At 42.0% G+C, this 71,529-nt stretch overlaps 5 protein-coding genes across 13 annotated transcripts in view; all 5 read right to left on the bottom strand.

Moving 5' to 3' along the window:
* The window catches only part of LOC134089157 (tripartite motif-containing protein 16-like), a 16,620-nt gene extending 6,443 nt beyond the window's left edge, over positions 1-10,177 (bottom strand). For 2 of the 4 annotated variants that reach the window (XR_009940026.1, XM_062543498.1), the window contains exons 1-5: positions 9,557-10,177; positions 8,782-8,877; positions 4,509-4,742; positions 3,914-4,076; positions 3,770-3,802 (exon numbers count right to left, since the gene is read on the bottom strand). Coding sequence is in view for 3 of the 4 variants with exons in the window: in XM_062543498.1 (XP_062399482.1) it covers positions 3,770-3,802; positions 3,914-4,076; positions 4,509-4,742; positions 8,782-8,877; positions 9,557-10,144 (1,114 nt within the window). In the remaining variant the exon portion in view is untranslated. Of the gene's footprint in view, positions 1-2,211; positions 2,415-2,944; positions 3,008-3,565; positions 3,626-3,769; positions 3,803-3,913; positions 4,077-4,508; positions 4,743-8,781; positions 8,878-9,556 lie in introns of those variants that run through there. The other 2 variants (XM_062543502.1, XM_062543499.1) reach the window with 2 other exon arrangements.
* Positions 10,178-13,316: 3,139 nt separating this feature from the next.
* Positions 13,317-18,940, bottom strand: LOC134089161 (tripartite motif-containing protein 16-like protein). The gene is made up of 8 exons (XM_062543505.1): positions 18,330-18,940; positions 17,186-17,281; positions 16,423-16,656; positions 15,183-15,354; positions 15,064-15,096; positions 14,828-14,887; positions 14,505-14,561; positions 13,317-14,288 (listed from the first exon to the last, which is right to left on the bottom strand). The coding sequence occupies exons 1-8, from the start codon at positions 18,906-18,908 to the stop codon at positions 13,801-13,803; spliced, it is 1,719 nt and encodes a 572-aa protein (XP_062399489.1). The 5' UTR covers positions 18,909-18,940; the 3' UTR covers positions 13,317-13,800.
* A 2,006-nt stretch (positions 18,941-20,946) lies between these two features.
* On the bottom strand, positions 20,947-60,995 carry LOC134089156 (tripartite motif-containing protein 16-like). Of its 6 annotated transcripts, none has more exons than XM_062543492.1 (9): positions 60,367-60,995; positions 54,329-54,424; positions 53,657-53,890; positions 53,061-53,117; positions 52,649-52,811; positions 52,507-52,539; positions 52,305-52,364; positions 51,468-51,530; positions 20,947-21,464 (listed from the first exon to the last, which is right to left on the bottom strand). In XM_062543492.1, exons 1-9 carry the CDS (start codon positions 60,952-60,954, stop codon positions 20,947-20,949), a joined length of 1,812 nt encoding a protein of 603 aa, XP_062399476.1. In that variant the 5' UTR covers positions 60,955-60,995. The 6 variants fall into 6 exon arrangements, with proteins under 6 accessions (XP_062399476.1, XP_062399477.1, XP_062399478.1 ...); XM_062543493.1 differs by having other exon boundaries at positions 52,329-52,364; XM_062543496.1 differs by lacking the exon at positions 20,947-21,464 and adding an exon at positions 46,370-49,539.
* A 2,930-nt stretch (positions 60,996-63,925) lies between these two features.
* LOC134089160 (tripartite motif-containing protein 16-like protein) lies at positions 63,926-69,528 on the bottom strand. Its single transcript, XM_062543504.1, has 8 exons — positions 68,889-69,528; positions 67,978-68,073; positions 67,176-67,409; positions 65,943-66,114; positions 65,824-65,856; positions 65,588-65,647; positions 65,268-65,324; positions 63,926-65,013 (listed from the first exon to the last, which is right to left on the bottom strand). The coding sequence occupies exons 1-8, from the start codon at positions 69,465-69,467 to the stop codon at positions 64,496-64,498; spliced, it is 1,749 nt and encodes a 582-aa protein (XP_062399488.1). The 5' UTR covers positions 69,468-69,528; the 3' UTR covers positions 63,926-64,495.
* A 1,481-nt stretch (positions 69,529-71,009) lies between these two features.
* The window catches only part of LOC134089158 (E3 ubiquitin/ISG15 ligase TRIM25-like), an 8,905-nt gene continuing 8,385 nt past the window's right edge, over positions 71,010-71,529 (bottom strand). Inside the window, exon 8 of the mRNA XM_062543503.1 lies at positions 71,010-71,529. This exon is cut by the window's right edge and continues 595 nt beyond it. The gene's annotated coding sequence lies outside the window, so the exon portion shown is untranslated.

Below are 71,529 nucleotides of genomic sequence, written 5' to 3'. Positions count from 1 at the left end.
TGTGTTTCATTTGACTGTAATCACTCAGAGACAGCAGAAAGAGATTCAGACACAGCTCCTGTGAGGGTGTGGAGATATGAGAACAGCACTGGTGTGTTCTGGTAAAAGTTGTGTTTCAGCATGCCTCAGATGGCTGGCTTTTCAGACACAGTACATCAAACCAGTTTTGCAGGTTCATCTATTAACAGATTGTTTTGTATATGAGGGGAATCAAGGCCATGGTTTAGTAACACAAACTAATCTAATGTGATGTGATATGAAGAGATTTACAGTAGAAAGTAGGCTATGCAGTGTTCCAGAATAACTTTACTGATGATAGAACAGCACAACTAACAGCAGACACATCTGGTTTCATAGTACTGATGACCAGCTAGTGGTGATGTGATTCCCTGATATGCTGCACAGTGCACAGCTCTCAGTAAGTTTTTCAGCAGCAACTCTTTATTTTAACACACAAAATAACACTAAATATTCTGCTACTGAAACTGTTGTTCAGTTGGTTGGAATACAATTCAACTCAGATAGTTTAAATGATATTTAATGTGCTTGGGGTCGCATTACCACCTCAAACGTGTATTTTTTTCTGATAACAGAATTCCATGTCATCCATGATCTGAACAATCCAAACAGTCAGTTCTAGCTCAAGTTGTTGCAGCCAGACCTTGAGAAACAGATATCTATGGTATGTGAAAAATCACTGGAATTCTCCATTAACATTTATTAGCTATTTTGCATATAAAACACCAACATTGATATATTGTGAAGATAGTGATGATACTGTATCGTGACATCCCACCCCTCCCACAAACCATCTCCCACCCCTATGCAACATCAGCATCCTTTTCAGTTTTCATGGGGGATTATTGGGGCCCTTCATCCCAGCATGTCCATCATTTTTCACCATGAGGTGGCAGTATATGCACACACACTAGGGCAGCATTCAAAACTAGGGATCTTCTGGTGATTACTGTGAGATCTGTGTGTTATGAAAGCCCACTGCTCAGGCTGGGGAACGGCTACAAACACCACAAGGTGGCAGTATATGCACACACACTGGGGCAGCATTCATAACAAGGGATCTTCTGGTGATCACTGTGGGATCTGTGTGTTATAAAAGGCAGTTATCAGGCTGGGGAACGGCTACACACACAGCTGATCTCTAGCTCCTCCGTGGGCACCCCAGTGCCATCCCTGTAGATGGCCACTACAACACTGCAGCTGATCCACTACAACTGGGCTCAGTGATAACCATGCAATGGTTCCAAGGTAGCCAAATGTACTTTATTTGTGCTTTGATACATGTAGCCTACTGCAGTTCCATAAGTGACCTGAAACAGACATCAGAACACTATTTATGAAAATATTTCAAATATTGCAAATATTTCAGATATTGCAAATGAGGTTGAATGCACCATTTGGAAGAATACAATGATTTCACTCTAATCTTTTGGAAGAAAGCACCATGATGACACCCAGTTTTCACCATTTTCATGCTTTATTACATGTATATTCAGAAATAACTGCTACAGGAGCAACCACCTGATTTGAATTATTTCATTTAAGAAGTGAGTGTAGGAGGGAGAGGAAATGGATTGTGGGAGAGGATCAGAGGGGGTGAAACACTGAAATATCAACATACTTCCCACCCAATAGTGCATGTGTGGTGTGCTGATGTGTGTTCCAGCAGAGGTCCAGAGGTGCAGATGCTGTATGATATCCTTACATGTGAATGGTGGCTTATATGTGTGCTGATGAGATTGGATGTGTGTGTGTGTGTGTGTGTGTGTGTGTGTGTGTGTGTGTGTGTGTGTGTGTGTGTGTGTGTGTGTGTGTGTGTGTTAACAGCATCTATTTGTATCTGGAGTCTTTGCATCTCTGCCCTGCTGTGTGGGTCACAACAGCTTCACTGATGAGCAAATAGAAACACATCTAAACCCAGGATAGAGTGTGTGAGAGAATGTGGTCTGGACTCTGTGCAGGAGGGTCATTGTGTCAGTGATGCTGTAGAAGGCCAGAGTTCCTGCCCTGTGATCCACATACACTCCTATTCTGGAGCTGGCCACTAGAGGGAGTTTAGTCTCTTCATTGTTGTAATAGAAAGAGAATCTGCCTAAGATGGAGCGGCACAGACTCCAGGACTGATCATTAAGTCCAAACACACACTCATAACCCCGTCCTTTCCTGCTGATGCTTTTATATGAGACTGCTATAGAAACCCACCCACTCCACTCCACCTCCCAGTAGCAGCGTCCAGACACACCCTCTCTACACAGCACCTGTTCCCACCCATCAAATCTCTCTGGATGATCAGGACATGACTGGAGCTCAGCTCTGCACTCCAACCCTCCTGTTCCCCTCAGACAGATGGAGGTTTCTGTGTGCTCTGTTTGGATCCAGTGTGAAGTGAACGGAGTCTGATGAAGGAGACGAGAAAACAGGATGAACTTAGACTTGTATTTGAGTATTACACCGTGGGTGTGTGTGTACATGTAAATGTGCACAAGTGTATGTACATGTGTATGATTGTGTGTGTGTACGTGTACATGTGAATGTGTGTGTGTGTGTGTACATGTGTACATGTGTATAATTCAGTATGATTGGTGTGTGTGTGTGTGTGTGTGTGTGTGTGTGTGTGTGTGTGTGTGTGTGTGTGTGTGTGTGTGTGTGTGTGTGTGTGTGTGTGTGTGTGTGTGTGTGTGTGGTCTGTGTACATTTGTAAATCAGGCTTCTTGGCCAAGTATATACAAGGAATTTGGCCGTACAAGGGATTTTAATCATGTCCCAATAATGCTGATAACCATGATCATTTTGGTTACTGTGTGTGTGTGTGTGTGTGTGTGTGTGTGTGTGTGTGTGTGTGTGTGTGTGTGTGTGTGTGTGTGTGTGTGTCTGTGTGTCTGTGTGTGTGTGTGTGTGTGTGTGTGTGTGTGTGTGTCCAACTTACACTGCAAGAACTCCTCTCTGGTCACTGGTTCAGGAAAAACACCAGACGCTGAAACACCAGACACTGAAACAGAAAATATCACTTTACTACCAATAAAACAGCTGCATTTGCGTATAAAGAGAATATACTGTATACCGATGACAGCACACTCATTTAAATCACATCAGATTGTATAAAGAAGGTTATACTGCATTATGAGTCCCCAGCTGCTTAAATCTGAAAGGCCTCCAACCTCCCACTGACGAGTCCCTCATCTTCATTAGGAGGGTAGGGGCATGTTTAGAGGATTTTCAGTTCCACCACAATCAGTTTATTATCACAAGACTACTGCAGAAGTAATGGGTGTAATCTAATAGTTCGGAGTGCATTTTAATGTAACTGTTAGTTAAAGCTGAATTCTAACTCTTATCTCTGATCTCCATGAGCTTCTACTTTTGTACACTGATCAATGTAAACATCTAAAGGGCCTTAATGTCACATTCTAGGCCTACTCGAGCCTTTTAGGTTTGACATCTGAAATAGGGTTTTAGAGATAAAAACATTCAGTGAAACTATTATTCCTTTGCTTGACCCCAGATGCAACGGCTTAGGGGCTGTTAGAATCAGTGAGTAAAAACTTACTTTGTGGTGGTAGCATCCCCTTACTGTTTGTTTTTCTGATTGGGAGTTCAGGATCAGTATCTGGGAACCAACACAGAGTACCACAGAGACATTCATTCACCCAGGATCAGCAAAGCAAAACAAAACAAAACACATCTTGCAAACATCTCAGTGAAATATTTTTTTTCAGCTTAAGATGGGAATGCAATTTAATGACAGACTCACATTCTAAAGACTGGAGGATCTCGATATGTGCCACTGTTGAGAGATACAGAACATACAGAGTCAAATGAATCCATAACTGTTTGAACATAACAGTGTCGTATAAAAGTAGTTTATCATTGCATCCATTCTAGAGATTTGTCCAACCTGCTGCAGATATCTTGGCCACTTCCTGCTTGAAGATGCCTTCCAGTTTCTCCTCCAGCTGCACCTTCACTGCAGAGACAGATTTCTTCACAGCCTCAAAAGAGACACTTTGGTTGATGGTCATGCTGGGAGAGCAAGGAGAGTATCGGAATGATGGGATATTCTACAAAGAAAAATATATAAGTTGAGAGAATTGATTATGAATGTCAAGCTGGTTGGTACTGCAAGGAGCAGCAGTGACTGACACAACATTCTGCAGAGAGAAACGCACAAAAGGTGAGACAGGCCACCTGAATATTCAGTCAGGGCTGTTTCCCCAAAGGCTGCATGTACAGTATAATGGATTCAATCTGTTGTTTTATTGTGTGTAATTAAGCATTGGTGTGTGTAAGTATTGTACATACTGTACATGCTGCATGTAAAGCAATACAATCTATGTTTTACCTCATCACACATCATACAGCCCACATACAGATTTGTATTCCACAGTTGCTGTTTGGGTATATGTCATATATTTCACAGAAAGAAAGACACTCAATATTCGTTCTTATTCTTTACATTCAATTTCAGTTTTGAGAGTGCAGATAAAATGTACCTTGAGGAAATGGATGTGATCCTCTGTGTATGAAAGCTGCTCCAGTTCAGCATCTCTCCTCTTTAGCTCAGCAATCTCCTGCTCCAGTCTCTTCAGGAGTCCTTCAGCCCGACTCACCTCAGTCTTCTCATGAGCTCTGATCAGCTCTGTCACCTCAGAGCGCCTTCTCTCGATGGAGCGGATCATCTCAGTGAAGATCCTCTCACTGTCTTCCACTGCTGTCTGTGCAGAGCTCTGTTAGGAGACACACAAAGAGGAGGGCAGGAGACACACAGAGGGAGGTGAAGCTGAAAGTGTTTCATGGTGTCAGTGGTTCTTTGTGTGCTGTAGAGATGGCAGCAGAGGCACAGTTACTCACTGTCACAATTTATGGAGGTAGATTTGTCTCTTTAATATTCAATCATAAAAAAGTGTGCTTCAATCAAAAAATATATCTTCAATCAAACAACATCAAAAAACAATCTCTTCTGTCAAAGAAAACACAATCATTCAAAGAAAAAAGTATTTGAATGCAAAAAAAATGAAACTAAAAAAAATGACTTTGAACACCTTTTTTCTTTGATTGAAAATGTTTTTTCGTGATAGAAGTGAAAGTTTTTTTGTTTAAAGCAGCTTTTTTGATTGAAGTAATATTTTTTTTGTTTGGGCCATAATATGGGTAGGACATTTGTGTCTTTATTATATTGAAAACATTTTCAATCATGGAAAAAAAGGGTTCAAATGCAATTCTTTGGGTCTCAAATAGTTTTGGCATTCAACATTTTGTTTCAATGACTGAAATAGTTTGTTTTTTTGTTCTATTGAAGTTGGGGTTTTGTTTGATTTGGTTTTTTCTTTGAAGCAACATCTTTTTCTATTGAATAATAAAGACACAAATGTCCTACCCACATGTTTTTGAGTCTCAATTTTTTTTTGCATTCAAATACTTTTTTCTTTGAATGAATGTGTTTTCTTTGACAGAAGATAATGTTTTTTCTTATTGAAGATATATTTTTTGATTGAAGCACACTTTTTATGATTGAATAATAAAGAGACAAATCTACCTCCATACAAATCTACCTCCATAGTAATGTTATTGCACAGGCAGCACACCGTGCTCTCACAAGTGGGTTAGCAAAGAACTGGCACGATTTAGGACTAAGCTAGCCGAAGCCTAATAGGCAATGGCCGCGTTTCCCAAACGCGATCTTTCTTAAGGACTTAACCCTTAGATGCATAAGTGGGGTCAAAAATGACCCCAAGCATTTTCTATGGAATTTCAAAAGTTAACCCTAGGATCTTTTGATTTTTATCAACTGTGGCAGTCAGGTATACATTTACTGTTGATTATCACATCTCATGTCAGCAGTCTCACCATCCTGAAGGCTATTTTTACACAACAACATAAATGTAAGTATCATCATATAATGTGACGGCCAAGCGTTCATAGCGACGTCGTTTTTTGATCCTTTGATGTCCGCTCTTCCTATCATTGTGAAGCAGAATTCACCAAGCGATATTTACAGAGGGATTTGTTGATATAGCGTCTTTGGCCTGATTTGTATGACTTTTGTATGCCTAAAAATAGGGCGAAAATCTATTTTTTAAGCCAATTGGCAGTATTTTCTGATTTACTGGATAACAAAAGAAGATATTCATAATCACCTCTGTAAATGTTTTTTTTATTTGATATATTAACACTACAAAAAAATAATTTTCAACCTGGCTTTTTCCAATGGTCAGATTCTTCGCATCAAAACATATATGCAAATCAGCGCATATTTAATTAGACATGACCTAATTAGCATATTTAAACATAAATACAGAAAACTTGCAATACGTTTTTTTCTCCTATTTATATGAATATTCAACTGGTAAAGTTTCATGAAGATATCTCTAAGTTAAAAATGTTACCCTATTCACCTATGTCGAGATAATTTTAGGATGTTTACCTTTTTTTGCCTTTCTAAAAGCTGATTTGTAATAAAATTTTAATAAACAGTGATACATCAATATGTCCAACATGAAATAATTATTTTTTTGACAAATATATAATAAAAATCATCATCTTTAACCAAAATGAAAGACATTATTTGAGTTTGCAGCAAAAAACGCATGCATTCTAATTGGGGTCATTTTTGACCCCACTCATGGAAGAGTGTAGGTATTGGTAGCCTATGCATCTAAGGGTTAAGAAGGCTCCAAAGAAGGAATCGCTATGAAGGAGCGCTAAGATACGGGTGTTTCCCAAACGCGTTCTTAACTGCCTTCTTAGGAGAATCTTAAGATCAAGCCAAAGAAGCTTTTGAAGAAGCTCTTAACGAGAGCTGTTCACCACGGTGGTGCTAAAACGGAATCAATCGATGCCAGGCAAATCGATCACCCACCCCTTTATAAGCGCACAAGTCACACACAGCGCCCCGTGTCCCACCTACAGGTGCAATTAGGCTACGCATGTATCGTGTGTGCGTGCGTGTTTGTGTGTGTATTGTTTCTGAAGATAATTTGCTGCGCCCTTGCGGCACTTCTGCAGCCTGGGCTGTGCGGTCGCGGCTCCTTACGTCTGCCAAAAAAAACTCAAACTAACTGATAAAACAGGGTGATTATCAATATAGCCTACAGTAGGTCTATTTTTTATTAGCTCAGGCCATTCATATATTAACTCATGCAAGACGCATCCCATCTCTCTTATAGAGTAGGGTGCATATGCATTAATGTAAACCGGACTTTTACATCGCGGACTTTGGCAACGCCTAGAGTACTGTAGCAGGTGAAGCCTCATTGGATTAGGTTCTTAGTTCAATTACATCTGTTTCCTTGATATCCGTGGAATGCCACAGGGTTGTTGATGTTTGTTGTATGTGAAGTACTATTAACTCATATGCAGATGTGTTGAAAACTTAAACGTGTAATTCAATATTATTTTTCTAAGTCTATGTTTCTTGCGCCAGTGGTCCACAGCCACGAGTGCATTGCAACATTGAAAATTGTTTTATTGTTTAAAAAAGTGGAGGATACATTTCCCTGACGCAGCTTGATCATTAAAGCCTAGAAATCTAGGTGCCCCTAGCGGCAGGCTATGATCACTGAGCATTTGATCGCTAAGAAGGCTGTTAAGAGTGGGTCAGCTCGATCGTACGTTTCCTTCTTAGTGAAAGATCTTCTTAAGCTAAGAGCGACTCTGGGAAACACGTTTTTTCTTTCACAGCGTTCTTAAGAGCGCTCCAAAGAAGATCTTGGCGTTAAGAGCTTCTTAACGTGTTTGGGAAATGCGGCCCTTGTTACATATCTTCCAACAAACATAAATATGGGGCAACAATCTAATGTTAAATATTAACAATTATATATTGCCTGTGTGTGGTATATAGCCTAGGCCCTACTTGGGATGCTTACATGCAGATGTCAATGGTTTTCTATTTTGGTAGGCCTACTGATTTAATGATCCGAAGTTCAGACGGTAAGCCTAGCTGTGACATGCAGTCACCTGACATCACCATCAAAGTAGGGAATATTTCAGAACTTTTAACGTGGACAGCTCCCTTAAGAGCATCTACGCTACGAGCATGCATTCACGCTACGAGCATGCTCGGGAAACAGTCGGCAAATTGTTCATGTTGGATAAACATGCTGAGTCCGACACATATGCACCCATGTTGGTAAGCAGGCTGTTAACGTCACGTAACGTTGCATAGGCTATCAACAACCGCGATTGCCTAGCGCTGTTGCCTGATCAGGTTGCTGAACTTGCAACAATATGCCGACACACACGTCGGTAGCATTCCGTTAAAATGTGCATTTAAAACAGCCGCTCTTGACTCTATCTGGACATCGGCTATGGGCATAACATTCATTCAAACATCACTTCCGAGTTCATGGCACTGGCATATGGCCATGGTCATGCAGTTAACTTTAGGCTATAATTTCCCAAGAACAGCAAAAACGCACGGGTATGTAATGTGTTTAATATTGCCATTAGCTGCAACTCAAACACTTTTCCCCTTCACTTTTTTTTCTTTGCAAATAAAGTAAAAAGATTCTACATCATCACCAATCTAATCTATCTGCATCAACGTCATTGGGCAACAAGTTTCTTGGAAAACATTGTTTGCATGGGCACTGCACTAGTATGGATTCAGCATTTGTATCATGAAGCAAATGTTCTGGCAAGCAACCTGATACCTAAAATCTAGATGTGGGCCTAGCAGATTTGTCAATAGAGCAAGGTGGCATATTAATTATGATAACATTTGAGAGCTGAAACCAGCTGTTGTCTTCTCCTCTGGTCAGTACTCACCTTGAGAGTCTCCACAGCCTTCCTCAGCTCCTGCAGCTCCTTCTCTCTCTCCTGGATTCTCTGCTGGAATCTCCCCTGGGTCTGCCCCAACTGTTTCTGTTGATACAAATGCAGGCAATTTAAGGCAAGTTTATTTATATTGGACAGGACTTTTCACTGCCTTTCACATTTCCATGTGCTTTACATGTAATGCCAATAATAGTAAAACATAGCAAATAGAATCATAAAAGGGAAATAGTTCAAATATATTCCATAAAACAAACGTAATAATTAAAAGACATACAAAAGACAAAAAAGTTAACCGATAACGTGCTTCTGTTGAACAGGAACTGCATTTGATCAGTTAGCAGAGAGCATCTAAGAACCGTTTGGTCTCAAACTGGCAACGGTTGGTTCCAGAGTTGCTTGTATTGCAGCTGAAAGCTGCCTCACCATGTTTAATTACCGCAGCAGGTTTTACCAACAAGTATTTGCTTTTGAGACCTCAGAGGTCTGGAAGATGGGTACTGCTGAAGGAAGCCTGATAGGTAATCATAATGATTTATAAAAATGCTGTGCAGGTATAGTTTGGCTTCCCAGGCTACTGTGCAGGGTCTTAATTATTGGAGAATGTCAGTTAGTATAGTTCCTGGTACAGGTCTTCTCTGACAAGAGAGAGAGTCTTCCAAAAAATAAATAGACTTTAAGAAGTATAATATTCTTGTAATTGTATAGACATATTATAGCAAAGACTTTTCAAAATAAATTACAAGACAAGTCTAACTTCAGTACTCACCTGTTTGTTGTTAATTTCTTCTACAGCTGTGACTGTGTCGTGGCCTTTATGATCATCCATCACACACAGATAGCAGATACAACTCTGATCAGTACGACAAAAGATTTCAAACACCTTCTTATGACGAGGGCATATCCTCTCCTGTAGCTGGCCTGTGGCATCAATCACTGAGTGTTTCCTTCCTGGGTTTATATCATTGTGAACCTTTAGGTGAGTTCCACAGTAAGACAGGAGACAATCCAGACAGGACTTCACAGCTTTGAGTTTTCTCCCAGTGCAGACGTCACACTCCACATCTCCAGCTCCAGCAGAACACTGAGCAGGAGCAGCAGCCTGGATTCTGGTCTTCCCAAATTTCTCCACCATTTCAGCAATCAGAGGGTTTTTGTAGAGGACAGGTCTGGGAGTGAAGGTGTGTTTGCACAGGGGGCAGCTGTAGACTCCTTTCTGATCCTCCTGATCCCAGCAGCCCTTAATGCACCTCATACAGAAGTTATGTCCACAGTGAATAGTCACTGGGTCCTTCAGCTGCTCCAGACACACTGGACATGTGAAAGACTCTTCCTCCTGAGAAATAGCCTCCGCCATTTTCTAGCTCACACAAACACACACCAAGCACACACTCTGAGAAGCAGCAGCAGAGTGAGAGTTGAGTTGAGTTTCTGTTTTGCTTCATCAGAACTACAAGGAAGTGGACAGGGTGGGGTGGATGAGGGAGTATGAGACTGGAAAAGGCGGTTGGATCAGATTGATATGAATGAACTGAAGTGGACTCAACACACTGTGATCATGTGTAGTTATGAGATATATTCTGTGTTAGGAATCTAAGGACAGCGTTACAGTAGCCTAAGTGAGCCTCAGTGAGCCTCAGTGGTCAGATATTTTGTATCAGGAGTATTGAATCTCAGCAGTTCAGATCAGTGTGGTGGTGTGAAAAGCCATCTGGTCTGGTGTTAAAGCATCACTTGTCTGTGGTCATCTAATCATTTCCAGGCAGCAGAAAACCAGTGTGTTTCATTTGACTGTAATCACACACAGAGATTCAGACACCGTTCACATGAGGGTGTGGAGATATGAGAAAAGCACTCGTGTTCTGGTAAAAGCCATATTTCAGAATACCTGACACTGAACATCAAACTGGTTTTGCAGGTTCAGCTATGCAGAGATTGTTTTTCTATTTAAGGGGAATCAAGGGCCTGATCTAATGTGATGTGATGTGATATGAAGAGACTTATATTGGGGGATAGTTGATGTTATGCCCCCCTGTGTGACTGACTGTGTCCCCCTGTCCTCCCTTTTCCTCTCAGTGCACAGGCAAGGGGGGCTTTCAGCACAAGTGTGTTACGATAGTTTGAACAGTGCACATTAACTGGTGCGCTGTGTTCCCAATACAAGAGAAAGTATGGCAGCGTTCCAGCATAACTTCACTGATGATTGAACAGCACAACTAACAGCAGAGACGTCTGGTTTTATAATACTGGTTGCCAGCTAGTGGTGATGTGATTCCCTGATATGCTGCACAGCACTCAGTAAGCTTTCCAGCAGCAACTCTTTTTATGGTTCGAGGCTCGTGGTACAACTTTATGGACTTGAGGCCACATTACCACCTTGACTGCACATTATTTTTCTGATAACCGAACGCTGTGTCATCCATTATCCCTAACTTGACATCAATCACAAGCGCTAACCTACAGCCCTACCACCATCAGTCTGGTAGGAACATACAATAGCACTATTGCATATAAGAAACCATCAGACGTTTCATTTTATTCCAAATCATGAATTTTGCATGCACGGTTGTCAGTCAAGGTTGTTCAACAAAGCATCAACATGTACAAAAGGCTGGGTACAATCTCATGAAGATTTACATTACAGACTAGAAAAGCACTCAGAGAGCAGACCTCCGCCAATTGTTCTTCCTGGGTTGTCATATGTTTGAACCTAAACTATTCATATCGCCACCACATGGTCATACCATGCCATTACACCGCCAAGCGAAAAACATAACCGCCTCCTGAATCCAGACGGTGATACGGATCACTCCTAAAATGTAATAGTTTCTTCCATGGGTCATTTCAGACCTTCCCTGAAAATGTCAGCGAAATCCATCCATTGCTTTTTGAGTTATCTTACTAGCAAACAGACAAACAAACAAACCCTGATGAAAACATAACCTCCTTGGCAGAGGTAAATATAGTCTCATCCAGGGGTTATGATAAAACCTCATTAGCATCATAGCACAGATCATAGTGCACATGTAGTGATCTCATCAAGGCATTTCTCCCCCAATAGCTCATGTGTGGTGTGCTGATGTGTGTGTGTGTCAGCACAGCAAAGATCCAGAGGTGCAGATGCTGTGATGGTCGCTGTGGTCCAGAGACGCGTGAAAGGCTTCAGACTGAGGTCCTCAAGATCAGAGATTCATGGGCCCGCTGCAGTCAGAGCCATATGTGTGTGGTGTTTAATACGTGAGGTGTTGAGATATGGTGTGTTTTTATAGGCGTGCGTGTGTGTGTGTGTGTGTGTGTGTGTGTGTGTGTGTGTGTGTGTGTGTGTGTGTGTGTGTGTGTGTGTGTGTGTGTGTGTGTGTGTGTGCGTGCGTGCGTGCGTGCGTGCGTGCGTGCGTGCGTGCGTGCGTGCGTGTGTGGATGTAGAGGATGTAGAGGATAGTTACTGATGATGTAACAAAGGTCAGGAGTGGCTGGGGGCAAACAAATCTGTAGTCATCAAGGTACAACTCAACTTAGACATCATTTCAAAAAGCATTAATATGTGGCAGCAGAGGTACAGTGTGTGTGTGTGTGTGTGTGTGTGTGTGTGTGTGTGTGTGTGTGTGTGTGTGTGTGTGCGTGCTCGAGTGTGTGTGTGTTTCAATTGTGTTTCCTGCATTTGATCCATTTTATTTGGGGGCCTGCAGAAATATTCACCTGGTTGTTGTATGTATGGAGGTCACAGATTTAGCTGCTGATCAGAAGTGGAACTCAGGGTATGTGAGTGAATGCAGAAAAAGGGCTTGGGGGTCAGAGATGAAGGAATGGCCTCAGTCTGATGATCTTCAGACCAAAGCACCTCACCCTGCTGTCAATAATACAATGCACAACATACATACAGTACATAATACAATACAACAATACATGTGTGATGCTTTAGCACGTTTTGTGATGAGATGTGATCTGTGAATGTGTGTGTGTGTGTGTGTGTGTGTGTGTGTGTGTGTGTGTGTGTGTGTGTGTGTGGATTTTGTCTGTGCGTGAGTCACAATAACTTCACAGCTGACCGTGGACTTATCCAAAACACGGGGTAAAGTGAACGTAGTCTGGACTCTGTGCAGGAGGGTCAGAGATACTGTAGAAGGCCAGAGTTCCTTAGCCTGACTCTCGCCAGATCCTTGTAGTTCCGCCATGCTCCACCAGAGGCGTTTCGCTGAGCTCCACACAAGGGTCTGGGATTGAGGGCAATGGAAACTCCTTCAAGGGAGCAAAAAATAATGAACCGATCAGGATCGCTAGGAGGGATTTCATAGATGTCTCTTCATTACTGTGCCTGAATGAGGAGACAGAGCCGGAGAGGGCCAGACTCCAGGACTGATCTTACCTTTTGATTGCAGCTTCACACACACACACACACGTGTGTGCAGCATGTATGTGTGAACCCCAGACCAACTGTTTTATTCATAACACTAAATGATCTGACAAATACACATGAATAATGGACTTGATTATATGACATACAAAGATAACATATCCTCCATGAACAGAAGTGATCATGTATGCTTTTTATTTAAAAACAAAATGTATATGTAACATTCACCATAAGGCCCAGGACATACAGTATCATGCATTTTGCCAGTTATGAAGATTGGGACTGAGACTTGGTCAGTCAAGTTGCATTACGAATTGTACATATCATCATACATCATATATATGTATATTGTATATGTATATATGTATAAAGATATATTTAATATCTTGAGAAGAAACTTGTACATATTTACTTCTAGTCATCTTAACCTAATAAGCTTCATATTTAACCTACGATCAGTTACATGTCCAATCACAGCTAGACTAAAGGCCTGAAATGGGGGAGGGGAAGGAGGGTTAGGGGGAGCAGGAGGGAGAGGAAATGGATTGTGAGAGAGGATCAGAGGGGGTGAAATATCATCACAATATATGTGTGTGTGGAGATGTGATACCAGCATCTATCTGTATCTGAGGTCTATGGGTCACAACAGCTTCACTGATGATCTAGGATCTAAACCCAGGGTAGAGTGTGTGAGTGAATGTTGTCTGGACTCTGTGCATGAGGGTCATTGTGTCAGTGATGCTGTAGAAGGCCAGAGTTCCTGCCCTGTGATCCACATACACTCCTATTCTGGAGCCAGCCACTAGAGGGAGTTTAGTCTCTTTATTAATGTACCTGAAAGAAAAACTGGAGCTGTAGAGTTTCAGCCTCCAGGACTGATTATTGCAACCAAACCCACACTGAACACTCCCTCCTTTCCTGTTGATGCTTTTATATGAGACTGCTATATGAACCCCCCTACTCCACTCCACCTCCCAGTAGCAGCGTCCAGACACACCCTCTCTGCACAGCACCTGATGATACCCATCAAATCTCTCTGGATGATCAGGATATGACTGGAGCTCAGCTATCCACTCCACCTTCCTGTTCCCCTCAGAAAGATGGAGTTTACCGTGTGCTGTGTTTGGATCCAGTGTGAAGTGACAGGAGTCTGATGGAGAAGAGAAAACAGGATGAACTTAAGACTTGTGTTTGAGTATACACAGTTTGTGTGTGTGCTTGTGTGTATATGCATGTTTTTTTGTGTGACTGCATACGTGTGTGTGTGTATCTGTACTTATGTAGGTGTGTGTGTGTGTGTGTGTGTGTGTGTGTGTGTATGTGTGCGTGCGTGTGATGGGGGGGGATGGTTGTGTATCAAACTTACACTGCAAGAGCTTCTCTCTGGTTACTGGTTCAGGAAAAACAGCCTGGACATCAGACACTGAAACAGACGGCACTTTACAGCACGTAACTATTCTCAATTCTCAATTCTCATCACCAAAGATCATAGAGCGTATAGCGCAGTGCTCTATCGCAAAAATAATAATAAAAAAAACATGTCCGGCTGCTTTTTGAAACAAGAACGCTGGCAGATTTAGTTTTTCAAACTGAAAAAGTAGTCTGGATAACTTCTTTTGTCAGAAAAAGATGCTACAGTACTGTATGTCTGAACGTACCCTTAGGCTGTTAGAATCAGGAAAGACTTACTGTATGGTGGCAGCACCTCCTTCCTGTCTGTGCTTCTGACTGGGATTTCAGGATCAGTATCTGGGAACCAACACAGAGACACTCATTCACCCAGGATCAACACAACAAAGCAGCCCATCTTATCTTGCATGTATATTATTTTATGTGTGCTCTACCCTTTGGAAAATGTTTTACAATTGTGACAGGCCTGTTAGCTCTGGAGGGAAGCTAATGCAACTTAATGATGACAGACTCACATTCTGAAGACTTGATGATCTCAATATGTGCCACTGTTGAGAGACACAGAACATAAAGAGTCAAATGAATCCATGACTATTAGAACATAACAGTGTGTAATAAAAATAGTTTGTCCAACCTGCTGCAGATATCTTGGCCACTTCCTGCTTGAAGATGCCACCCAGTTTCTCCTCCAACTCCACCTTCAGTGAAGAGACCAACGCAACACCAGCCTCAAAAGAGAAAGTTTGGTTGAAGGTCATGCTGGGTAAGTCTTTAGAGTGAGGAAGGTCTTGGAATGATGACATATTCTACAGAGAAACATGTAAAAGTTAAGTGTTTATTATAAATGCCATGCTAGTCGGAACTATACTGCACCAGTGGCTCACACAACATTCTGCAGAGAGAAACACAGAGAAGGTGAGACATGACACCTGACTACAGTATTTAGTCAGAGCTGGTTCCCCAAAGGCTGCAGACAAAATGAGTTAAATCGGTTTGTTTGGTGTGTGTGTAGTGTGTAACAGATATCCCAAACCAAAAAAAGTAATTTGAGGTATCCTGAAGGACTTTTCCTGTTGTCTGATGTGCAATGGGTCTTATGTTTTTATATATTTTGGGGTCACTTTCCCTCTGTCTTGATCTCCTGTTCCTAGATACACTAAACTTCTCGGTTCCAGAGAAACGAGTTAAAAACCTGCCCACACCAAAAACTGATTGGTTGATTTAGCAAAACAGACCAATCAGGATGCTCTCTGTCTTGCTCGCGATTTGGAGCATAGTCTCTGTCTCGCGTGTGCGCATTTGCTATCTCGCTCACTCTAAATTCTAGAGTTTTTTTCCATTTTGTGGGCATGAGGGAGCCTCTAGCAATAATATGCAGGAGACTCCAGGAACTTCCAGGAGACTTGGGATGCCTGTATTAAGCATTAGTGTGTTTAAGTGTGTTACATGTTATATAGCCTACATACTATATGTAAATCAATACAATCCATTTGTTATCATACATCATACAGATTTTTTTCTTGATCACATATCACATCACACAGCTCACTAAGATAATTTTTCACACAGTGTTACATACAGTACATCTATGTCATATATTTCATATAGGAAGCTATGAACTCATACTCTGACAGGCTACCTGAATGCTCAGTCCCGTGTTTCCCCCAAAGGCTGCATGTAAATGCAACTGTATGAAACTCAATACAATCTATTTGTTACCTCATTACACATCATACAGCTCACATATTTATATATTCCACACTGTTGGTGTTTGGACTAACAGTATGTCACATATTTCACAGAGAGCTATCAGCACAATACTTTGTCTTGTTCTTTATATGTAATTTCAGTTTCAGGAGGGCAGTCAATGTTACCTTGAGGAAATGGATGTGATCCTCTGTGTGTGAAAGCTGCTCCAGTTCATCATCTCTCCTCTTCAGCTCAGCAATCTCCTGCTCCAGTCTCTTCAGGAGTCCTTCAGCACGACTCACCTCAGCCTTCTCCTGAGCTCTGATCAGCTCTGTCACCTCAGAGCGCCTGCTCTCAATGGAGCGGATCATCTCAGTGAAGATCCTCTCACTGTCCTCCACTGCTGTCTGTGCAGAGCTCTGTTAGGAGACACACAAAGAGGAGGGCAGGAGACAAACAGAGGGACAGAGGGGTGCTGTAGAGATGGCAGCAGAGGCTCAGCATACTCATATATACACTAATACTACTATACTAATAATTTTTGTATTGCATGTGTGCCCGCTATTAATTTTGATTTCAGCATGTGCCTCAATTTCACAATGATTACGGTACAGGGTTTGTTCTAACAAATGATCTCAGATCTGCTAACAGCACATAACTGTAATAATTATGATAACATTTGTAGAGCTGTTATTATTCCTTATGGATTCAGCTTACTTATCATTAAGCAACGGTATAAAAAGGGAGAATGTTCTGACAAATTACCGTATACCTGTGTGTGTGTGTGTGTGTGTGTGTGTGTGTGTGTGTGTGTGTGTGTGTGTGTGTGTGTGTGTGTGTGTGTGTGTGTGTGTGTTTGTCATTGGCATATCATCACAGCTGCAATAATGGCAATAACTTTGATAGCTGTAATCTCTATCAGTCAGCTATAGTTTTCTCAGTACTCACCTTGAGAGTCTCCACAGCCTTCCTCAGCTTCTGCAGCTCCTTCTCTCTCTCCTGGATTCTCTGCTGGAATCTCCTCTGGGTCTTCCCCAACTGCTTCTGTTTATGGAAACAGACATACACTTCACCATCAGCTCCATTACAAATACCCATAAATCCATGTCAGTAAGCACCCTGGAAATCCAGAGTTCTCGCGAGAGCACACTTTGAATTCTGTCTTCAAGATACTCTGGCAAAGAGGAATGATGCATGTTACTTCTACCCCTTGCATTGTCGGGACCAACCAAATCGATGTATTCGATATAGACGGGCCAGAGGCGAGCTAAACTGATGACAAGAGCGCTGCAATGTTCAAAGTCAGTTAACAGTGGTCGTAGTGCTATCCAATTGCGTCAAAGTCTGGAATCAGTCAGAGTAAACATTGGTCGTAGTGTTACCCAATTGCGTGCAGTGAGATTTTCACATGCATGCTTGGTGCCGCCCCTTGAATTGGGCCATTATTCTTGGCCAGACCCTTAATCTGAAAGATTACCAGGGTCTGGATTTTCCAGGCCAGTCAGTAAGACCGCTTACAGTGAACTTTACACTATAACTCAGTACCTATAAATGCATTGTATAGGCCTGCACAAAACATACTGTACTGTATGACTGACAACACTGGATCTTGCACTGGCAGATATTCATTTCCTGGATCTTATCATCTCAAGAAGTCACTACAAATTATTTGACTACTGTACATACAGAATATGTAATATACAGACTACGGTACAGTATATACTGTATATAACTCACTATACTATAGTATTACTCCAGTACTCACAATGATAGATTTTACAACATTTTGCATCTGCTATGATTTCCTGGTTTGTGAGTTATCTTCTGAAAATAATCTAAAGAAAATCAGCCATGTTCTTGTTCTTCTTAATGTTCTTGTTATTATACAGCCATTCAAAGCACTGAGAATTCCAAACTGAGAATAACAACGTTTTTGTTTCACACTGTGTTTTATCACTGTAAAATGAAAATCCTCAAGAAATATTGGAATAAGTCAATGAGATTTTAATAGATTTATCAGAGGATATGGCATTTTATACCACCTTTTCAAATCAATTTAAAATTAAGACACAAGTGTAGCTCCAGTACTCACCTGTTTGTTGTTCATTTCTTCTGCAGCTGTAACTGTGTCATGGCCTTTATGATCATCCATCACACACAGATAGCAGATACAACTCTGATCAGTACGACAGAATATTTCAAACACCTTGTTATGATGGGTGCATATCATCTCCTGTAGTTGGCCTGTGGCATCAATCACTGAATGTTTTCTTGGGGTTGCTTCATTGTGAACTTTGAAGTGACTTTCACAGTAAGACACCAGACACTCCAAACAGGACTTCACAGCTCTGCGTTTTTTTCCAGTGCAGACATCACACTCCACATCTCCAGGTCCAGCATAATTGTGAGTAGTAGCTTGGATTTTGGTCTTCCTAAATTTCTCCACCATTTCAGCAATCAGAGAGTTTTTATAGAGGACAGGTCTGGTAGTGAAGGTGTGTTTGCACAGGGGGCAGCTGTAGACTCCTTTCTGATCCTCCTGATCCCAGCAGCCCTCAATGCACCTTATACAGAAGTTATGTCCACAGGGAATAGTCACAGGATCGTTCAGTAGATCAAGACACAATGGACACGTGAAAGACTCTTCCTCCTGAGAAATAGCCTCCGCCATTTTCTAGCTCTCACCAACACCAGGCACACACTCTGAGAAGCTGCAGCAGAGTGAAAGTTGAGTTTGGTTTGGTTCTGTTTTGCTTCATCAGAACTCTCACAAGAAGGACAGGTAGGGCAGGGTGGGGATGAGGAAGTAGCCAATCAGATACCTCTGTGTCTCAATGAGAGACTGGAAAAGCTGGTTGGAACAGATTGATATCTAGAGCATGACCAGAAGTGGACGCAACACACTGCGATCATGTGTAGTTATAAGATACAATCTGAGGACAGCGGTAGTTGAGTCTCAGTGGTCAGTCATTTTGTATCAGGAGTCTTGAGTGTCTGCAGTTCGGATCAGTGTGGAGTGTTAAGAGCCATCTGGTGTTAAAGCACCACAGGTCTGTGGTCATCCAGTAATGATCAGTCAGCCCAGAGAGATTCAGACACAGCTCATGTGAGGGTGTAGAGATATGAGAACAGCACTCGTGCATCGTGATAAAAGCCATATTTCAGCATGCCTGAGATGGCTGACTTTTCACACACTGTAAGGGAGTAGTCAATCAGATACCTGTGTGTGTGTGTGTGTGTGTGTGTGTGTGTGTGTGTGTGTGTGTGTGTGTCTTTGTAACCCTTGTAATATATAAATATTTTTGTTACTCAGCCATTGTTCCCAGTTCTGGTGGACCCACCACATTATTAGGCTTTTAAATCAATACAGCCATGAACAATTTCATTTGAAAAAAAATAAATAAATAACAGATGTCTACTTTAGCTCAGCCCACTGATATAGACATACTGTAATTTAGAGTTCATATTTGCCATCTACCCCTGTGAGATCACATATATGATTATATGAGCATTTTCTTTTTTGTGAGGAAATTCAATTACATCAAAAAATTGACACAAGGTTTTTCATCATTACAGTACATACAGGTAGCACCTACAGTTTTCACCCTCGGGTCCAGCACACTCGAACACCTCATGTGTAATAGTAATGTGTAGGGGTCATGTGCCATGTGCAGTCATCGAAAATAAATTATTTTTATGTTGAGATTGATATATTGTGAAAATGTTGATGATACTGTATCGTGACATCCCACCCCTCCCACATACCATCTGCGACCCCTGTGCAACATCAGCATCCTTTGCAATTTCATGGTGGAATATTGGGGCCCTTCATCACAGCATGTCCATAGTTTTACACACACACTGGGGCAGCATTCATAATGAGGGATCTTCTTCTAGTGATCACTGTGGGATCTGTGTGTTATAAAAGGCCGTCAACAGGCTGGGGGACGACTACACACACAGCTGATCTCTAGCTCCTCCGTGGGCACCCCAGTGCCATCCCTGTAGATGGCCACTACAACACTGCAGCTGATCCACTACAACTTGGCTCAGTGACCACCATGCAATGTGCCAAGGTAGCAAAATGGACTTTATTTGTGCTTTAATACATACATGTACTGTAGTTCAATAAGTGACTTGAAAACAGACTGACAACTGACATCAGAACACTTCACAAGATAAAAATAAATATTGCAAGTGAGGCGTTTCAAATCCTGGCCAATTAAATGCACAATTTGGAAGAACACAAGAATTTTAGTTTATTTGTTTTTTGGAAGAAGAGCACCATGATGGCACTCTGTCATATAATCTCAGTTTTCACCAAGTTCATGCTTTATTACATGTTTATTCAGAAATAACTGCTACAGGAACAACCACCTGCGATTTGAATTATTTCATTAAAAAAGTGAGTGTAGGAGGGAGAGGAAATGGACTGTGGGAGAGGATCAGAGGGGGTGAAACACTGAAATATCAACACACTTCCCACCCAATAGTTCATGTGTGGTGTGCTGATGTGTGTTCCAGCAGAGGTCCAGAGGTGCAGATGCTGTATGATATCCTTACATGTGAATGGCTTATATGTGTGCTGATGAGATGGGATGTGTTTATGTGTGCGTGTGTGTGTGTGTGTGCGTGCGTGTGTGTGTGTGTGTGTGATAACAGCATCTATTTGTATTTGGAGTCTTTGCATCTCTGCCCTGCTGTGTGAGTCACAACAGCTTCACTGATGATCCAATATATCTAAACCCAGGGTAGAGTGTGTGAGTGAATGTGGTCTGGACTCTGTGCAGGAGGGTCATTGTGTCAGAGATGCTGTAGAAGGCCAGAGTTCCTGCCCTGTGATCCACATACACTCCTATTCTGGAGCTGGCCACTAGAGGGAGTTTAGTCTCTTTATTATTGTGATAGAGAGAGCAGCTGCCGGAGCTGGAGCGCTGCAGCCTCCAGGACTGATCATTGCAACCAAACCCACACTGATAACCCGCTCCTTTCCTGCTGATGCTTTTATATGAGACTGCTATAGAAACCCCCTGCCCACTCCACTCCACCTCCCAGTAGCAGCGTCCAGACACACCCTCTCTACACAGCACCTGTTCCCACACATCAAATCTCTCTGGATGATCAGGACATGAGTGGAGGTCTTTTCTCCTCTCCGCCCTTCTGTTCGCCTCAGACAGATGGAGGGTTCTGTGTGCTGTGTTTGGATCCAGTGTGAAGTGACAGGAGTCTGATGAAGGAGAAGAGAAAACAGGATGAACTCAGACTTGTGTTTGAGTATGACACAGTGTGTGTGTGTGTGTGTGTGTATGTAAATGTGCACATGTTCATGATTGTGTGTCTGTTCGTGTGAATACGTGTGTTTGTGTGTGTGAGTGTGCGTGTGGACGTTTGTGTACATATGTATGATTGTGTGTATGTACGTGTGTGTCTGTTTGTGCATTTGTTTGTGTGTGCGCGCACAACACATACATGTTGTGTTGTTGCCTGGAGTTGAAAGGATGGCCTGTACGATAAGCACTCAGCTGGCTGCACATACACCTGGCCACCACAATCGAATCTTATAGCTACACTATAATACCAGGCACCTACTGTCAGGTTAGGTTACGCGCCGACCTCTGTGATGTCAATAACCTAAGACTTCTATGTATACAAATAAACCCCGGACTGTCTAGAGGAAGGTGATCAAGTCTTCCAAGAGGATAACCAGGTTTTTTAGTATAAAAGAAGGCAATGGAACATCAAGGCCCTGACAGTTAACTCACGCGTAAATTATTTGGTCTCAGTAAACAGCTGAAACTCAGGTTATTTATCAGAGGTGCTTAGTTTCAAGGCTTAAACTAAGACTTAGAAAATATATAGAAAGATAATAAAACCGTGGTTCTTACCCTTTGGATGTGTAAGCCCCCACAACAGAATGACAGGTGAAAGAACTGGACGTTGGTGAAAAATAGTCTTTTACTTAAGCAATTTGAGTCACAGCAAAAATGCAGTACAATACAGCTTGCTGGTTACAATATGCAAGAAGAAAAAACTCAATCCAATTCTTGGTGTAGAAAAAGTCAAAAGAGGAAAAAGGGAGAAAAAAGTATTATCCTCGGTGGTGTCGTTCCTTAATCTCGGATCTTCACCGTAAGGCTTAGTTGGTCACAGTGCGAGATCACTCGAGCACGAAGTGTGACTTCCGAACCTCCGGAGTTTTCAGACGAGACGAATACTAACTACCACAAATGACAAATTACTGCGTCGGGTAACGTGTAGAAAGAAGAGAAGTCCCGTAACTTGGTTTACCCCTTATTTATGGACTTACTATCCTAGGGCGGACCCCAATACGGACACATAGGCCGCCCCCCTAGTACTTAACAATAGACATTCCTAAACATTCCGTGGTATCCTACAGCTCGGAACGATACTGGAACTTAGTCTAACGTCTTTAAGGGGAGAAACATAAACCATTGGATATACCTTTTTTACTTCGGATTTTCAGAGTGATGAAACATGCAAAAAGTAGATAGGCTATACGCGTTCTCCGGGTTACAAAGTGGAGTAACACACGAAAAGTAGGTTTAAGCATTCAACATCGGATATCCCTTTTTCTCCTGGTTACAGAATGGAGAATCATACGAAAACGGAATATACTTTTCTTTTGTTCTCCTGGTTACAGAATGGAGAATCATACGAAAACGGAATATACTTTTCTTTTGTTCTCCTGGTTACAGAATGGAGAATCATACGAAAACGGAATATACTTTTCTTTTGTTCTCCTGGTTACAAAATGGAGAATCATACGAAAACGGAATATACTTTTCTTTTTACAACATGAAGAATTCAATGGAAATCCAGTGTTCATACAATGTTTTTATGACATAATAAAGAAAACATGAATATCTTCATTATTATCATAGCATTATGAGGTAGTTACGTTGTTAAAGTGATCCACATAACATACAGACCTTAGGTATACTTCAATATATAAAATATCGACTATGGTTTAAGGAAAGTAGGCTACGCAGTTAAGTTTCAATTCTAACAATTGTAATAGACATGTTATATAGACAGGATAAAATAAGCCATCTATACTTCACATACATCGAGGCCACGTCTAAGTATGCTTAGTTAGGTTACATTCCAACATCATCAGTGCATACCTTAACATTCATTAGATCACAGGCACGGTAAACATTATTTCGTCATTGGTTGCATTTTTATTAAAGAAAGAAAACAAATCTGTATTAAAGGCACTTCAAACTGTGTGGTACATTCTTTGCTGTATTAACGTGTCTATTGGTGCTGGTATATAACTTGCATAACATCATTCATTCATTTTTTCCATGACTTTCAGACACATACATTCTCATTTACTCAATTCAGTCTGTCAACGTTATATGATTCAACAATCCCATACATTCTTCAACATTCGTTCTCTCATTTTCCACACAAACTGGTTCACTTGATTCAAGAGCTGCTAACGGGACTATAGATGGGCATTGTTCTGTCTCTCTTCTAATATGGCGGATCATAACCGCTAGGGGAGTTGTTTCACCGTGTGGGAATATTCTCTCTCTAGCGGACCTCCGCAATCTGCGAGAACGACGGCTCACTCTTGTCTCTGTGGGAAAGTAATCTGCTCCATAGGGATGAGGTCTAGGAAACACGTCACCCCCTGTTTGGAGCAGAGAACTTTTCAAAACTGGGGAAACTAGATCAAAGGGAATTGTAGAAGAAACCGGACCCCAAATTATGCCAATCCTAGCACCATTGTGATATTGCAAAGAAGCCCAAGGGGCTTGAGTCTGGTAGTCATAAAAACACATCAAAACGACACGGGTCACTGGATAACTGTAGGTAATTGGAATCTGTCGATATGGGGACAGAGTCCACGCACATAGAACAGAAGTGTTGGTCAAATCAAATATATTATCTGGATACACACTATCAAGTGACATGGGATCTGAAGTCTGTAAAGTAGCTATCACCCTGGTCCACCACTCAGGGTTAGCGGAGAGACACGCTCCACATGAAAGGATAGTGTTTTCGTTATGTCTGCCCAGGTCAGCAGCGGCTGCAAGCCGAACAAAAAGGACTACCTGTCTCTGGGGGCATCTCGCATCGCTGCACACGGGCTCGGGACCAGGGCGATCTCTTCCAAAACTTCGTCCCAAATTGCCTGATAATCCATTTGCTGTGTCGGAGAAAGAGACGAGTCTGGGACTGCCCGACTGGTCTCCTTCTGACGTTTTGGGCTACATGAAGAAATAAACAAACATTTATCCAGTGCTCCGGTGTCAGATATGTGGATAGCCTTTCCAAAGGCCTGTGTAGTAATATAATATGCAGAATAGTCACAGGACAAGGTGCATGATGCTAGTGGCCTTGGATGCTTTATAACGGCTTCAATAAGAATCTCATCACGGTTGGCGATTATGATGCCTGGTATATCACCCACGATGTCAGCTAAACGGCCTTGGAGGGGTATCATTCCGTAGATGAGCTGACATAAAGGCTTCTCTTCCCGTAAATTCAACTCTTGAATGAAATATCGAATCAATTCAAGCGATTTCTCGCGCATACACTCGATGCACACTTTTCCCACCATGGTCTCGAAGGCATTGTACAGATAAGCCGTCTCACAAAAAGAACAGGCTGAGTAAAGCAACATGACTATGTCTCCGTAGTATGGTGCCCTCACGGGTTTAAGTCGTCCAAGGCCATGTTTCCAGATGTGAAAGTCCTAGGATAACATTTACAAAACTTAATTAAGAATATGACCGTAACTAAAACAGTTGCATGGCCTGGGATAAGCCAGACAGCATGCCACACTTCTAGTACCAATAACAATAACCCATATATGGTAACTCTTAAGATATCTTCTTTAAAGATTTGCCGTATCTCAGAGTTTGTTAATTTATCCCAAATGGCTTGGACAGGCGTCATACAAGCCATATAAGCTATTATTATTAAAGTAACTTGAAAACCATGACAATAAACAGCTATAAGATGGAGACACTGCCAATGAAGGACCTGTCTCAGTAATCCCAAACTTGTAGCTATCGCACTTGTAATTGCCACAATTAACTGAATTTGATTGAAATCATTGTAAGTCCCTAATGGTGCGTGGGGTTTAAATAAAGATAGATCTTTTAACAGTCTAACAAACACAAAAGTAATTACTGTGGTATGTGTTTGCAGAATTAACATAATCACTAAACGCACCAAATTAACAACAATCAGACAAAAGTGATATGGAGTTGGAGGCATACACGAGATCAGTATGTATCCACTCCATATACTTGAAAAAAGCAAGATACTTACGTATTGGGCAGTGGATTCAGTCTCAGGAGGAGCAGCTACGGAAGAAGTATTGGGGCTAATAGGAGAAGCATTCTGGAAAGTTATCATCGCTTGAGCCATGTCTGCACTGTGTGTTAACCGAGAGCTGTCGATTAGTGATTAGGATTCAGCCCAGGTGGACATTATGAACTAGGGACCTGCGGCCTCTAGCTCCGCCCCTTCAAGAGGCGGGAGTTTCAAGGCTTAGACATCCATAATGATTCAGTACCATGATCTGCTTGTTGCAAAGCTTGAAGCATTTTCGCTTTTTGTATAACATACCGATTTTGCATATCTAAGTAGCAACCCCTTAACTTTATCAATACGACTAAAACAAAGACTATACTAAGAGCTAGGGCTATAATCCACCAAGAGTCCAATAGCCATTTTATTCCCTTCCAAACACTTGATACAACTCCAGTAACATTATCAACCACATTTTTTACCCCTTCAACAACTGCATCAACCACGACTTTGATCTCTTCACCCACCTCATTCCAATACTTTTCCCACGTCAAATCTTTATCTGCTCTAGCACAAGTCATATTAGAGAACGTTGGGCTCCCCAACCAACTAAAATAGCGAGTAGCCTTTCCTTCACACCACACAAACCTTTTCCAATTCAATATTAGGTTCATCAATTTAGGATGAGGCATAATAGGAGGAAAAATATATGAGCCATGCTTACGTCGCGTATTGCCATCTATTGGCCCTACATTATCATAACCCAAAGTCATTCGCAACACTTTACGCCATTCTTTTTGCGTACAACGACGGTACAAATTATGACACATGCTGGGCAAAGCATTCCGTACTCCGGGACCACCTGGCGGAGTGTTCAATATCCAGTGATTCTGCACTTTATACCAAATTCTGTATAGATATTCCCAAGTAGGCTTCGTCTGTTGAAAAGTATAGTTACCTGCTGCTAAAGCTATCCACATTTGACTTTCATTACGCATGATAACATACATGGGGGGTATCATAAAATGCTTAATGGTCCAAGAACGGGGATTTATTCCTCCACCAACAGACACATGCAATGATGTCCGAGTACGTGCTGTATAATGAGATAATCCATCATAAGAAGGATCCTTATTATGCAATTCTAAAGTCCGCAAATTCGGTTGGTAATATGTAGCGACATAAAGATATTTCGCCCAATAAGAAAATTGTTCTTTCAAGCAGGGAATGATATAATCATGAGTTTGTTGCTTAGTAAAACCATAAATGATATCTCTATTCCAAACATTGTCTCCAAGCCGACCATTAACCGGTACATGTTGCGCAAATAACTTTGCGCTTTGCATATCCATTAAAGGCGTACAGTTATACACTCTTGCATATTTAGCTGTGTTAGAAATAGTCAATCCAGCCCCCGGTGTCTCTGCACACAGATCAGTAACCCATTCTCCCATGCCTTCCTCAGTTTGTGTTATTACAGTTTGTCCGTGTAATTTATTATATATCTGTGTAATTACACAACTTTCTATCTTACGAAAATCTTGAGCTATGCGTTGATTTTCCTCAAGTTGTTGAGGAGCAGGTAAAGGACTGGACCAGACACATACATCAGTTAACTCAGGTTGCTGTAGTTCATCAGACCAATATAAAAGGGCTACTATGTCCACCGATAACCACGGCAGTGTGTTATTCAATTTTTGATCAAACTCTATGGATTTAATTCTGCAATCGCCTAATACAGGAAAAGAATAATGTAATGGATATCTGGCTTTATTCACTTGAAATCCCCAACCGAAGTATTGTTTCGTTGAATCCCTGACTTTATCTTCTAAAGACAATCTCTTAACTCCATCGCGCACCCCCTGCTTGGATTTAGAACTTTTTACCAACTGCACTGTACGAGGGACAAACTGTCGATTAACCAAATTACTCAATGCGAGAATATTCCATCGCTCAATATATAAAGTGTCCACTAATAACGGCGTCCCTTTCTCCATTCCATTGCTTTTCGGCCACATAACTTTGCCACCAGGATAAACGTAGGTCTTATTGTTTCGTCCTTGTTCAAAACTGCAATTCCATTGTTTAATTAATCGGGCTTCCAACATATACACCACCAGTAAACATGTCACATTTTCCTTTTTATGCCACACACGGCCTTCCAACCAAGCTTGCTTCGTATCACTATCATAGTACAAATCTGTCCGATTTCGACCCATTCGCCCATATAAGTCCTCCACCATACGCTCATATGCTGCACATGGTATTTCATGAAAATTGGCCTCTGATCTGTAGTGCCACAGACCAGCGCTTAACCGTCTGGAAACATTCTGACCAAAGGATTTGTAAGACATAAACGTTTGATTACAATCTGTAAAGATACTCTGACTAGCCCAATAAGAAGGCAAATAAGCTGGCGTTGTATGTAAGTTCACAGCAATAACGCTCACTAAGGTGTATTTCTCTTTTAACAAACTTATTCCTATGAAATATAGTAAGGTAATGATAGAAATAAATAAAGTTATACTCAATGCTCCTTCAGCACCTCGTCTCAATGTCATTGTTGATACTGCGGGGATTATACGTTTGATTGAGAATTCTGTAAAAACCAGTAAAAACATATATAATTAGACTAAACCTGTGAGAGACTGTACGGCATGTCTTTTTCACGCTATTTGTTAAGCTTACTTTTGTAACCTAACCCAAGTGGTGTTCTGTGTGACCCCTGCTTATCTAACAATCTTTTCGCAACAGAGGTTCACACCACTGCCAGATCGACTTCGTGGGAAACCAGCAAAAATGGACGCAAGCGGTTTTATCTCAACCAAAAACTGACACATATAATGGCCTTTTTTGCCCGTTTTATGATACCAAGGGACATTCACCCGAGCAAGCTCGGTCAAGCAAAACTCTTTCTTTTAACCTTTGTGAAGGCAACGGAACCCTCACCCCAACTCTGAGAAATGCCAGACTGTTCTGGCTGTAAACTGAATCTTGTCTCCTACCATAAAACACCCAACAGGGCCACAGCTGTAATTAACTAACTTCCATAATTCACTACCATCTAACCTATGTATATGACACTATTATATGCATGTTTTTTGATACACATTACAGTTAACTTAACTAGATCTAGGGGCTTTCTTTCTAAAGGCTTGGCGTATCCTATGAATCGGGGACCATTTACTTCGTCTTCGGGGAATGTGTTGAAACATAGAACTCTGTAGTTCTGTTTGCATTGCTTCCTCTTCAACAGAGAAGGCTAGGGAAGCTAGACCCTGATCTTCCATGTATATCGCATGCAATTCACATACTAAGGACCGGCCATTCTCGGCTGCAGGTCCACCATGTCTTCCCACCTGCGCTATTCGAGCAGGAGATAAACCGTCCCAAATATTAGGTGTTATAATGCGTGTCACCCCAGCAACAGTGCGTCTAATGGTTTCAGGTGCACAAATTAATGTAGCTGTCTTCCGATATTGTCTTAACCTGTCATCGCCCCACATAGACAATTCAGTTAAATAGTATTTATGTCGATTATTTTTATCCCGGTCTCCTGCCTCCTTCGGGACATCTCCCACCAACGACCATGGTATTTGCTTTGCATTTAACAATCCTATGGCAATACCCTGCCAGTTCGTTGGCAGCCAATCTAACTCTCTCTCCACAACGTCTCGTCCCATTATGTCGTTTTCCATGATCTGTTTGGTTCCGAAAATGATTTGAGCCATCAACTCATCTTTAACTTTTACTCGTATCAAAGCTGGTTGTTGTCGTTCTCCGGGCCAAGGCAATTGAGCCTCTTGACTCATTCGGACACCAGGATAATGTCCTTGAATTTGTTCTATATATTGACTACAGGCGGCCAAATCTGGTCGAATGTCACCCCGATCAATGGGATAACTAACAGAAGGCTTTACGAGCCCGAACGCTTTCCTTAACAGATAACCATCACAGCTCGTTACATGTGTTAAAGACCCCTGACTGTTCTTAGAAGCACAATTAACACATGTGATGAGATTCAAGCCGTCCCATTGACATTCACAAAGAACATCTTCTATCTCAGTTTGTGTACTTTTTTCAACAACAATTTTTGTACGGGAAGCAAGTGTCCGTCTACAAGTTTTACAAAAGATCGCATCCAATGCCTGACATGGGCCCGCTTCACGGATGTCACCAAAATATGTTATTTGCCCTGGGACGGCTCTCGGCTTGTCAGCCCCAACACCAGACCAAGTCACATTACAAACAAAGCAATGACAACCGACACAATTACCCGCTTGCCATTTTTGATGTCTCAAGAGACTGCCATAACTTTGAAAACAATGTTTTTTGGCTCTATCCAAAGCTTCATAAGATGTAGACAATACACAACCTTGCGTCCCTCTACGAATGCGACAAAAGCCCTTTATGCCAACAACATTCCACCATTTATCAGTCATTTTTTAGGTGTTATCTGTGTAACGTGGACAACGCCCTTTCGCTGTAAGCGCACCGTGTTATTACCTAATATTTCAGCTACTTTATCCGTCGCCAAGGCTCTGGGCACTATAGGCTTACCAGGTACCTGCCGACAGTCGCGATTGCGAATCCAAACAGAATCCCCAATCTGTAAAGAAGTAAGATCGACATTAGTTGTCTGCCCATCTGATGGAGGGGTATCTAAAATAGGCTGTAGTCGTCTTCCCAGTAACTGTTGTGAATGAGGGATTTTGCCTATAGTATCATTAAGAAACACATGCATCTCTATCATCTGTTCGTCCCATACTCGATTATTAGTGTTTGCAGCGATGAATCTTTTGCACAATCCTACTGCCCTCTCAGCTATGCCATTAGATTGAGGTCTATAAGGAACACTGAAAACAGTCCTAATGCCATGTTGCTGACATAAGTCTTCTATAGTTTTATTCTTGAAATGCGTGGCGTTATCAGAACGTATAACTCTAGGCAACCCCAACTTCGAGAAGGTATCTTCCATTGCTTTACGAATTTGATTGCCATTTGCAGCCCGTAGTGGCACACAGATAACATAACTAGTGGCATTACAAACTATAACTAAAAAATATGAATTACCCTTTTTTGTCTTTGGATTTAACGGTCCAGCAATATCCATAGAACAGACGTCCCACGGCTGATCTGATTTGATGCTGGGGCTACCCGTCTGAACATACGCACGCGCCCCACCAGCTTCAGCGCAATCTTGACATTTCCGCCTGATTGTTCTGATAACATCTTCCGCCTTATCAACATGGAATTTATTAAGTTGAAGCCAGCGTTTAGTCGCTTGAAAGCCCGGATGACCTAATGCCACATGCAACTTTTCCAAAAAATGTTCCTTTTCTTTTTCGGGTACAATTTTTTCTCCGTCCAATGAAGGCCAATCATGATCCCCAAACACAACAAGGCGCCGAGCCCGGGCAAGACAATCAGCACGGGCATTACCATGTATATCCACAGAATGTCCTTTGACATGTGATGGAATATGCTCAATAGCCACCTTTATTTCCGTCAAATAACGTGCTATAACTTTCCATATATCACCATGTTTCACAGGCTGTCGGCGTGCAGTTTGATAGTCATTATCCTCCCATATCGATAATTCGTCTTTCAAACCGCTGTAAACATACCAACTATCTGTAACAACACGGACATGCTTATATTTTTTCCGTATGCAATAATCCAATGCTTCCAAGAGTGCTTGTAACTCTCCCAATTGAGCAGACCCCTCAACATATCCCGTACTCTCGTGTATATGTTTGTCACCAGATTTTACAACAAAAGCCCATTTAGCTTTGGAGTCGCGTCTGGTTTTTGAACCATCGGTATACACTGTAATATCAGTTATAGAAGGGAGTTGTGTTTCTGATTTACCTGTCACTTTAGGCACAGGGGGGAACTTAGTAAGAAATTTCAACTGTGGATCTAACAACAAGCTTTCAAAATGCTCCCACCGAGAGGATGTTGCTTTGGAACCAATTACTTGTGTCTTTGTCAATTCTTTTAACACCAAACTATCTGTCCTAAACACTATCTCTTGGCCCATAGCTATATCTTTTAATCTAGGATAGAAATGCCAAATAGCCGCTAAGAATTGTTCCTCTGGTTGAAATTTCTTTTCTATGCGGTCAATGATTCGAGATAAGAAATGAAAAGGACTCTTATCTCCTTCATTACGCAACGTCATTTGTACTCCGTGCTCAGTCATTACCAAATCTACCAAAAGACGCTTAGTTTCTTTGCGAGTAACCAAATCCTCACAAGCCAAACATGCTTCCCGTAATTTATTTAAGTTTTCCTGATCTTTTTCATTCCATTCCCAAACTTTCTCTAACGCACCCATGCGTGCGTAAATGGGGCGAGCCAAACCAGCGTAGGTCGGAACATGATGACGCAGATAACCTAGGACTCCCAGTGAGCTCTGCAATTCACGAGTCGAACGGGGGGATGTCATGCCTACTATCTTCTCCTTTAATGTGTGAGACATCTTACGAACTTCATCATCTAGAAGAAAGCCTAGATATGACACTTTAGTCTTTCCCAAAGTTGATTTTTTAAGACCTAATTTCATGCCAGCCTTGGACAGAGTCTCTATAACTCGACAGACAGCTGCCATATGTTCGTCCTCTGTATCATGTGACAGAAAAATATCGTCAATGTATACTTCAACGTCTTCATCTTGTAATATAGTTTTCATAGCATGTTGAAACAGGTTAGCAGAATTAATAAATCCCATCGGTAACTTTTGAAAACATAAGCTTTCACCTTTCCATGTAAAAGCGGTTTTCGGCTGACTTCGTTGGCCTAATGGCATACTATAAAATCCGTTTGCCATGTCTAAACAAGTTTTCCATTTTTTCGGCTTCAAATGTGTCAAAGTGGCAGTAGGATTAAGCATAGAACGTCTATCAGCTACTGATCTACGATTCAAAGCTTTATAATTCACTACCAAGCGATATGTATCATCTGGCTTCCTAACAGCTTGGATAGGAGAATTAGTAGGAGGGTTATCAATCTGTCTTAAAACTCCCTTTTGTACCAATTCTCTTATGGTTATATCAAATTCATCTTCAGCTTCTTTTGGTAATTTATACTGCCTAACTGGAGTATGCAAACCACCCACTATTTCACATGTGAACTGTTCACCCAACTCACCGACATCATTTTTATGTGACGCTATGTTAGCTGCCAACAAACAGGCTGTTAATCTCTCTTTATTTTTTAAGCTAAATTCACTTTCCTGCACCTTTTCCTCTATTAACTTTGGCACGTCTATTTCCTTAAGCCACCTAATGTTCTTACGTTCCTGATACATTTTACACAAATCACTGTTACAAATAAGATTTTCGGGACCTCTGGCCATCGATAAGCCGGCCACCTGGACTAACGGGAGGATCTGTTGCTGTCCTGTTATACCTTGGATTACAACGTTTTGGCCAAGGGGCAATGCTGTTTTATCTGTAGTAACCGAAACATCAGCGGCACTATCAAATAAATATGGGTCATTGTTTATGTCACAAAACAATTGTCCTTCCTTTTCATATAACATCTCCGAAACACACTTCAGCACCCCCCGGCCAGTTTCCTATGGTCTAGTTGAGGATCTAGTCACGGGGGTTTGCCTGCGAGAAGCCAGCACTCGCTGTCTCTGCTCGGGCTGCATTTTAGCCCACTCCTCGGCGGATATCCAAGACGGATTGGTGCGCCCGTTATTTCTCATAGGGAGATTGGGTCTCTGATTTGTTGATCTTAAATTATACTGCACAGGAGTAGGTCTAAATGGAATACGCGGCTGCATACGCATAGGTGGTCTCTGTTGCAGAGGAACGCCAGATCCCCGCGTTACTGACTCTGACAACCTGGACATGTCTCCGTTTCCACGACCATTGCCTCGTATCTTATCTGTTTTCTCTTGCAAAAACAACGTCTTCTCATCGTATTCATGTAGTTTCATTACTAACAATTCCGAGCTTATACCTGGATACAAAGAAGCCAACTCCATACCTCCCGGCAACATTTTGCCCAGTTTTTTCAAAAACACAACATGTCTTTCAGGTGGCAATTGGGATTGTATTTCCCGAAAAGCTACGACCAAACTGATTTTACCTGAGGTAACTTGGTTATACACTCGGCTCAACAATTCCTCCTCGTAATCTTTTCCATTAAATCCAGCCAAACTGGATAGATTCGCATCACTACCCAAACCTGCCGCAGGGGGCAATCCAGTAATCATAGAAATTAACAAATCTTTCGCTTTGGGTGAACTGGGATAATGGGCCAACAATGGAACAATTCGTTTCATATATTGTCTATTATCCTCTTTTGGCTCTCTAGCCGGCAAACATTTTTGTAACTGCTGAGCTTCTTTAATGGGGTTATGAGAAGAAAAGGGAGTTGGAGTCGCTTGTACTGGCGGTATAGGCAACAGAGCATACGGCATGTTTCCCTGGCCTAAGCCGGGGGAAGGAGGCACCCAAGGAGAAATGCGCCCCGGGGAAGGATAGGCTGGCGCCATTAAGGGATAACTAGTAGGAACTGGAGGCGCAGTAATATGCAAGCGATTCAAAGCATCGTTAGCTTGTATGGAGAGCACATTTTTCATATAATCATAACCTGTTTGGATATATGCCTGTTTTGCATTAGGCGTAACACCCGGTACGTGCGTTAATACTTCTACTTCAGGCAGCCCAACATGGCTGGCTGCGTGTCCCCATGTATAATTCATGTGGGGCACTAACTCATCCACACCCTGCTGCAAATACGGTGCGGGATCTGGGGCAGTCCATGAAGGAAACTGTGGCACGACTATTTGTCTATTACCGCATGCTTCCAATGGAACAGGATATCTATTATCTCTAAACTGTTCCCATGCTTTAGACGGATCAAACACAACCCCAGGTTTACTCCTCAAATTACGTATAGACTCAAGCGTTTTCAATGGAGGAAACTCCCGCTGATACTGTATCTCGGCCGCTGTTCCAGCGGCACCCCCTGGCGCACCGCCAGTATACACATCGCCATTGCCCCCAGAGCTTTGCCTCTCATAGCCATCCTTCCAACTCACATGAGTGGGGCGGCCCCGCTGCGCTGGGCCGCTAACCCCAGGCGTATCGGCCCGAGCGGCTATCCATGGGGGAATTGGACGATAATCAGTCTCATCTATGCCCATAAATGAACCTGCCCGCTCCGGTGCATCGGGCCGAGGCGTACTACAAGCCAAAGGTTTCGTATCTCCTATGGGTCGGAACGGGACGTCTGCCTCTCCTTCCACTTTCTGGACTATCAATGGATTGCATAACGGACAATCTATTCGCAAACAACTGCATGTACTTTGCTTACTACGAGCACCCCCTATGCTTTGCACATCTCCACTGCTTTTCATGCGCAGCGGTTCCCCTGGAGCCCTGTCCACATCAGCCTTAGCCCCGCCAACGGCTCCCATCTCCATCAAAGCAGCAGTAGCGGGGGCATACAGCCCCGGCGGACAGGGAAGCCGTACTGAGTTCTGCCTCGGCCAACTCAAAAAAGCCGAAGGTGCAGCAGCAGCAATTCCCGGGCTTTGGTATTGAGTCAAAGACATATCTCTCGGGTTTAGGTCGGTCACCTGCTGCTGGAGCTGTTCTAACGATGACCGTAACCCGTCCCCGTCTACCTCAGTGCCCACCGAGGACGTACGTCCTCTCCCCGAGAACACACGTTCCCTAAGCTGCTCATCATGTCCCAATAACAAGTCCAAGACAGCATTCACTTCCTCCGCTTTACATTGGTTTCTCCCCTCGGGATTCATTTCCTTACCAGTTAACTCCAGCAAATGCACTACTGGCTTTCTCTTATAGCAAGCTGAATTAGTCCCCCGAAGTTTCCATGTAGTATAGTGGTCTGTGGCGAAAATATCTAAATGCTCCGCTTCTGCGAACGCAGCCTGCAGCTGTATCCATTTTATAATAGCAGTATATATCACACAAGACTCCTCGGCTTCCACTAAGGGCAGGCGCACCGCCACAACACTTCGTTCAACTCGTATCATGTCGGTCACCTGGATTATGTCCGACGCCGCTGTTAAATCCCCTTGCATAACTTCATAGGCTCGCCGGTAAACACCATCTAATCGCAACTGCTCCAAAGCCTTTCTCGTTTCTACTGGGAGACTCTCTAAGTCAGCTGCCACAAATACTGCGATATATTCCGCCATGATGATAGCCACAGACACTAAGACCAAAAACGTTACTCAAACGTTTCCTCTTACGACGCAACACACCAAACCAAGGTGCACAAACAGTCACTGATATTTGTGTTTTAATGCCTCCTCAACTCGTATCACCTTTCTAGGATACGCAGCACTCAAAACAGTTTTATGGCCCTGTTGTTATCACCACAACAAGCCCCTTATCTTATCAGTGCAACCAGTGCAGCTTCTTTCTGACGCTCCACCTGCTACTCTCCCGATGTTCCGGCTTATCAGGACCCGCAGTAGCGGACTCTTTACACTTAGCCTACTTTCTGTAGGAGTGTTTCGAGGAATAACACAATCAACTTATCAATAAACAGTTCGTTTATATCCCACTTCTGACACCATGTGTTGTTGCCTGGAGTTGAAAGGATGGCCTGTACGATAAGCACTCAGCTGGCTGCACATACACCTGGCCACCACAATCGAATCTTATAGCTACACTATAATACCAGGCACCTACTGTCAGGTTAGGTTACGCGCCGACCTCTGTGATGTCAATAACCTAAGACTTCTATGTATACAAATAAACCCCGGACTGTCTAGAGGAAGGTGATCAAGTCTTCCAAGAGGATAACCAGGTTTTTTAGTATAAAAGAAGGCAATGGAACATCAAGGCCCTGACAGTTAACTCACGCGTAAATTATTTGGTCTCAGTAAACAGCTGAAACTCAGGTTATTTATCAGAGGTGCTTAGTTTCAAGGCTTAAACTAAGACTTAGAAAATATATAGAAAGATAATAAAACCGTGGTTCTTACCCTTTGGATGTGTAAGCCCCCACAACAGAATGACAGGTGAAAGAACTGGACGTTGGTGAAAAATAGTCTTTTACTTAAGCAATTTGAGTCACAGCAAAAATGCAGTACAATACAGCTTGCTGGTTACAATATGCAAGAAGAAAAAACTCAATCCAATTCTTGGTGTAGAAAAAGTCAAAAGAGGAAAAAGGGAGAAAAAAGTATTAGCCTATCCTCGGTGGTGTCGTTCCTTAATCTCGGATCTTCACCGTAAGGCTTAGTTGGTCACAGTGCGAGATCACTCGAGCACGAAGTGTGACTTCCGAACCTCCGGAGTTTTCAGACGAGACGAATACTAACTACCACAAATGACAAATTACTGCGTCGGGTAACGTGTAGAAAGAAGAGAAGTCCCGTAACTTGGTTTACCCCTTATTTATGGACTTACTATCCTAGGGCGGACCCCAATACGGACACATAGGCCGCCCCCCTAGTACTTAACAATAGACATTCCTAAACATTCCGTGGTATCCTACAGCTCGGAACGATACTGGAACTTAGTCTAACGTCTTTAAGGGGAGAAACATAAACCATTGGATATACCTTTTTTACTTCGGATTTTCAGAGTGATGAAACATGCAAAAAGTAGATAGGCTATAGCCTACGCGTTCTCCGGGTTACAAAGTGGAGTAACACACGAAAAGTAGGTTTAAGCATTCAACATCGGATATCCCTTTTTCTCCTGGTTACAGAATGGAGAATCATACGAAAACGGAATATACTTTTCTTTTGTTCTCCTGGTTACAGAATGGAGAATCATACGAAAACGGAATATACTTTTCTTTTGTTCTCCTGGTTACAGAATGGAGAATCATACGAAAACGGAATATACTTTTCTTTTGTTCTCCTGGTTACAAAATGGAGAATCATACGAAAACGGAATATACTTTTCTTTTTACAACATGAAGAATTCAATGGAAATCCAGTGTTCATACAATGTTTTTATGACATAATAAAGAAAACATGAATATCTTCATTATTATCATAGCATTATGAGGTAGTTACGTTGTTAAAGTGATCCACATAACATACAGACCTTAGGTATACTTCAATATATAAAATATCGACTATGGTTTAAGGAAAGTAGGCTACGCAGTTAAGTTTCAATTCTAACAATTGTAATAGACATGTTATATAGACAGGATAAAATAAGCCATCTATACTTCACATACATCGAGGCCACGTCTAAGTATGCTTAGTTAGGTTACATTCCAACATCATCAGTGCATACCTTAACATTCATTAGATCACAGGCACGGTAAACATTATTTCGTCATTGGTTGCATTTTTATTAAAGAAAGAAAACAAATCTGTATTAAAGGCACTTCAAACTGTGTGGTACATTCTTTGCTGTATTAACGTGTCTATTGGTGCTGGTATATAACTTGCATAACATCATTCATTCATTTTTTCCATGACTTTCAGACACATACATTCTCATTTACTCAATTCAGTCTGTCAACGTTATATGATTCAACAATCCCATACATTCTTCAACATTCGTTCTCTCATTTTCCACACAAACTGGTTCACTTGATTCAAGAGCTGCTAACGGGACTATAGATGGGCATTGTTCTGTCTCTCTTCTAATATGGCGGATCATAACCGCTAGGGGAGTTGTTTCACCGTGTGGGAATATTCTCTCTCTAGCGGACCTCCGCAATCTGCGAGAACGACGGCTCACTCTTGTCTCTGTGGGAAAGTAATCTGCTCCATAGGGATGAGGTCTAGGAAACACGTCAATGTGTACATGTGTATGGTTGTGTACGTGAAAATGTGTCTGTGTGTGTGTGCGTGTGTGTGTGTGTGTATGTGTGTAAATACACGTGTGTGTCAGGGTTTCAGGGTGTGTGTGTGTGTGTGTAAATCAGGCTTCTTGGCCAAGTTGCGTATACAAGGAATTTGGTCGCTGCATTTATCCCATCCGTGAATTAGTGAACACACACAGTACAGTGAACACACAGTGAGATGAAGCTCACACTAACCCAGAGCAGTGAGCTGCCTTGATACAGGAGCACTCAGGGAGCAGTGAGGGGTTAGATGCCTTCCTCAAGGGCACTTCAGCTGTGGATGTGGGTATGGGAAAGTAGTGCTCAACCACTCCCCCCACACACATTTTTCCTGACCAGTAGGCCATGGCTGCCCGAATGTGTGTGTGAGTGTGCACGTACACATGTGTCTGAAAGTGTGTGCGTGCATGTGTGTGTGTCTTTCTCTATGTGTGTGTACCTGAGTGAGTTCAAGTGCATGGTCGTGAGTGTGTGTGTGTGTGTGTGTGGGGGGGTGTGTAAATACATGTGCACATGTGCATAGTCATGTATATGTGTGTGTGTGTGTGTGTGTGTGGTGTGTTTATGTGCGTGTATTGTATGTGTGTGTTTGTGTATGGTAAATGGTAAATGCACTGCATTTATGTACTTTTATCAGCTTCTGCGAGCATCCAAAGCGCTTTACATATCATGCCCCACATTCATCCATTCACACACACTGATGGCTGAGGCTGCTGTAAGCTGGTAATTTTCCATCCACTAAAGTTCAGAACGGGGGAGACGACCTCACAGCTAGACTCCTTTGTATTCAGGTGACTTGGTTGCATTTAAAGTACCCCATTGTGTGGACCACCATTTGGCCAGGGAGGCTCGAGCCAAGGCGGACACACCTCCAGTTTTTCCCTGGAAAACTCAATGTTGGAAACTAAAATGTATCTGTTTCATGACAAATGATAATACATCCATGTTTGGTCTTGAATTAATACTTGTAATGTGGGCAACAGCCTAATCACAGTTTCATTGCAATCTAATATATTTGTACATGGTTATGGACTAAGAACTATATTATAGAGTTTTAGACGCCACACCCACTTTCAGGTAAAGAGGTCCTGCTGAGTGGGGGGTGGCTGGATGAATGAAAAAAGAGAATCTCTTGGTGTGATGCGCGCTCTTCTCTCACTTTCTCAGCTTTGGGCAAGAGGTGACTCTTCTCTTCCTGCTCTGCTCTGGTCTAGGCAAGAGGTCACACTGACCTCTCTGCCCCTCTCTTTCTCTCTCTCTCTCTCCCTGCCTTTCTCTCTCTCTCTCTATCTTTTGATTTCTTTATGGGGTTTGTTATTTTCATTATTTGATATATTGTTTTATCTGGTGTATGTAGCATTTTAACTTGGTAACGTGTTAAGGTTTAAGTCCAAGTTTATTGTTTGTTTTGAGGTTAAGATTACTTATCCTTTGTTACTTTGTTTAAGGATAATTACTGATACTTTTACTCTTACCTAAGGCTCAAGGCCTAATAAATGGTTAATTCTCCTCGCTCAGTTTGCATATCTCTAAAGTTTAGTGTGCCATTCCATTCTCTACCATAGTTAACATCATTAGTTATTTGGTAATGTATTAGAGGTACAATATGTCTTATGGAGTCAGATTTAATCGTGGTGAATTTCCTAATAACATTATCATTTAACTCCACATGGCTACTGATCCATTGTTCTTCACGCATGTAAAGGGAGAACGTCCGACGTGTTTGTGTAGCGCGTTTGGGACTGTTTGTGCACCCTCTTACAAGTGGCGACCTCGACGTGATCGTTATGACGGGATGTACCTATATTTCTGAAATTTGGTGAGTAGAAAAACTTCTTAAAGACGTGTAGCAGAAAGCACACGCATAGGCCTACGCATCATTTTCGCTATCTCACCTAAATATTCAGAAACTTTGCTCTCTCCGTTATACGGAAATACGAACATGGACAGATGTAGACACGTGATAATATTTCTTTGTTTAATACATTAAGACAGAAAATGGCTAAAATTGTTGAAACTGAAGACATTACTTCTTACTCTAGTGGGATAGAGATATGCAACTGGCGATTTTTCATTGAAATACATGCGTTACAAACAAAAAAACATGCAATGATGGACGGTGTTATCTTGTTACTTCTCATTATTTGCATTTATTCATTATTGAACACCGCGCAGTCATTGAAACCTTTCTCTGATGCGAGATATGTGGCTATCCCCAACAAAGCGATGTTAGAGAATGTTGCTTCGTCAGAATTGTCGTTCACAGCCGACTCAAGCAACGACGTCTCTTCTAACACCACTGGAACAGCGCAAACACACTGCGAAAAGGAGGCTATCCAACACATGGACGCAAACGACCCAAGCATTGTCTGCAACTCATGTGGAAAATCAGAACATGAGATGCAGACATGTTGGTCAACAGGCTTTCGAAAACACCGCCAACGCAGAGTCCAATCATCTAACACCTTTGCTTCTCCTATCAACCCCCATGCCTCTGGACCCATCCATTGTTCTAGGTGTTAAGGCGCAAAATTGCCGTGTGTGTGTGTGCTTTCACTGAAGGACAATGTAATGATGCAGACTAACCATTCAAGACCATGGTAAGACAGAATTTATATTTTTTAAACTGAACATGATAACATTAACCTATACTAATAATAGCACAGATAATTCCATGCAACAACCTGTAGCATTGTTCTCCCAAGGTGCTCTGATGGGAAATTTGTTAGTCAGATATTCAGACAGTGTTTTAATTTACTTTGAAGATAATGGTATTTGCTAGCTTGTTGTATGCTCATGTATAGTGAGTGTGTAGACTCTGTAAGTGTTGAGGCTTGAAAGCATTTAACTGTGCAGATGCTAGTAGCATGATTATTCTTCACACTTTTTGTTTTTCTTTATACTCACCGGTTAAACCAAATGAACGGTCACTGAACCAAAGAGTATCTGCTGAATGAATGTTAGGTTGGATCTCTCGTGACTAACAAATAATGCCCATAAAAATGTATATTAAAAAAAAAAAAAAAAAGTGGGAGATACAATGTTGTAGATTGTTGATTAGTATGACTACCACCTGAAATTTTAATGTCTGTACCTGTCTCTGCCAAAAGGAGGCCCATGTGCAGCTGACTGTGTGGCAGACACATCATGCCGACATTCTTATACCAACTAAATGTTAAGTCTATTGTTGAATGTCCAGAAGTGATAAAGCACATACACACACACAAGTAAATTTTCGATTAATGATTTAAATTGAAGAATTTTAACTGCTGGGATGAACTAATTTGCTTTCCTTTTAACCAATCATTTATATACATTCTTTGATTATTTGATTTGATTTTCTTGATAGATTTGTATTCAGTATGCAAATAATGCCAGTGACAAAGATGATTTATCTTATGAAACATTTTTTTCAATTTGAGATACACCAGAATGTGTTTAATTCCATTTATTTAGAAATTTGTATATTGGTTTGTTTGTTTTGCTCTTTCTCTCTTTCCTGTCTTTTCCCTATATACATGCCCAACTCATCGAAAAAGCAAAAGACTATTGATATTCTAATGTTACAGCAGACAGACGATACTCTCACGATTCTGCTCAACTCCAGATTGCTTTTACACAAAGAAGAATATTCCACGCTGCAGCAATGCTCACCTGATCCTGAGAACTTGTTTTAGACCGGAGAAGCTCGGTCAACTAATGTCAAAACTACTCTGAGAGATTCCTTTGGACACTATGGACAAATATGTGAATATGGATGGCCAGCTTTCATTTTTTGACACTTATGAGATAATGACTTCACAGTGTCAATCGGGCGACTGTAAGCTGGTAATTTTCCATCCACTAAAGTTCAGAACGGGGGAGACGACCTCACAGCTAGACTCCTTTGTATTCAGGTGACTTGGTTGCATTTAAAGTACCCCATTGTGTGGACCACCATTTGGCCAGGGAGGCTCGAGCCAAGGCGGACACACCTCCAGTTTTTCCCTGGAAAACTCAATGTTGGAAACTAAAATGTATCTGTTTCATGACAAATGATAATACATCCATGTTTGGTCTTGAATTAATACTTGTAATGTGGGCAACAGCCTAATCACAGTTTCATTGCAATCTAATATATTTGTACATGGTTATGGACTAAGAACTATATTATAGAGTTTTAGACGCCACACCCACTTTCAGGTAAAGAGGTCCTGCTGAGTGGGGGGTGGCTGGATGAATGAAAAAAGAGAATCTCTTGGTGTGATGCGCGCTCTTCTCTCACTTTCTCAGCTTTGGGCAAGAGGTGACTCTTCTCTTCCTGCTCTGCTCTGGTCTAGGCAAGAGGTCACACTGACCTCTCTGCCCCTCTCTTTCTCTCTCTCTCTCTCCCTGCCTTTCTCTCTCTCTCTCTATCTTTTGATTTCTTTATGGGGTTTGTTATTTTCATTATTTGATATATTGTTTTATCTGGTGTATGTAGCATTTTAACTTGGTAACGTGTTAAGGTTTAAGTCCAAGTTTATTGTTTGTTTTGAGGTTAAGATTACTTATCCTTTGTTACTTTGTTTAAGGATAATTACTGATACTTTTACTCTTACCTAAGGCTCAAGGCCTAATAAATGGTTAATTCTCCTCGCTCAGTTTGCATATCTCTAAAGTTTAGTGTGCCATTCCATTCTCTACCATAGTTAACATCATTAGTTATTTGGTAATGTATTAGAGGTACAATATGTCTTATGGAGTCAGATTTAATCGTGGTGAATTTCCTAATAACATTATCATTTAACTCCACATGGCTACTGATCCATTGTTCTTCACGCATGTAAAGGGAGAACGTCCGATGTGTTTGTGTAGCGCGTTTGGGACTGTTTTTGCACCCTCTTACACTGCCATGAAAGGCACCAACCTGCTCATCTGGAGCACTGGGGTTAGGTGTCTTACTGGACGACTCCTCTACCTCCTGAGCCACTGCCGCCCCGTGTGTGTGTGTGTGTGTGTGTGTGTGTGTGTGTGTGTGTGTGTGTGTGTGTGTGTGTGTGTGTGTGTGTGTGTGTGTGTGTGTGTGTTTGTGTGTGTGTGAGCTTGTGTGTGTGTGTGTGTGTGTGTGTGTGTGTGTGTGTGTGTGTGTGTGTGTGTGTGTGCGCGTGCATTTCTTAATGTCACTGGGTGTGTGTGCATCTTTGTGTGATTGCACATGTTATTGTGTGCATTTCTGTGTGTGTGTGTGTGAGCAGGTAAGATAGAGCTAGTATACCACAAATATACAGTCAGATATGGGCGTCGGGCACGTTTTAATAGGCCCTGACGACTTAAAATAAGAGAGTGTCCCACAGAGATTGTGTACTGCAACGTCATCAGTAGCCTATAGGGGTAAATCACACACTGATTTGAAGTTTCCTACTGTATAATAACCACCAGAGAGCAGCAGTCTCTCTGTAGCATGGTGCAGTGCTTCACTTATTGACACTACAGTAGGCACACAAAGTGCGTCCACATTTACCCATTCTTCTGTGTTGAGCTACTCCAGAAGTACTCATCACACAGATATCACATGAAAGGGCTTTTCTCAGCTGTTAAACGGTAGTTTAAGGTAGCGGTAGCTAGTTAGCCGCTGTTTGCTGTGATTAAGGGTTTGTGAGAAAACACATGACAAATAGGCCTGTCGCGATATTCAATAAATCAATAAATCGCACGATAAAAAAAATGAGCTCGATAACTTTTCCGGCCGCGATAATTTCCATTTTCATGCTTGATTGTTTTTCTCGTCTCTCTCTCTCTCCACGAAAGAGAGGATAACCACGGCGACCCCTCTCGGTTCCTTTAGCGCAGCCTAACGAGGAGTGAACCCTCATGTCAGTCACTTGTCAGACATGTATCTTTCAATAACATGACGGACAACTTTACTTTCTTACATTCATTTGATTAACAGGCTAGACGAGGCTTTGGCGATTGGCCTAAGCACACTGAAGAGGCTTTCTGTTGTAGCTTGACAGGTATGGGGGTAAAAATAGTGATAATGCAGTTCAGAAAATCATGCTTATAAGCTACGTTCTTTCATCATCTGATAAAGACACACTCCGCAAAGTCTGCACTCCGCTGAGAGCTCAAGAATCAGCCAAAACAGCCGGCAGCTCCGGTTAAAATGTCGTAAGCTAATTGTCAGCTGTGGTGAAATGTGTTCGTAATCAACGTTATATGTCATAAACGTAGCATACCTGTGAAAAGGCTTTGCAGTAGGATTATCCGCGGACCAACTTATTGCTTCAATTTGTGTTTTATGTGACGTGCAGATGCTGGGTTCATGCCGTTTTGCGCAAGTTTCAAATGTTTAGCTGACTGCGTAGGCCTAATTGATCAGCTATGATGACATTTAGTTCCGTGCATAAGGCTTAGCAACTGTCACTCTACACGCCCCCTGTTGCATGTCACGTTTTAATTTGCTGGCCCTTAAACAGAGTGTTAGTAGAGACTGAGAGTCCATTGTATTTATTGTTTTTGGTTGTTTTGTTCATTTATTGTGGATATTTAAAAATGTCTTCCCATTCCAGTTCCTTATTCTTTAGAAATACAAGTTATTGATCTTTGAAAAGGTGTACCTGCATTATTATGCCATTATCATTATATTAGATAAAAATGATCTCAGAACGGCAATATTATCGTTTATCGCAATAATTTCTGGGACAATTTATCGTCCAGCAAAATTTGTTATCGTGACAGGCCTAATGACAAACCATAAATCAGAATAAACAGCAGACTTTACCGAACACAAAAGGTGTAATGTATAATTAGACATTCCAGAGTAATCCAGTTTTGAAATAAATTGTAGCAAATTTCAACATGGTTTCCAAATGGCAGATATCTGTCAATATTTAGAATCAGAGTATATACAGCTCTTGGTTAAGAGTTTGATAATGTAGCCATAATGATGTATTTTCACAAAATGCTAAACATGCATGTATGTCAGTTTTTTAAACTGAACTGTGCCTATATTGGTCAATGCATGATTTCATAACAAGCCAAATAGAACATAAATGTTAAATGTTAAGTATAGAGCTCTAAATATTAAAATCAGACAGTAGCTGTAGGCTACACAGCATAGTTAGACTAGCTCCAGAGAACTCACACCAAAAGATTGTCTTAAAGGAGCCACTGCAGCCACATCACTTTTATATGGTATATAAATGCTGTTCTGTTGACCTTTAGTTTTGTTGATGTGCATAAAGGACAGGCTAATGTTGAGTTCTATCTAACATTAGTGAAAGGTTTAGATAAAAATCGTAATGCAATAATGCTGATAGTCGTGATCATTTAGGTTACTATAACGATATCACCAGAGTGGCACACTGCAAAAAGTGATTTTTAAGAAAGGGGAATTTACTTATTTTGGGGAAATTAATCTGGGTTTTTTTCTAGTTTTAAGCACTGATAGAAAAAATATCTTGTTATCGGCCAAAACTCAAGCTTGTTTTTAGAATATATGTCTTACTTTTTCTAAGCAAGAATTTGCAGCTTATTTTGAGTTCAAATGATCTAGAAATTAGATCAACTTTTGTTCAGCATCTGAGCAACCAGGTTGTCTCCTTATTTTAAGACATATATATTCTTGATTTAAGAATGATATTTTCTTAAATCAAGAACAGTCAAAGAAACATCATTATTGCAAAAAATTAAATCTAACCAAATATTATTCATCTGATATTAAGAACAAAAATCTTATTTTAAGTATGCTTATGATGTTCTCTCGAAAGATCATTTTGACTTAATTTAAGAAGACTTTGACTTATTTTAAGAAGTCCAAGCCGCAGACAAATGTAGGTGCACTGGCAGAGAAATTTGCTTGTTTTAGGGCAAATTTGCTTAACGCACTGCCGGACAAATTTGCTTGTTTTCAAGATGAGACATCTTATATTAAGAACAAAACTCTTATTTTAAGTAGGCTAGGCCTAGCCTATGATGTTCTCTTGAAAGATCATTTTGACTTAATTTAAGAAGACTTTGACTTATTTTAAGAAGTCTAAGCCGCAGACAAATGTAGGTGCACTGGCAGACAAATTTGCTTGTTTTAGGGCAAATTTGCTTAACGCACTGCCGGACAAATTTGCTTATTTTCAAGATGAGACATCTTAAAATAAGTCAAAGCCTTAATTCAAGTCAAATGTAGCCTAGCCTGCTGAAAACAAGGCCCATGTATTTAGTTGATCTTGATATAAGATAAATAACACTTGTTGGATTGTATTAGATAAACCGTTTTTGCAGTGTGAAAAAAATTAGCATTTAACCTACAGTACATCAAACGTGTTTGAGGCTTGTATCTAGATTCTAACGAATAATGATCACTTTGCTGCAACATCTTCTCAAGTGTTGATATCTCTTTCAAATGAAGTTTTTTTTTTTTTCAAAGCAAGCGGAAGAATGGACGAGTCCAAACAAATGTGTTATCAAAATGAATGTTATTGTCCATATAATAATACATAAGTGCATTTATCTAACATACTTGAAAGTACAGTGTCAATTCAATAAAAAAAATCGATCAATATCAAAGAGGAATGCAAAGTACATTTTACATTTCTTTGGATTAGGCTACCCACCCTCCCCCTTTCGGTGGGAAAGCACTTGGTACATTCCACCTGTTTGGTTTGAGCCAGGTTTGGGCGCGCATTACTTCTAACGTATATGCATTGCGTTTGATGAGAAAAGTGAAGTGACCGAGAAGAGGAATTTAAGTGTTGCCAATTTATTGGACATGGAAGATTTCGACGAAGTAACACTTGCCACGCTCAGAGGTATGTATTGTTCTTTTCAAATTGCATTTCAACATGAAATATAAGCTATTACTAGCTAGTTTATCAAGTTCATGCTATGGCGCTAGTTAGCATGGCTAGGTATCACAAACTAGCCTATTTACTGTATACTAATGTCTCTGTTGCAACGTAGTTGGAATATTATCCTCCCTTGTAAATCGTTTTTGATAAAATTGCCTGCTAAATGACTAAATGTAGATATTGAGGTGTCTGTGCTTTATACTCAACAGCAGCTAATATCACTGAGGATATCCTGCGCACACTGTCTAGAGATGACATTAGGGATCTCTTTCCTGGTCCAGAGCACTTTCTTCGACGAAAAGATGTTTGGCTCAAAATCCACGTGGAGGACCATGTAAGAAGCACTACAGTAACTATAACACTAGCACTACTGCTAAGCAGTCATAAGATTCGTTTATTCTGGTAGCCTACATATCTTGTGTATTCATTTAGTGCTTAATATGTTAAAGTTTTGATTGTTGATGTTCTTGTATACAGGTGGATGAGGACCCCTCTGCAATGGCTAGGTCATCATCAACACCTCCATGTGATGTGGTGTCTCCCAGCAATGTTTTAAAATTTTCCAGTATGCAGTATGTTATCTTTACTGACAGTGAGCTTGAGCAGGTGAGACGTTCATATTTTGAGAAGCAGAGACTTGGAAAAGAACAAGAGGTCACTTTGTCGAAGGAGCTTTACTGCCGCCTCGTCCGAAACACAATGACAAACATGATAGCCATTGCCCGTGCATCTCAGGACTCCCGTTATCCAACAAAACATGAGGTCACTTCCATGGCTAAGCGTCTAGTAGAGTATTACCCAATGATAAAGGACAACTCATCAGACGGTGTGTGGGTATGCACAGATTCTTGTCATTATAGTTTTACAGATGAAAATGGCGTTGCTTTGCCTGTCTAAATGAGATGTATATCTTTACAGGAAGATGTGTCTAAGAGACTCATGAAGAGACTATCAAACATGAAAAGTCCTGTCAAATCCAAATCTAAAGCCCCACCTGCCAAGAAGCAGCGCCCAGATGGGGATGCTGATGAGAGTCTTAGCTCTACCTTCAGTGATTGCGATTCCAGCGCCTCTACAGTCATCTTGGAAACATCACTCAGGGCGAGTACCCCGAAAAGGGACAACCAAGTATCACAACTGGGGGACAGCGAAGATGAGCCAAACACACTCACAGGTATTACATTTGACTTGTATGTCAAACTATTTAGATTAAGTAGGTTTCAGGTAATATAGTTTGAGTGGTAGATTGCATTTTATTGGAATACAGTCTGCCTGCACTGCAGTCTTTTGTTTTCCTAATTTTCAACTATGCCATCAGAGGTCATTAGCTGAAATGTGTAAATTTATCCAGTGACCAATGACCATTAGTCTTATTAAGGAACCTACACTACCGGTCAAAAGTTTACAGTTGGCTGTAAAAAAGTTACAATTACAGCCAGGCAGATCTCTGATGAACTGAGATAGTTTGTTTCTCTATTCTTTGCAGTTCCTGAGCCTATGGATAGTGAGAAGACGCAGGCGCAGCATCATCACACACTACAGATGATGTTTAAGTCGAAGAAGCCTAATAAGGCTGCTGTCTCACAACTGCTTAACCTAGAGTTTTCAGCCCGTAGAAAGTTTATTGATTCGGATACCATCAGAGAGCAAGATAGGCCTGGCAAGATACTTGAGGCCTATCCTTGCTTCCGGGATCTTGACCATGTAAGACAATGACTTTTATCAGCCATACAACTCTTCTCTCTATCTCTCTTTCCCCCTTTTTCTCTCATCTTTCTATCCTCTCTCATCCCGGTTATTACTATCAAAACAGTAATTAGTTTTCTCTGTTGTGTTTCTTTTCTATTTCAGATCATGGATGAGTTTCGTCGAATTGTTGAAAAGGACAACATTGACTTCTTGAAAGACTTGAGAGAAAGATGGAATTCGTTCTATGGTAAGGTCCAATACTATGGAGTGGTGAAGCATGTAATGAAGGCCCCCCTGACCATGGACGGCGGTGAGTTATATGGTGTGGTGGGTTTAGTGATGAGAATATTGAGTTCAGTGCTTATTTTTCATATCTGATTTTGTTTTCTTTTGATCTAGTTGAACATGCCATCGCCGTCTTCACCGCTTTACCGCAGCTCTTTCCATCAAACTCGAAGGCGCGCAGCCAAATTGAGGCAATTTTCCACGTTTTAACGGTGGGTCAGACATAAGTTATGTTTCCTTTGTAAGGGCTGGTGTACACACATGCAAACATGGCTCACAAACTGACAGAGGCTAACTCATCAATTGCATGTAAAACAAACAGGAGCGAAACAACAGTCATGTTTGATTTTGTCCACTTTCTCTTTGCAGCCCTCGGAGAATCCTGATGCTTTCCTGCGCACACAAGCATGCCCAGTTGTCCTGTTGGGAGAAGAAAACTGCCTTCTCGCCATTGGCGCAACAACATTGTGCACATTTCCGCGCAAGAAATTTCACGAAACACTGCTTTACCTCATGGGCTGCTACTACGTTTTCCACCTACGTTATCCAAAGACAATCTGCACACTCCTCTCGGTGATCCAGACTGAAGTGGTCGGGGACACACTCCATGATGGTGATGTCACCCCTTCCTACAGGAAGGCCATTGGAGAGTGGATGGCCTTCTTAGAATGAGCAGGTGTTAAACTGACACTCTTTCACATGTTCCCTTCCTTTTTCTATGTTTCTTTCCCCTTCTTTCCTTTTCCCCTTTTTCTCTTTCATCTCTCTCCCTCCTTTGTCCCCCTAGTCTGTTTTCCCACCCCAACTCTCTTTCTCTGTCTCTGTCCACTCTCCCTCTTTCTCTATCTTTCAACTGCTCACTCTCGCTATCTCTTTCTGTCTGTCCCCTTCATCTTTCTATCTTTCTCTGACTCTCTTTCTCCTTCAATTCTCTCTCTTCCTCCCCTTTCTCTTCTCTTCTTCCTCACCTCTTTCTACATCTCTCCCTCCCTTCCTCTCTCTTTACCACTCCAAGCCTAATTAAGCATCATGGAGATTGTTTTATGGTGGGGTTCTTGTTTGTTTGTTTGTGTTTTTTCTTCAGAAAAAAACAAAACTGTTAATGTGAATCTGTTGTGATGAGAGTTTGCCTGCCCCAACCTGTTCACATGTTAGTTTAAAAGTGATCATTGATGTACTTTGATACTCCAAGATCATAGTGGAAGTTTGCTTTTTGTGGCATGTGTGCACTAAGAAATATTGTTTTTACATGTCGGTTTGTGACCAACTGTGGTAAAAAGTAAAACAGCCTAAAATTCAGCTTGTGAACTGCATTGATGGTAGCCCATACAGTATTGTCTCATTTCAAGATCATCTTACTTACCATGTTCTTCTCAATACAAGAGAGAATTTCTGAATATAAGCACCACAAGCTATATTTACAGGCTAATATCAAGCAAGACATTCTTATTTACTGTTTTTTGATTCAAGACATATTGTCTACTATAAGCAAATGTCCCTTCTTTCCAGCAATAAAAGCTTGTGAACTGCATTGATGGTAGCCCATATTGTCTCATTTCAAGATAGTTTTACTTAACATTTCTTCTCAATACAAGAGGGAATTTCTCAATATAAGCAACACAAGCTATTTGTACAGGCTGATATTAAGCAAAACATACTTATTTAATTTTTTTTGATTCAAGACGTATTGCCTAATATAAGCAAATTTTCCTTCTTTCCAGTTACTGAATATGAGCTATATGACCTTATTTTGAGTTAAAGGTTGGCCTAGTTTTAAGAATACAAGTGGCAAGAATGTTATACTAACTTCAAGAATTCTTACCAAGAAAAAATTGCTTACCCCATTGGCAGATTTTTTTGCTTGAAATACATGATTTTAACCTCATTTTAAGGATTTTTTTCTTGTTTCCAGAGGGGCATTTTTTGCAGTGCAGGTGGACAAAATACACATTTCCTGATGTAGATGTGTTTGTGTGTGTTTTCATGGCCCTGTGTGTGTGTGCGTGTGTGTGTGTGTGTGTGTGCGCGCACGCGAAGGTCAGTACCAAGGTCACCATTTACAAGGCAGTATGTCTTTCCACTGTGCTATATGGGGCAGAGTGCTGGACCCCATACCGCCAGCACATCACCAATCTAGAGGCCTTCCACATCTGCTGACTACAAAAGATACTCAGTTTGTCCTGGGAAGATGGAATCCCCCATACACACATCCTCAGCAACACTGGCTGTATTGAAGCAGCAGCTAACAGAGAGCAAAGCCCCCCCCCATCATCCCTGAAACAAGATTCATCATCGAATACGATGGACAGCTGAATGTGGATGTCTGATTGTTTGTGTGTCCAACTTACACTGCAAGAACTCCTCTCTGGTCACTGGTTCAGGAAAAACACCAGACACTGAAACATCAGACACTAAAACAGAAAATATCACTTTACTACCAATAAAACATATGCATTTGCCGAGATAATATATATTGATGACAGCGCGCTCATTTTTAAATCACATCAGTGGAGATTGTATGGAGAAGGTTATGCTGCATTATGAGTCCCCAGCTGCTTAAATCTTAAAGGCCTCCAACCTCCCACTGACGAGTCCCTCATCTGCCATTCTATGGAACAAGCCTTAAGCTCTCTGCACTTTATTGAATGTCTCTGCACTTTACTGTTGTCATGTCCTGTCTTCCCTGGTGGTGTCATGTTCTGTCTTGTCTGGGTGTATGTCTACGCATGGGATAGCGGGGAATGTAATTTCAATTCCTTTGTATAACACATGTGAAGTATTGACAATAAAACTGACTTGACTTGACTTGACTTCATTAGGAGGGTAGGGGCCTGTTTGAGGACCTTCAGTTCTAACCCCCCACACTCAGTTCATTATCACAAGACTACTGCAGAAGTAATGGGTGTAATCTAGTTTGGGGTGCATTTTAATGTGACTGTTAGTTAAAGCTGAATTCTATCTCTATCATTGATCTCCATCAGCTTCTGCTTTTGTACACTGATCAATGTACAATGTAAAGGACCTTAATGTTGCATTCTAGGGCCCAGCCACACACCCATGCCTCTTAGGTGTGACATCTGAAATAGGGTTTTAGAGATAAAAAGATTCAGTGAAACTGTTATTCCATTGCTTGACCCCAGATGTAACGGCTTAGAGGCTGTTAGAATGAGTGAGTAAAGACGTACTGGTTGGTGGCATGCTGCTCTTACTGTTTGTTCTTCTGATTGGGAGTTCAGGATCAGTATCTGGGAACCAACACAGAGTACCACAGAGACATTCATTCACCCAGGATTAGCAAAGCAAAACAAAACAAAACACATCTTGCAAACATCTTAGTGAAATATGTTTTCAGCTTAAGATAGGAATGCAATTTAATGACAGACTCACATTCTAAAGACTGGAGGATCTCGATATGAGCCACTGTTGAGAGACACAGAACACAGAGTCAAATGAATCCATAACTGTTTGAACATAACAGTGTTTTATAAAAGTAGTTCATCCTTGCATCCATTCTAGAGGTTTGTCCAACCTGCTGCAGATATCTTGGCCACTTCCTGCTTGAAGATGCCTTCCAGTTTCTCCTCCAGCTGCACCTTCACTGCAGAGACAGATTCCTTCACAGCATCAAAAGAGACACTTTGGTTGATGGTCATGCTGGGAGAGCAAGGAGAGTATCGGAATGATGGGATATTCTACAAAGAAAAATATAAAAGTTGAGAGAATTGATTATGAATGTCATGCTGGTTGGAACTATACTGCAAGGAGCACCAGTGAGAGAAAAGGTGACACATGCCACCTGCATATTCAGTCAGGGCTGTTTCCCAAAAGACTGCATATACAATATAATGGATTAGATCTGTTGGTTTATTGTGTGTGTAATAGAGATTGAGAACGTGACGTAAAACGCAACGCATTTTGGGAATAGGTGGCACAAAACTTACGTTTTTTACTGACGTGCGGGAACAACGAAGTGCAGTTGTCGAAATGCCGTTTACCTGCTGTGTTATAAAATTCAATAGAGTAACATGAAGCTTATCTTTTATCGTTTTCCAGCGTGGACAAATAATAGTACACGCCATGTTTCAGACGTGACAAAAAGGCGAGAAATGGCATGGATAGCAGCAGTAAGGAAGCGCAAGATTATGTTCTGTTTTTTGCACAATTTTTCCCCGCTTAGTTTTCATTATTATCATGCCAGATCATAGACCCAGAACACTAGTTTACATGGGCTGGCATCAGGCGAGCCAAACGCACCCATAATTCTTTGTGTTTTGATGACGTTGGTCACATGTCTTAGCGATCTCTATTAAGCATTGGTGTGTTTAAGTGTGCACATGTTAGTTACATACTGTACTGTACATACTGCATGTAAAGCAATACAATGTATTACCTCATCACACATCATACAGCTCACATACAGATTTGTAATCCACACTGTTGGTGTTTGGACATCATATATTTCACAGAAAGCTATCAACTCAATACTCTCTTATTCTTTACATTAAATTTCAGTTTCATGAGGGCAGGCAAATGTTACCTTGAGGAAATGGATGTGATCCTCCGTGTGTGAAAGCTGCTCCAGTTCAGCATCTGTCCTCTTCAGCTCAGCAATCTCCTGCTCCAGTCTCTGCAGGAGTCCTTCAGCCCGACTCACCTCAGCCTTCTCCTGAGCTCTGATCAGCTCTGTCACCTCAGAGCGCCTTCTCTCAATGGAGCGGATCATCTCAGTGAAGATCCTCTCACTGTCCTCCACTGCTGTCTGTGCAGAGCTCTGTTAGGACACACAAAGAGGAGGGCAGGAGACACACAGAGGGAGGTGAAGCTGAACGTGTTTCATGGTGTCAGTGGTTCTTTGGGTGCTGCAGAGATGGCAGCAGAGGCACAGTTATTCACTGGGCTCACAATAACCTGGCCTGAGGATGGAATTAGAATGTTTTAGTGCTAATGACACCCCAGAATTCAGCATACTTTACATACTTTACTTACACCACAGACTTTGTAGCCTACATGCAATTGTTATAATAATATTCATTGGGACTCAGCATTTGTATCATGAAGCAATTGAATAAAAAGGGAGATTGTTCTGGCAAGCATCTGACACCTAAAATCTAGATGCAGATTTGTCAATAGACCAAGGTGCCATATCAATTATGATTACATTGTAGAGTTGAAGCTGTTGTCTTCTCCTCTGGTCAGTACCGGTACTCACCTTGAGAGTCTTCACAGCCTTCCTCAGCTCCTGCAGCTCCTTCACTCTCTCCTGGATTCTCTGCTGGAATCTCCTCTGGGTCTGCCCCAACTGTTTCTGTTGATACAAATGTAGATGTACGGCAAGTTTATTTATATTGGACAGGACTTTTCATACATTTCACATTTCCATGTGCTTTACATGTAATGCACAAATAGAATCATAAAAGGGAAATAGTTCAAATATATTCCATAAACATAATAATTAAAAGACAAAAAAGTTAACAGATAAAGTGCTTCTGTTGAACAGGAACTGCATTTGATCAGTTAGCAGAGAGCATCCTGAGAACAGTTTGGTCTCAAACTGGCAACAGTTGGGTCCAGAGCTGTTTGCATTGCAGCTGAAAGCTGTTTAATTACCGCAGCAGGTTTTACCAACAAGTATTTGTCCTTGTGACCTGAGAGGTCTGGAAGATGCTACTGCTGAAGGAAGCCTGATAGGTAATCATAATGATTTATAAAAATGCTGTGCAGGGTCTTCAGTATTGGAGAAATGTGGTCAGTAATTTGGTTGTCTTAACTATGCTTTCAGTTCACTTGTTTTCAGTAGAACCTCTGACATTAGGCATTAAACACAAGTCAAGTTGGCTCACAGCCTGTATTTGATATTTTGTGCAGTGTCATATTTAGCTGATACAGCATGTCAATGTTTCACAGAGTTTATACATTTTGCACTTTGTACCTGTAGTAAAGTGAATTCGTAAGCATGCATCACAATATCCTCTAGAGGGAGCTAACGTTCTATGGTGTGAGACATGCTAGTTAGGAAGCAAGTAGCAGAGTGAGAGATGAGAGTTGGAAGCTGCAACAGCTTTTGTGTATGGTGTTCATGAGTATTTAATAAATACATTCGTTGGAGAACCTCTATGTGTGGTGAATCCTCAGCACCCTAAGGATATCACACAATTGGCGACGAGGAGTAAACCCAAAACTTCCAGAGGGAGCGTGGAGAAACGGTGAGAGTGCTGAACTTGGAGTTGTTGCGAACAACCACGAAGGATGGCAGCAGTGATAGGAACGGTGACCCCTTTTGATTGTATGTCACAGTCATGGGAAGAATATAGTGAAATGTTCGATGTTTTTCTTCGAAGCTAATGACATTACAGAGGAAGACAAACAGAAGGCTGTTTTGTTAAGTGGAGTGGGCGCAGCCACTTATAGTTTATTACGGAGTTTGGTTAGCCCCCATGTGCCTAAAGATAAAACTTATGCACAACTCAAGCAGATCCTTAAGGCTCATTTCAACCCTAAACCGAGTGAAATTGTACAAAGGTTTAAATTTAATTCACGCATACGGAAGAGCAATGAGTCTATCGCGGTCTATGTGGCTGAGTTGAAGAAGTTGTCTCAACACTGTGAATACGGGGCTACACTGCCGCAAATGCTGAGAGATAGATTAGTGTGCGGAGTGAACGACGATAGAATGCAACGGAGGCTGTTGTCTGAAGTGGATTTGACATTCGATAAGGCACTGAAGTTATGCCAAGCGATGGAATCAGCTTCAAAGGACGTGAAAGATCTGCAAGGGAAGTTAGCAGATGACACGACCAAAATGCACACGGGGCTCAAGCAACGGTTCACAAGGTGTCTGCTGAGACTACACGTAAACTCCCCTGTTGTTACCGATGCGACGGGCAGCACACGGCGGCAGAATGTAAGTTTGCTACAGAACTCTGCCACAACTGTGGTAAGCGGGGACACATTAAGAGGGTCTGCAGATCCAAGGCGGGAAGACAAAATATACAGACAGCAACATACAAGGGTCAGAAAGGTGACAGCAGAGGTTTTGACAGAGCACGGCGGACGCATCTGCTACGAGGGGAGGAAGAGAGTGACACGGAGGACATTAGCACTTACACCATATATAGCGTGTCACAAGAATTATCCAAAGTGGCTCCCATCACTCGCGCAGTAAACATCAATGGAATGAAGGTAACATTGGAAATTGACACAGGCTGTGGGGTGACCATAGTAAGCAACAAGCAATACATGCAGTTGTGTAAGAAAACTGAAATGTCAGAACTGAAACCCTGCTCGATAAAATTAAAAACATATACTGGAGAGAGGCTTGGAGTGCTGGGCTTGGCCCATGTGACGGTGCAGACTGAAAGAACAGAAAAGACATTGCCGATGATAGTAGTGGAGGGTGAAGGACCAAACCTCCTAGGGCGAAACTGGCTACAGGAGCTGGCCATGGCGGAGCAGCTGATAAACAGGGTGGAATCAGCACTGCCATTACAGCTAGAAAAGGTACTTGAAAGACACTCTGAAGTGTTTAAAGAAGGATTAGGGCAACTTAAAGGTGTCACAGCAAAGATCAATGTGGATAGGGAAGCACAGCCAAGATTGTGTAAACCACGACCGGTGCCATACGCCGTCAAGCCATTAGTAGAGAGAGAGATACAGAGGCTGCTGGACAACAAGATCATAGAACCAGTGCAGTTTGCAGAATGGGCGGCGCCGATTGTCCCAGTCAGAAAACCCGATGGGTCAATTAGAATATGTGGGGATTACAAACTCACCGTTAACCGCGCATCGCGGGTAGACCAGTATCCTATACCTAGGGTTGAGGACCTGTTTGCACAGTTAAATGGGGGGCAACACTTCACAAAATTAGACATGAGTCATGCCTATCAACAGGTCGTTCTGGAGGAAGAATCCAGGAAGTATGTAACCATTAATACACATAAGGGCCTGTTCGAATACACCCGTCTACCTTTCGGAGTAGCCTCCAGTCCAGCAATTTTTCAGAGAACCATGGAGGGCATCTTAGGTGGCATTCCAAAGGTGGCCATTTATTTGGACGACATCTTAATTACAGGTGAAAATGAACAAAAGCATCTGGAAAACCTGGAAGAAGTTCTCTGCAGATTGGAGAAGAGCGGACTAAGATTGAGAAGAAGCAAGTGTGAGTTCATGGGTGAAGAAGTGGCATTCCTAGGCCACAAAATAAACGCCAGTGGGTTGCATCCTCTGACAGACAAAGTAGATGCTATAGCCCAAGCGCCTGAACCAAAAAATGTCAGTGAATTGAAAGCCTACCTAGGGTTGTTGAATTACTACCACAGATTCCTCCCGAAACTATCCACACTACTGGCTCCGCTACATGCCCTTTTAAAAAAGGAGGAAAAATGGTCATGGGGTTCAAAACAGCAGAAGGCATTCACAGAATCAAAAGTGCTTCTTCAATCCTGTAGTGTGTTAGTGCACTATGATTCACGCAAACCCCTCATCTTGGCGTGTGATGCCTCGCCCTATGGGGTGGGGGCAGTACTTTCCCATCAAATGCCAGATGGCTTGGAAAGACCAATAGGGTTTGTTTCAAGGACTCTCAATGCCGCTGAGAAAAATTACTCGCAGCTGGATAAGGAGGGACTGGCCGTAGTCTTTGGAGTGAAGAAATTCCACAAATATTTGTACGGAAGAAACTTCACCATTGTAACCGATCATAAGCCACTAATTTTGCTATTCAGTGAAATGAGAGCCATTCCCCAGATGACATCTCCTCGGATCCAGAGGTGGGCAGTCACATTAGGAGCTTATGAGTACACCATTATCTACAAGGTAGGCAGAGACCACACAAATGCAGACGCTCTGAGTAGACTGCCACTGGAGATGAAAGAAAAAGAAACACCTGGAGAGGAGGAGAGAGTATTGTTGTTGGAAGACAGTGAAACACCTCTGATTAAGGCGCAGCAGATAAAGAAATGGACTGACAAAGATCCGCTGCTGGCAAGAGTAAGGGAATACATTCTAAGAGGTTGGCCAAAGAAGGTGGAGGATCCGGCCTTCACACCATACACCCGGCGTCAGGAGGAGCTCAGCACCCAGGAAGGTTGTGTGTTGTGGGGAGGACGAGTAGTGGTTCCTCCACCTGGGCGCAATGCTCTGCTCAGGCAGCTCCACCAGACCCACCCAGGCATTACACGGATGAAAGGTTTGGCCCGTAGCTACATGTGGTGGCCAAATATGGATGCAGAGGTGGAGGCGCTGGTGAAGGAGTGTGTGACATGTCAGGAAAATAGAAACAGTCCTCCAGTGGCCCCATTACATCCGTGGGAAGTTCCAGACAAGCCATGGAGAAGAATCCACATTGATTATGCTGGTCCATGGAAAGGAAAAATGTTCCTGATTCTGGTGGACGCTTACTCAAAGTGGATTGAAGCACATGCGGTGAGTAGATCGACTTCGGCTGTCACTATTGAGTGCCTGAGACAGAGTTTTAGTCAACATGGCCTACCAGAGATTATAGTGTCAGACAACGGCAGTTGCTTTACCAGTGAAGAGTTTCAGGAATTTGTAGAAAAGAATGGCATACGTCACATCACAACAGCGCCATATCATCCTGCTTCTAATGGCTTAGCCGAAAGGGCAGTTCAGACCTTCAAGTCCATCATTGAAAAGAGCACAGGAGATTCCATTGAAACTAAAATGGCCAGAGCACTGTTCAGCTACCGAATAACTCCTCAATCTACAACAGGCAAATCACCAGCAGAGTTATTGTGCGGTAGAAAGCTGAGATCAGCTCTAGATTCAATACATCCGGACGTTCGAAATAGAGTGCAGAGGAAGCAGGAGAAGCAAAAACAATATCATGATATGCATGCTAGAGCAAGATCGCTGGAAGAAGGAGACTTAGTCTTCACACGTAACTACAGTGCAGGGCCGACCTGGATACTGGGGGCAGTAACGGAGAAGACTGGTCCAGTATCATGCAGGGTCGCACTAGGAAATGGACAGGTGGTGAGACGACACATCGACCAGGTCCGTAGTAGAAGTGCGGTAACACCAGTGACACCTGAAGTGTCACACACTTCAAGAATGGATGACCAGGAACCACCCACCATTCCTGAGACACCTGTCTACGCTGAGGCAGGTGACAGCACAACGGCAGAAACATCAGATGAACTGACTGAGTCACTCCCTGCGGAGGAACAGCCAGCAGTGAGACGGTCTCAGCGAGATAGGAAGACTCCAGAGTACTTAAAGGTATACTATGCAACGTTTTTCAGTTAGTCAATTCGTTCCATACTGTTATATATGATTAAATGAGTCATTACCGGTCGAACGATGGTTTTTTTGGCCGCTCTAGTGGTCTGTAGCGGTAAAACCACACTTGCAACTTTAGGAGACACCGGGCACGCACCCATGCTCTACTCCAGGAAGTGTCATGTAAAGTCTCATAAAAAGGCACGGCAGACTGACCGATTGAGGAGTTTTGTCAAATATACACGCTAAAGCTGTAGGGGAAGCTCGGAAGAGAAATATGCAAGCATAAAACGAGCGAAAATGAAAAGTGAAAGCGAAACCGGCGATGAAATCGCCAATCCTGCATAGTATACCTTTAAAAGACTTTACCTAGCTTAGTAGTGAGTTCCCCTGCCACAGAACAAGAATGCGTCCTGGAATCTCACTGGGATGAGGTAGTCCACCCAAATCCCTAGCGTATATGTTCATGAGTTTTATGTATTTTATTTAAAAAAAAAAAAAAAAAAAGCGCTGGACATGTGTTATTGAGTGTTAATAATTTGCATAAGTTAGTGCAGTTGAGGTTTTATTGTGAATACAAAAAAACTTGTGCATAGTCTATACTAGTTTTTTTCTGAGGGGAGGGAATGTAGTAAAGTGAATGCGTAAGCATGCATCACAATATCCTCTAGAGGGAGCTAACGTTCTATGGTGTGAGACATGCTAGTTAGGAAGCAAGTAGCAGAGTGAGAGATGAGAGTTGGAAGCTGCAACAGCTTTTGTGTATGGTGTTCATGAGTATTTAATAAATACATTCGTTGGAGAACCTCTATGTGTGGTGAATCCTCAGCACCCTAAGGATATCACAGTACCTGCTATCATTTCCTGGTACAGGTCTTCTCTGACAAGAGAGAGTCTTCCAAAAATAAATAGACTTTAAGAAGTATAATATTCTTGTAATTGTACAGACATATCATAGCATAATAGACTTTTCAAAATAAATGACAAGACAAGTCTAACTTCAGCACTCACCTGTTTGTCGGTCCATTCTTCTACAGCTGTGACTGTGTCGTGGCCTTTATGTACGTCCATCGTGCACAGGTAACAGATACAACTCTGATCAGTGCGACAAAATATTTCAAACACCTTCTTATGACGAGGGCAGATCCTCTCCTGTAGCTGGCCTGTGGCATCAATCACTGAGTGTTTTCTTCCTGGGTTTACGTCATTGTGAACCTTTAAGTGAGTTTCACAGTAAGACAGGAGACAATCCAAACAGGACTTCACAGCTTTGAGTTTTCTCCCAGTGCAGACGTCACACTCCACATCTCCAGGTCCAGCAGTAGATAGAACAGGAGCAGCAGTCTGGATTCTGATCTTCCCAAATTTCTCCACCATCTCAGCAATCAGAGGGTTTTTGTAGAGGACAGGTCTGGGAGTGAAGGTGTGTTTGCACAGGGGGCAGCTGTAGACTCCTTTCTGATCCTCCTGATCCCAGCAGCCCTTAATGCACCTCATACAGAAGTTATGTCCACAGAGAATAGTCACTGGGTCCTTCAGCAGATCCAGACACACTGGACATGTGAAAGACTCTTCCTCCTGAGAAATAGCCTCCGCCATTTTCTAGCTCACACACAAACACACACCAAGCACACACTCTGAGAAGCAGCAGCAGAGTGAGAGTTGAGTTGAGTTTCTGTTTTGCTTCATCAGAACTACAAGGAAGTGGACAGGGTGGGGTGGATGAGGGAGTATGAGACTGGAAAAGGCGGTTGGATCAGATTGATATGAATGAACTGAAGTGGACTCAACACACTGTGATCATGTGTAGTTATGAGATATATTATGTGTTAGGAATCTAAGGACAGCGTTACAGTAGCCTAAGTGAGCCTCAGTGAGCCTCAGTGGTCAGATATTTTGTATCAGGAGTATTGAATCTCTGCAGTTCAGATCAGTGTGGTGGTGTGAAAAGCCATCTGGTCTGGTGTTAAAGCATCACTAGTCTGTGGTCATCTAATCATTTCCAGGCAGCAGAAAACCAGTGTGTTTCATTTGACTGTAATCACACACAGAGATTCAGACACCGTTCACATGAGGGTGTGGAGATATGAGAAAAATTATGGTAAAAGCCATATTTCAGAATACCTGACACTGAACATCAAACTGGTTTTGCAGGTTCAGCTATGCAGAGATTGTTTTTCTATTTAAGGGGAATCAAGGGCCTGATCTAATGTGATGTGATGTGATATGAAGAGACTTATATTGGGGGATAGTTGATGTTATGACCCCCTCAATCACAAGCGCTAACCTACAGCCCTACCACCATCAGTCTGGTAGGAACATACAATAGCACTATTGCATATAAGAAACCATCAGACGTTTCATTTTATTCCAAATCATGAATTTTGCATGCACGGTTGTCAGTCAAGGTTGTTCAACAAAGCATCAACTTGTACAAAAGGCTGGGTACAATCTCATGAAGATTCACATTACAGACTAGAAAAGCACTCAGAGAGCAGACCTCCGCCAATTGTTTTTCCTGGGTTGTCATATGTTTGAACCTAAACTATTCATATCGCCACCACATGGTCATACCATGCCATTACACCGCCAAGCGAAAAACATAACCGCCTCCTGAATCCAGACGGTGATACGGATCACTCCTAAAATGTAATAGTTTCTTCCATGGGTCATTTCAGACCTTCCCTGAAAATGTCAGCGAAATCCATCCATTGCTTTTTGAGTTATCTTACTAGCAAACAGACAAACAAACAAACCCTGATGAAAACATAACCTCCTTGGCAGAGGTAAATATAGTCTCATCCAAGTGTTAAGATAACCTCATGAGCATCATAGCACAGATCATAGTGCACATGTAGTGACCTCATCAAGGCATTTCTCCCCCAATAGCTCATGTGTGGTGTGCTGATGTGTGTGTGTGTGTCAGCACAGCAAAGATCCAGAGGTGCAGATGCTGTGATGGTCGCTGTGGTCCAGAGACGTGTGAAAGGCTTCAGAATGAGGTCCTCAAGATCAGAGATTCATGGGCCCGCTGCAGTCAGAGCCATATGTGTGTGGTGTTTAATACGTGAGGTGTTCAGATATGGTGTGCTTTTATAGGTGTGTGTGTGTGTGTGTGTGTGTGTGTGTGTGTGTGTGTGTGTGTGTGTGTGTGTGTGTGTGTGTGTGTGTGTGAGTGCGTGCGTGCGTGGATGTAGAGGATAGTTACTGATGATGTAACAAAGGTCAGGAGTGGCTGGGCCAACAATCTGTAGTCATCAAGGTACAACTCAACTTAGACATCATTTCAAAAAGCATTAATATGTGGCAGCAGAGGTACAGTGTATGTGTGTGTGTGTGTGTGTGTGTGAGTGTGTGTGTGTGTGTGTGTGTGTGTGTGTGTGTGCGTGTGCGTGTGCGTCATGGAGGTATTATAAGAACTGGAGAAAGTGAACAAGTCCCGCCCCCATTCATTTCAATGGGAATGCTAGGCTAGTGAAAAGTGCCAGAATTGAACGATTTTTTCAGGCTTCAACATGGCGTTTCAAGGGACTTGTTTCCGGTGCCGTTTTACTTAGCCAATTAAGTGCCAGGTTACTGATTGACGTAAGGTACAGAAGGAGAGCTCGTGCCCACACTAAGCTCGTGCATGAGCTGAGAGTGGAACAGCCACCAATCAGCATTAGGAAAACGCAGGGAAAACGGCACCGGACATGATGTATTTCTGGAAAATGGCGACGAGGAAGTGCCTTGCTAATCGGCGAAGCTAATCAGTCAAATCCTGACCCCCTGGTGTGCGTGCACGAGTGTGTGTGTTTCACTTGTGTTTCCTGCATTTGATCCATTTTATTTGGGGGCCTGCAGAAATATTCACCTGGTTCTTGTATGTGTGGAGGTCACAGATTTAGCTGCTGATCAGAAGTGGAACTCAGGGTATGTGAGTGAATGCAGAAAAATGGCTTGGGGGTCCAGAGATGAAGGAATGGCCTTCAGACCAAAGAACCTCACCCTGCTGTCAATAATACAATGCACAACATACATACAGTACATAATACAATACAACAATAGATGTGTGATGCTTTAGCACGTTTTGTGATGAGATGTGATCTGTGAATGTGTGTGTGTGTGTGTGTGTGTGTGTGTGTGTGTGTAGATTTTGTGTCTGTGCGTGAGTCACAAAAACTTCACGGCTGAACGTGGACTTATCCAAAACACGGGGTAAAGTGAACGTAGTCTGGACTCTGTGCAGGAGGGTCAGAGATGCTGTAGAAGGCCAGAGTTCCTTAGCCTGACTCTCGCCAGATCCTTGTAGTTCCGCCATGCTCCACCAGAGGCGTTTCGCTGAGCTCCACACAAGGGTCTGGGATTGAGGGCAAGCAAACTCCTTCAAGGGAGCAAAAAATAATGATCCGATCAGGATCGCTAGGCGGGATTTCATAGATGTGACGTAGTGCCGAAGCGACTGTCTGATTCAAACAACAATGGCGGCACGCAGCGAGGAGTCGTGTGCTGACATTGATTCTGCTATTTCAACTGTTTTGTCGGATCTATCGAATATTCATTCTTTAAAAGATGAACACAGAATGGGTTTGAAGGCATTTATTGGTGGCAAGGATGCAGCATGTATGTCTGACCCCCAGACCAACTGTTTTATTCATAACAAACACTAAATGATCTGACAAATACACATGAATAATGGACTTGATTATATGACATACAAAGATAACATATCCTCCATGAACAGTAGTGATCATGTATGCTTTTTATTTAAAAACAAAATGTATATGTAACATTTACCATAAGGACATACAGTATCATGCATTTTGCCAGTTATGAAGATTGAGACTAGGTCAGTCAAGTTGCATTACGAATTGTACATATCATCATACATCATATATATTTTTTATATCTTGAGAAGAAACTTGTACATATTTACTTCTAGTCATCTTAACCTAAGCTTCATATTTAACCTACGATCAGTTACATGTCCAATCACAGCGTGACTAAAGGCCTGAAATGGGGGAGGGGAAGGAGGGTTAGGGGGAGCAGGAGGGAGGGGAAATGGATTGTGAGAGAGGCTCAGAGGAGATGAAATATCATCACAATATATGTGTGTGTGGAGATGTGATTTCAGCATCTATCTGTATCTGAGGTCTATGGGTCACAACAGCTTCACTGATGATCTAGGATCTATACATGTAAACCCAGGGTAGAGTGTGTGAGTGAATGTAGTCTGGACTCTGTGCATGAGGGTCATTGTGTCAGTGATGCTGTAGAAGGCCAGAGTTCCTGCCCTGTGATCCACATACACTCCTATTCTGGAGCCAGCCACTAGAGGGAGTTTAGTCTCTTTATTAATGTACCTGAAAGAGAAACTGGAGCTGGAGAGTTTCAGCCTCCAGGACTGATTATTGCAACCAAACCCACACTCAGCACCCCCTCCTTTCCTGTTGATGCTTTTATATGAGACTGCTATATGAACCCCCCTACTCCACTCCACCTCCCAGTAGCAGTGTCCAGACAAACCCTCTCTACACAGCACCTGATGATACCCATCAAATCTCTCTGGATGATCAGGATATGACTGGAGCTCAGCTATCCACTCCACCCTCCTGTTCCCTTCAGACAGATGGAGTTTACCGTGTGCTGTGTTTGGATCCAGTGTGAAGTGACAGGAGTCTGATGGAGAAGAGAAAACAGGATGAACTTAAGACTTGTGTTTGAGTATGACACAGTTTGTGTGTGTGCTTGTGTGTATATGCATGTTTCTTTGTGTGACTGCATACATTAGTGTGTGTGTATCTGTACTTATGTAGGTGTGTGTGTGTGTGTGTGTGTGTGTGTGTGTGTGTGTGTGTGTGTGTGTGTGTGTGTGTGTGTGTGTGTGTGTGTGCGTGCATGTGTGGGGGGGGGTGGTTGTGTATCAAACTTACACTGCAAGAGCTTCTCTCTGGTTACTGGTTCTGGAAAAACAGCCTGGACATCAGACACTGAAACAGACGGCACTTTATAGCACGTAAGTATTCTCAATTCTCAAACTCTGGGGCCTCATCACCAAAGATCATAGAGCGTATAGCGTAGCGCTCTATCGCAAAAATAAAAAAAAAGCTTCCAGCTGCTTTTTGGAACAAGAACGCTGGCAGATGTTTTTTTTTTAACTGAAAAAGCAGTCTGGATAACTTATTTTGTCAGAAAAAGATGCTACAGTATGTCTGAACGTACCCTTAGGCTGTTAGAATCAGGAAAGACTTACTGTATGGTGGCAGCACCTCCTTCCTGTCTGTGCTTCTGACTAGGATTTCAGGATCAGTATCTGGGAACCAACACAGAGACACTCATTCACCCAGGATCAACACAACAAAGCAGCACATCTTATCTTGCATGTATATTATTTTATGCATGCTCTACCTTTTGGAAAATGTTTTACATTTGTGACAGGCCTGTTAGCTCTGGAGGGAAGCTAATGCAACTTAATGATGACAGACTCACATTCTGAAGACTTGATGATCTCAATATGTGCCACTGTTGAGAGACACAGAACATACAGAGTCAAATGAATCCATGACTATTAGAACATAACAGTGTGTAATAAAAATAGTTTGTCCAACCTGCTGCAGATATCTTGGCCACTTCCTGCTTGAAGATGCCACCCAGTTTCTCCTCCAACTCCACCTTCAGTGAAGAGACCAACGCAACACCAGCCTCAAAAGAGAAAGTTTGGTTGAAGGTCATGCTGGGTAAGTCTTTAGAGTGAGGAAGGTCTTGGAATGATGACATATTCTACAGAGAAACGTATAAAAGTTAAGTGTTTATTATAAATGCCATGCTAGTTGGAACTATACTGCACCAGTGGCTCACACAACATTGCAGAGAGAAACACAGAGAAGGTGAGACATGACACCTGACTATTTAGTCAGAGCTGGTTCCCCAAAGGCTGCAGACAAAATGAGTTAAATCGTTTTGTTTGGTGTGTGTGTAGTGTGTAACAGATATCCCAAACCAAAAAAAGTCATTTGAGGTATCCTGAAGGACTTTTTGTGTTGTCTGATGTGCAATGGGTCTTATATTTTTATATATTTTGGGGTCACTTTCCCTCTGTCTTGATCTCCTGTTCCTAGATGCACTAAACTTCTCGGTTCCAGAGAAAAGAGTTAAAAACCCGCCCACACCAAAAACTGATTGGTTGATTTAGCAAAACAGACCAATCAGGATGCTCTCTGTCTTGCTCGCGATTTGGAGCATAGTCTCTGTCTCGCGTGTGCGCACTTGCTATCTCGCTCACTCTAAATTCTAGAGGTTTTTCTATTTTGTGGGCATGAGGGAGCCTCTATCAATAATATGCAGGAGACTCCAGGAACTTCCAGGAGACTTGGGATGCCTGTATTAAGCATTAGTGTGTTTAAGTGTGTTACATGTTATATAGCCTATACTATATCAATACAATCCATTTGTTATCATACATCATACAGATTTGTTTCTTCATCACATATCACATCACACAGCTCACTAAGATATTTTTTCACACAGTGTTACATACTGTACATCTATGTCATATACATTATTTCATATAGGAAGCTGTGAACTCAAACTCTGACAGGCTACCTGAATGCTCAGTCCCGTGTTTCCCCCAAAGGCTGCATGTAAATGCAACTGTATGAAACTCAATACAATCTATTTGTTACCTCATCACACATCATACAGCTCACATACAGATTTATATATTCCACACTGTTGGTGTTTGGACATACAGTATGTCACATATTTCACAGAGAGCTATCAGCACAATACTTTGTCTTGTTCTTTATATGTAATTTCAGTTTCAGGAGGGCAGTCAATGTTACCTTGAGGAAATGGATGTGATCTTCTGTGTGTGAAAGCTGCTCCAGTTCATCATCTCTCCTCTTCAGCTCAGCAATCTCCTGCTCCAGTTTCTTCAGGAGTCCTTCAGCCCGACTCACCTCAGCCTTCTCCTGAGCTCTGATCAGCTCTGTCACCTCAGAGCGCCTTCTCTCGATGGAGTGGATCATCTCAGTGAAGATCCTCTCACTGTCCTCCACTGCTGTCTGTGCAGAGCTCTGTTAGGAGACACACAAAGAGGAGGGCAGGAGACACACAGAGGGAGGTGAAGCTGAAAGTGTTTCATGGTGTCAGTGGTTCTCTGTGTGCTGTAGAGATGGCAGTAGAGGCTCAGCATACTCATATATAATATAACAGTAATACTACTTTACTAATAATTTTTGTATTGCATGTGTGCCCGCTATTCATTTTGATTTCAGCATGTGCCTCAATTTCACAATGACATACGGTACGGGGCTTGTTCTAACAAATGATCTCAGATCTGCTAACAGCACATAACCATAATAATTATGATAACATTTGTAGAGCTGTTATTATTCCTTATGGATTCAGCATACTTATCAGTAAGCAACGGTATAAAAAGGGAGAGTGTTCTGACAAACTACCGTATACCTGTGTGTGTGTGTGTGTGTGTGTGTGTGTGTGTGTGTGTGTGTGTGTGTGTGTGTGTGTGTGTGTGTGTGTGTGTGTGTGTTTGTCATTGGCATATCATCACAGCTGCAATAATGGCAATAACTTTGATAGCTGAAATCTCCATCAGTCAGCTATAGTTTTCTCAGTACTCACCTTGAGAGTCTCCACAGCCTTCCTCAGCTCCTGCAGCTCCTTCTCTCTCTCCTGGATTCTCTGCTGGAATCTCCTCTGGGTCTGCCCCAACTGCTTCTGTTGATGGAAACAGACATATACTTCACCATCAGCTCCATTACAAATCCCCATAAATCCATGTCAGTAAGTACCCTGGAAATCCAGAGTTCTCGCGAGAGCACACTTTGAATTCTGTCTTCAAGATACTCTGGTAATGAGGAATGATGCATGTTACTTCTACCCCTTGCATTGCCGGGACCAACCAAATCGGTGTATCCGATATAGACGGGCCAGTGGCGAGCTAAACTGATGACGAGAGCGCTGCAATGTTCAAAGTCAGTTAACATTGGTCTTTACACTATAACTCAGTACCTATAAAAGCATTATAGGCCTACACAAAACTGTATGACTGATTTCATACAACACTGGATCTTGCACTGGCAGATATTCATTTCCTGGTTCTTATCATCTCAAGAAGTCACTACAAAATATTTGACTACTGTACATACAGAGTATATGTAATATACAGACTACGGTACGGTATATATATAGCACACTATACTAACTCCAGTACTCACAATGATAGATTTTACAACATTTTGCATCTGCTATGATTTCCTGGTTTGTGAGTTATCTTCTGAAAAGAATCTAAAGAAAATCAGCCATGTTCTTGTTCTTCTTAATGTTCTTGTACAGCCATTCAAAGCTCTGAGAATTCCAAACTGAGAATAACAGCTTTTTTGTTTCACACTGTGTTTTATCACTGTAAAATCCTCAAGAAATATTGGAATAAGTCAATGAGATTTTAATAGATTTATCAGAGGATATGGCATTTTCTACCACCTTTTCAAATCAATTTAAAATTAAGACACAAGTGTAGATCCAGTACTCACTTGTTTGTTGTTCATTTCTTCTGCAGCTGTGACTGTGTCATGGCCTTTATGTTCGTCCATCACACACAGATAGCAGATACAACTCTGATCAGTACGACAGAATATTTCAAACACCTTGTTATGATGGGTGCATATCATCTCCTGTAGTTGGCCTGTGGCATCAATCACTGAATGTTTTCTTGGGGTTGCTTCATTGTGAACTTTGAAGTGAGTTTCACAGTAAGACACCAGACACTCCAAACAGGACTTCACAGCTCTGCGTTTTTTTCCAGTGCAGACATCACACTCCACATCTCCAGGTCCAGCATAATTGTGTGTAGTAGCTTGGATTCTGGTCTTCCTAATTTTCTCCACCATTTCAGCAATCAGAGGGTTTTTATAGAGGACAGGTCTGGTAGTGAAGGTGTGTTTGCACAGGGGGCAGCTGTAGACTCCTTTCTGATCTTCCTGATCCCAGCAGCCTTCAATGCACCTCATACAGAAGTTATGTCCACAGGGAATAGTAACGGGATCGTTCAGTAGATCAAGACACAATGGACATGTGAAAGACTCTTCCTCCTGAGAAATAGCCTCCGCCATTTTCTAGCTCTCACCAACACCAGGCACACACTCTGAGAAGCTGCAGCAGAGTGAAAGTTGAGTTTGGTTTGGTTCTGTTTTGCTTCATCAGAACTCTCACAAGGAGGACAGGTAGGGCAGGGTGGGGATGAGGAAGTAGCCAATCAGATACCTCTGTGTCTCAATGAGAGACTGGAAAAGCTGGTTGGAACAGATTGATATCTAGAGCATGACCAGAAGTGGACGCAACACACTGCGATCATGTGTAATTATAAGATACAATCTGAGGACAGTGGTAGCTGAGTCTCAGTGGTCACTCATTTTGTATCAGGAGTCTTGAGTGTCTGCAGTTCGGATCAGTGTGGTGTGTTAAGAGCCATCTGGTGTTAAAGCACCACTGGTCTGTGGTCATCCAGTAATGATCAGTCAGCACAGAGAGATTCAGACACAGCTCATGTGAGGGTGTAGAGATATGAGAACAGCACTCGTGCATCGTGATAAAAGCCATATTTCAGCATGCCTGAGATGGCTGACTTTTCACACACTGTAAGGGAGTAGTCAATCAGATACCTGTGTGTGTGTGTGTGTGTGTGTGTGTGTGTGTGTGTGTGTGTGTGTGTGTGTGTGTGTTTGTGTGTGTGTGTGTGTCTGTGTGTGTGTGTGTGTGTGTGTGTGTGTGTGTGTGTGTGTGTGTGTGTGTGTGTGTCTTTGTAACCCTTGTAATATATAAATATTTGTGTTACTCAGCCATTGTTCCCAGTTCTGGTGGACCCACCACATTATTAGGCTTTTAAATCAATACAGCCATGAACAATTTCATTTGAAAAAAAAATAAATAAATAACAGATGTCTACTTTAGCTCAGCCCACTGATATAGACATACTGTAATTTAGAGTTCATATTTGCCATTGCATTTACCCCTGTGAGATCACATATATGATTAGATGAGCATTTTCTTTTTTGTGAGGAAATTCAATTACATCAAAAAATTGACACAAGGTTTTTCATCATTACAGTACATACAGGTAGCACCTACAGTTTTCACCCTCGGGTCCAGCACACTCGAACACCTCATGTGTAATAGTAATGTGTAGGGGTCGTGTACCATGTGCAGTCCTCGAAAATAAATTATTTTTATGTTGAGATTGATATATTGTGAAGATGTTGATGATACTGTATCGTAACATCCCACCCCTCCCACATACCATCTGCGACCCCTATGCAACATCAGCATCCTTTCCAATTTCATGGTGGAATATTGGGGCCCTTCATCCCAGCATGTCCATAGTTTTGCACACACACTGGGGCAGCATTCATAATGAGGGATCTTCTTCTGGTGATCACTGTGGGATCTGTGTGTTATAAAAGGCCGTCAACAGGCTGGGGGACGACTACACACACAGCTGATCTCTAGCTCCTCCGTGGACACCCCAGTGCCATCCCTGTAGATGGCCACTACAACACTGCAGCTGATCCACTACAACTTGGCTCAGTGACCACCATGCAATGTGCCAAGGTAGCAAAATGGACTTTATTTGTGCTTTAATACATACTGTACTGTAATTCCATAAGTGACCTGGAAACAGACTGACAACTGACATCAGAACACTTCACAAGATAAAAATAAATATTGCAAGTGAGGCGTTTCAAATCCTGGCCAATTAAATGCACAATTTGGAAGAACACAAGAATTTCAGTTTATTTGTTTTTTGGAAGAAGAGCACCATGATGGCACTCTGTCATATAATCTCAGTTTTCACCAAGTTCATGCTTTATTACATGTTTATTCAGAAATAACTGCTACAGGAACAACCACCTGTGATTTGAATTATTTCATTTAAAAAGTGAGTGTAGGGGGGAGAGGAAATGGATTGTGGGAGAGGATCAGAGGGGGTGAAACACTGAAATATCAACACACTTCCCACCCAATAGTGCACGTGTGGTGTGCTGATGTGTTCCAGCAGAGGTCCAGAGGTGCAGATGCTGTATGATATCCTTACATGTGTGCTGATGAGATGGGATGTGTTTATGTGTGTGTGTGTGGGTGTGTTTGTGTGTGTGTGTGTGTGTGTGTGTGTGTGTG

Source organism: Sardina pilchardus, chromosome 8 (assembly GCF_963854185.1).
Source record: "Sardina pilchardus chromosome 8, fSarPil1.1, whole genome shotgun sequence".
NCBI classification, from domain to species: Eukaryota; Metazoa; Chordata; class Actinopteri; order Clupeiformes; family Clupeidae; genus Sardina; species Sardina pilchardus.
This window is presented reverse-complemented; position numbering and strand designations above follow the sequence as displayed.

What these genes read in the sequence shown, in the direction of transcription:
- LOC134089161 (XM_062543505.1), bottom strand. Translation starts at nt 18,908, where the DNA reads ATGGCGGAGGCTATTTCTCAGGAGGAAGAGTCTTTCACGTGTCCATTG. An exon ending in GATCATCAAGTCTTCAGAAT is followed by an intron (nt 14,888 to 15,063) that starts GTGAGTCTGTCA and finishes GTTGGTTCCCAG; the next exon opens with ATACTGATCCTGAAATCCCA. An exon ending in CAGAGAGAAGCTCTTGCAGT is followed by an intron (nt 14,289 to 14,504) that starts GTAAGTTTGATA and finishes CTTCTCCATCAG; the next exon opens with ACTCCTGTCACTTCACACTG.
- LOC134089156 (XM_062543492.1), bottom strand. Translation starts at nt 60,954, where the DNA reads ATGGCGGAGGCTATTTCTCAGGAGGAAGAGTCTTTCACATGTCCAGTG. An exon ending in ATCACATCCATTTCCTCAAG is followed by an intron (nt 53,118 to 53,656) that starts GTAACATTTGCC and finishes TTTATAACACAG; the next exon opens with CAGGTAAACGGCATTTCGAC. An exon ending in CAGAGAGGAGTTCTTGCAGT is followed by an intron (nt 21,465 to 51,467) that starts GTAAGTTGGACA and finishes CTCCTTCATCAG; the next exon opens with ACTCCTGTCACTTCACACTG.
- LOC134089160 (XM_062543504.1), bottom strand. Translation starts at nt 69,467, where the DNA reads ATGGCGGAGGCTATTTCTCAGGAGGAAGAGTCTTTCACATGTCCATTG. An exon ending in AGGCTGTGGAGACTCTCAAG is followed by an intron (nt 67,410 to 67,977) that starts GTGAGTACTGAG and finishes GTCTCCTAACAG; the next exon opens with AGCTCTGCACAGACAGCAGT. An exon ending in GGAGGTGCTGCCACCATACA is followed by an intron (nt 65,325 to 65,587) that starts GTAAGTCTTTCC and finishes CGTCTGTTTCAG; the next exon opens with TGTCTGATGTCCAGGCTGTT.